The 72,089-nt window shown below is 43.4% G+C and overlaps 1 protein-coding gene across 5 annotated transcripts; it reads right to left on the reverse strand.

The window, feature by feature from the left end:
* Positions 1 to 12,317: 12,317 nt before the first annotated feature.
* On the reverse strand, positions 12,318 to 48,060 carry KANSL3 (KAT8 regulatory NSL complex subunit 3). Of its 5 annotated transcripts, XM_072148935.1 has the most exons (23): positions 47,912 to 48,060; positions 39,894 to 40,141; positions 37,740 to 37,910; positions 36,326 to 36,416; positions 36,058 to 36,243; positions 35,817 to 35,948; positions 35,593 to 35,709; positions 34,661 to 34,762; positions 34,450 to 34,521; positions 33,313 to 33,387; positions 32,050 to 32,207; positions 31,853 to 31,916; positions 30,602 to 30,802; positions 29,679 to 29,829; positions 29,363 to 29,440; positions 25,312 to 25,485; positions 24,053 to 24,134; positions 23,569 to 23,711; positions 21,301 to 21,422; positions 16,796 to 17,018; positions 16,595 to 16,716; positions 14,889 to 15,033; positions 12,318 to 14,149 (listed from the first exon to the last, which is right to left on the reverse strand). In XM_072148935.1, the coding sequence occupies exons 2-23, from the start codon at positions 40,106 to 40,108 to the stop codon at positions 13,692 to 13,694; spliced, it is 3,282 nt and encodes a 1,093-aa protein (XP_072005036.1). In that variant the 5' UTR covers positions 40,109 to 40,141; positions 47,912 to 48,060; the 3' UTR covers positions 12,318 to 13,691. The 5 variants fall into 5 exon arrangements, with proteins under 5 accessions (XP_072005036.1, XP_072005040.1, XP_072005037.1 ...); XM_072148939.1 differs by lacking the exon at positions 14,889 to 15,033 and having other exon boundaries at positions 14,011 to 14,149; XM_072148936.1 differs by lacking the exon at positions 12,318 to 14,149 and having other exon boundaries at positions 14,889 to 14,972.
* Positions 48,061 to 72,089: the final 24,029 nt, after the last annotated feature.

Genomic DNA, 72,089 nt, shown 5'->3' on the forward strand with positions numbered 1-72,089 from the left:
GGACAAAAAAGAAGAAGCACATTTTGTTAAATATCGTAACATGGCACTCTGCTTTGTCTCTTTTTATCCTCCCTTCTTCCTAATATTCCAGATATGAGCTCACTGAGGGGTCAGATTACATAGAAGTCTATGAAGAGGGGAGGGGGAGGAATGAGTCAAAGCAGCTGGGTCTCCACCAAGAAGCACAGAGGGGGCTACACACTACAAATACAGACTGTAATGACGTATAATAATGTAATGTAACTGCATCGCTGATTTCTGTAAAGTGTATTAAAAAGGTGAGGTGCTCTATAACCTCTCTCTGATAATTATTCATCTGATACCTTCATATTATCTACAATCCTGAGCGTAAAAGCAGGTGAAGGGTCTCTATTCCTGGCTAAAAGCCAATGCACCTGGATCGTCTACAAAGCACGGCCCCAGGTGCCGCAAGAGTCGTAAAGATTCATTACAGTACATTTAACTATTCCGTGATTTTTTTTTCTTATTTGAGACACTCTCAGCCACTCGCTTTGGATTTGTATCTACCTGTGGCTGGGCCATAGTTAATCAGCAAACAAATGGTTAAATGAAATATATTAATGACCTTTCCACACGGTCGGTTAGCAATGGCAGATCGTTTTGGGTCCAACATATGGGGGAGATTTATCATCCAGGTAAAACTGGTCTAGTTGCCCATGGGAACCAATCCGAGCTCAGCTTTCATTTTATAGGCAGCTGTGGGAAAATGAAAGCTGAGCTCTGATTGGATGCCATGAGCAACAAGAACAAGTCTGCTCTAAAAGATTTATGATAAATCTCCCCCATTGAATCCCACTGATTAGCTAACACCAGTACCAATTTCTCCAGGATCAACATACAGAGCTGGAGAAACAGCTCCATTCTTTGTTTAGAGGCCAAGTAGTGTCAGTGCACCTCATTCTCAATCCTTTGAGCTCGGCCATTACACAGTGAATAGAGCCATTATTCCGGTCTCTTGGTCTGTGTTAATTTTAGAGCCAGTGAATACCAGAATCAGCAGATCAGTGGAGGTCTCAAGTATTGAACCCCTCCTCCTATGGCAGAATCATCAAAATTAGTTTTCAGTTGGAAAATCCCTTTAACAAACTATAAACTATGTCATCTCATCCCACAATAGAATATTGAATTCTGTCATGTCTGGACAAGTAGCCCTGACTACATAAAAGTATATTGATCAGCTGTCTCCTGTTATACACGTACACACGCACCAGCGGAAGCGTGTGGTGCCCTGATGTCTTATTAATGCAGTTACATATGGTAATTCCTACTAGAAGGGATGTTACTAACATATAACTCATGATAAAACTCTCCACAGGAAAGTAGGGACTCCTTGCATCATACATCACTATGATGCTCATAATACCATGGCTGCTTTTATACAAACACAGCTCCACACCTGACCATAGGTAGTGCACGGTATTGCAACAAAGCTCCATTCACTTCTATATCGGCACAAACCATAGTCAGGTGGGGCGCTGTTTTTGTAAGGAAGAAGCCAAGGACAACAACTTTAACTTTTTCCTTTTCTCTTTCAGATGAATAGCCCTTTAACCCCCTCAACCTATCCTGGACCCGCCAGACCAAATATGTGTCAACTGCAATTCTCCTCAGGGTGCAATGTTACTTCAACATGTGATTAAGGCCGCGGTCACACGTACCTCTCGGCGTCCTTTCATAACGCGACGCTAGCGCACAGGGGGAGGTCCTCGGCCCGAACGCACATGCGTTTCCAGGGAAACGCATGCGATTGATAAGCCTATCGCATGCGTTTCTCTGGAAACGCATGTGCGTTTGAGCCGAGGACCTCCCCTGTGCGCTAGCGTCACGTTATGAACGGACGCCTAGCGGTACGTGTGACCGCGGCCTAAGGCTGAAGCCTTTTGAATGCGTCAAAAACGCATCAAAAAATGCCACGCAACGCATTGCATAAAAGCGCCCTCAGGCTGTGTTCACACACAGTGTTTGGGTGAAGACACACATGGCGTTTTTGGGCCGTTTTTGGGCCGTTTTTACTAAGTGCGTTTTCAGATCGTTAAAAACGCATGCGTTCAAAAACGCATCCGTTTTTAAAAAACGGATGCGTTTTTTAACGCATGCGTTTTTAACGATCTGAAAACGCACTTAGTAAAAACGGCCCAAAAACGGCCCAAAAACGCCATGTGTGTCTTCACCCTTTGTGTTTTGAGATAAGCTGTTGGGAGAGGATCACAGAAACGTTTGCACTGAAACGCTTGTGATCGGGAACAAGCATGTGTTTTGCATAAGGACAATGCAAAACACATTGGGGGTCATTTATCAAACTCTTTTAGTTTTTTTTTTTTCTCTTATCTACGACTTTTTACTGTAATTGCTGCATATTGCATATGAGACTTTTAAACTTGTCCCACAAAGTTCGCAGCTACAGAGTTGCCCAGTTGTGCTAAGAAGTAAACTCCTGTCCAGAGAAGGCGTAGGCAATAGTTTAGAAGGGGTTGCATGAACCCCCAACTTTTCAGACAAAAGTCTCACAAAATCTAAAGACTCACATGCCTCAGACATCAACCACTAACATAGTGATATCAACAAGTCCAAAACCTTAAGGCCCGTTCCACACTTGCGAGTGTGATGCTTTGAACTCGCATCACACTCACAATGCATGCTGCCGGGAACGCATGGCCCGAACGCTGCACACCGGGAGTGAACTGACATGCTGAGTTCACTCCCGGTGTGAAGCATTCGGGCCGTGCAATCCCGGGAGCTTGTGTTGCGAGTGTGATGTGAGTTCATCGCATCAAACTCGCAAGTGTGGAACGGGCCTTACAGTCACACATTTCCAGGCTTAAAGGGGTTTTACCACAAGTTGGGGCCTCAGTGATGGGACATCCACAGCTCACTAGAACAAGGGGTCCGATGGACCTCGCCCCTCCCCGTTCTCGTGATCTGTGGGGGTCTCATCACTGAAACCCCAAGATCAGCAAGTTAGGCCCTATCCTGAGTTGTTTTGTGGGAAAACAGCTTTAAGACTTGTCCCTTAGGTACTCATTCTCCATTGCATGTGTTTATCTAGAAATGCAGTTTGGGGTCCTTCCCCCTCAACCTTTGCATTGCATTTTAAAATGCAACTCAAATGCTGTGTGTGAATGCAGCCTTACAAAGAACAATCTTGGCTTGATGTAATCTAATTTAAGGACACTTTCAAACTTCAGAAAGTTCCCTTTAACCCCATATGCAATCCAAACACAGGAGCCACAGCTTATCTCCCACTTCCTCTAAAGAATTTCCCAAATAGCCACATGTAAATACTTCAGATTGTGAAGAGGTTGTGAAGACAAATATGTTTTCAAAGAAGAAATATCTGGTTTTATCTGATGCATTGTACAAGCAGTTGATTTGCACAGAGATTAAAGGGTTTTTCCATTCTCGGAACGAAGATTAGAAAAAAATTAATCTCTACCACTGTAAGATGGTCAGGGCCGTGGAAACAATGCAACATGGTTGTTCAGTACGGTTTCCTTAGAATCCTTAATTTGAAAGACTAATAATCATAGCAAAGAGGGGTCATGACATAGTGATGTCACAGTACGGGGATAATACACACAGTAATGTCACAGTACAGGGATAATACACACAGTGATGTCACAGTACAGAGATAATACACACAGTGATGTCACAGTACAGAGATAATACACACAGTGATGTCACAGTACAGGGAGAATACACACAGTGATGTCACAGTACAGGGATAATACACATAGTGATGTCACAGTACGGGGATAATACACACAGTAATGTCACAGTACAGGGATAATACACACAGTGATGTCACAGTACAAAGATAATACACACAGTAATGTCACAGTACATGGATAATACACACAGTGATGTCACAGTACAGGGATAATACACACAGTGATGTCATAGTACAGGGATACCGAACACAGTGATGTCACAGTACAGGGATAACACACACATTGATGTCACAGTAAAGGGATAATTCACACAGTAATGTAACAGTACAGGGATAATACTTACACACAGTGATGTCACAGTACAGGCATAATACACACAGTGATGTCACAGTGCAGGGATAATACACACAGTGATGTCACAGTACAGGGATAATACACACAGTGATGTCACAGTACAGGATAATACACACAGTAATGTCACAGTACAGGGATAATGCACACAGTGATGTCACAGTACAGGGATAATGCACACAGTGATGTCACAGTGCAGGGATAATACACACAGTGATGTCACAGTACAGGGATAATACACACAGTGATGTTACAGTACAGGGATACCGAACACAGTGATGTCACAGTACAGAGATAATACACACAGTGATGTCACAGTGCAGGAATATACACACAGTGATGTCACAGTACAGGGATAATACACACAGTGATGTCATAGTACAGGGATACCGAACACAGTGATGTCACAGTGCAGGAATATACACACATTGATGTAACAGTACAGAAATAATATACCCAGTAATATCAAAGTAGAGAGATAATACACGCAGTGAAGTTACAGTACAGTGATAATAAACAGTGATGTGATGTCACAGTGCAGGGATAATACACATAGTAATTTCACATTACAGGGATAATATACCCAGTGATATCCCAGTACAGGGATAATACACACAGTAATGTCACAATGCAGAGATAATACCTACAATGATGTCACAGTACAGGGATAATACACACAGTGATGTCACAGTACAGGGATAATACACACAGTGATGTCACAGTACAGGGATAATACACACAGTGATGTCACATTACAGGGATAATACACACAGTGATGTCACAGTACAGGGATGATACACATAGTAAAGTCACAGTATAAGGCATGAACACACAGTGATGTCACAGTACAGGAATATACACATATTAATGTCACAGTACAGAGATAATACACACAGTAATTTCACTGCACAGTACATAGTGATATCACAATACAAGGATCATGCATACAGTGATGTGACAATGCAGGGATAATACACACAGTGATGTCACAGTACAGGGATAATAGACACAGGGATGTCACAGTACAGGGATAATACACACAGTGATGTCACAGCATAGGGATAATAACACAGTGATGTCACAGTACAGATGACATCATAGAGCAGGAATACTGCAGAGGTTGATGCCACAGTACTTTCTGCCATTGTGTTATGTTGCTGTTATTGTCATAACCTAAGGCCTCCTATCTCTGAGCTGAATTGGGCCCCATAAGCAGTGGCTATACCTGCTACTCTGATCCATGCCAATAGAGGTAACAGAATCGTTAAAGAAACTGAATTGCCCTCAAGTTACAAAAACAATATAGTTTGCACAATTTGTCTTTGCAGCAGACAAGTCTTTCCTCCCGGGAACCCAAATAAATAGAAAACCAGATATTACACTGAAAAGAGTCTTCTCCCGCGTCTCTACACTCTGCGGGGCTTCTGCTGCATCTGTTGCTGAATTTGGCTTAACCAACTTTTAGATGAAATCTCAGCAGGCGCAACAAGGGAACAGATAATGAATACTATTAAAGACTCAGACACCGTGTGTTTTGTTTTGTTTTTATTTTACTTCTCTTAGGACCCGGGAAGGATTCCAGGCAAGATCAAGAACACTGTTAACCTCATAGGGTCACATGTCCCAAACTCCTGATGTTTTTTCCTGAAAAGTTTCTAAAACATCTGCTGAAAGATAAAAGAAAGAACAAGTCCATAAACAGATTCAGATCTTTCTAAACTAGTGATGAGCAGACCTATTAACATTTTATAATCCTGTCCAGGTTCGGTACCCGGACCCCACTAGTAACACTCATGATTGCTGTCGACACTGATCCCAGATGTGCCACTGCCAGTGGGAGTTAAACTACTGTGGGTGGGTGCACCCTAGCGTCGCTGTGCTACGCCATATTGGAGAGGGTGATCGCTCTCAACATTGTCATCAGGGGCTTAATGATCCTCCCCAAAATGGTGGCGCCCATTGCCACTGGCAGATTAGTGCTAGTGAGGCCATTTGGATTTTGCTGGCAAGTTTGCCAGTAGTATTTACAGAGTTAACGCCCATGATCGATACCAGTACCGATCACTGTATTAACTGCTGGGGGAAGTCGAGACAAACCCTGCCAAAGTTTATATATACGTGGGAAAAAGGTGTATGGAGAGGGCTCAAGGACTTTGGCATAAGTGGTGGCGTCAGCTGTACTACACAGCTACCAGAGTTTTTCAGGCTTTAGCTAGTAATGAACAAGTATTTCAGAGCAATGCTGTAAAGTTGGCTGCATTGCTTCAATCCACAGAGATTTTGAAGTGTAGGCCAGGGAAGGCGATTGCCTAGGGCGCCACCGTTGCCTGCCACACTGGGGCATCATCCCGACTATCTATAGCAATCAGTGCTGTATGCGTCTTTAAGACGCTGACAATGCTCATCACTGGACACAGGCAGCAATGTTACCAATGCTTGCACCCTTTGTGTAATCCAGGTTCTGCTGCCGCCACTGTCATTGCTTGGGTGACAGCACCACTTGGGTCAAGAGAGAGGATGCTCCACTGGGTAGAATTAACACCAAAAAGTTTAATCTTCGTCTCATCAGACAGAGAATCTTATTTCTCATAGTCTGGGAGTCCTTCTCGTGTTTTGCACACTGTATGTGGCTTTTATATGTCTTGCACTGAGGAGAGGCTTCTGTCGGCACACTCCATAAAGCCCTGACTGGTGGAGGCTGTAGTGATAGGTGACTTAGTCTAACTTTCTCCCATCTCCCTGTATCTCTGGAGCTCAGACACAGTGGGGCAGATTTATCAAGTGTCTGATAGTCAGAATATTTCCAGTTGCCCATGGCAACCAATCACAGCTCCCCTTTAAAATATTCATGAGCACTGGTAAAATGAAAGCTGAGCTGTGACTGGTTGCCATGGGCAACTGGAAATATTCTGACTTTCAGAAAGCTTGATAAATCTGCCCCAGTGATCTTGGGGTTTTTCATTACCGCTCTCACCAAGGCTCTTCTCCCACAATTGCTTAATTTGGCTGGACAGGCAATGCGCCCTTCGCTGTAATTGATGGTGCTGCACCCAGAGACATCACTAATCAGATCTCCTGAAGTCTGGGGCACGATGTAAGTCACGGAAGGAGGTGTTCAGGGGCAGGGAGAGCCTGACTTCACTGTTAAACTGTCCACCTTCTTGACTTTATACAACCAAATTACATTTCACTTCAAAGTTGATTTTCTGGTTGATGGAACCATGAAAAAACATGATCTGCAAGGTGTAAAGCTGCTAGACAACATATTGGTATCAGTTTATTAGGCCAGTTTCTGATGACAGGTTCCCTGTAAGGATAGTGGAAGTCATTGTGCTCTTAAGAATCTTGAGTGCCGCAGAATTTCTTTTGTAATCTTGGCCAGATCTGTGCTTTTCCACAATTTTGTCTCTGAGCTCCTTGGGTAGTGCCTTAGACCTCATGATTCTCATGTGCACTAAGATGCACTGAGCTGTGAGGTCTTGTATAAACAGGTGTGTTCCTTTCCTTAACACACATGGAAGGTGTGAAAGCATCTCAAGCAGGATAAGAAGGAAATGGACATGATGTGAGTTATATATGGGGTGTTACAATACAGGGTCTGAAAACTTATGAGCATGTTATATTTCAGTTTTTCTTGTTCAATAAATTAACAAAAATATCTACATTTCTGTTTTTTTCCTGTTAAGATGTGGTGCATAGTGTACATTTTTTTAATCTTACCAATTGGCTGCAATGAAACAAATAGTGAAAAATGTAAAGGGGTCTGAATATTTTCTGTAACCACTGTACATGCAGAGACATGTTTAGTGACCAATCCCTTTAATCTTTAATCAGAATTGATTGGGCCGCGAAATCTGCTTACCACACGACCTGGGCATAATCGACCGATAACTTTTGTGTGTTTTAGGTTAGAGAATTTTAACCAAGTCGGTCAGACTAGACAATATGGCACTAAATTAATTATACAAATTTATAAGCAAAATATGACTTGGTGCAGTTCTAGAATGGTCTGCTCAATGTTTATCCAAAAGATTGTTTAATCGGGCCAAGTGTGTAGGAACAGTGAACTGTACTACAGCTCAGTCCGATTCACTTGAATGGGACTGAGCTATGGGCACAATCATTACACAATGTATGGAACCGTGCCAGCTTTCTGGAGCAATGGAGCCTCCTCAATTTGTTGACTAAGTGTTCAAGGATTTGGAAAACCCCTTTAAAAACATCCAACTAGGAGCATATCAATATTAACAAGTTTCTATGTTTGCTAAAGCTAATTAAGTTACACCCATTCAAATCGAAACTAAATCTTATTGCCAAAAAATGTGAAGATAGAGGCCAAGGAGATACGATGCACAGGAATGAACATTGCATGATTTAATACTAACAAACAACATCGGAGTAACACCACACGCTCAAAAAATAACATCAATCATTTTTCAGCACAAACAAAATGGGGTTAAATGAGGCTGGGATGTAATACCTGACACAGTACTCCCACATAGGAGCGAGGCCTTGAATGAAGCCTTCCCCTGAAATGAAAGTGGAATATGGAAATTTGCCAAAAAAGCTATAAACCAAGTTGACCAAATATTTACCCAGGTCATAAAAGTTTGTTTCAATTTAAGGGGGGGATTTCCATGAAGGACCTTTAGGATATGTGGAAAGGGTCAGCCAGGCTTATTTTTTGGGAAAAAAAGGAAGATGATATTAGAAGAGCTATGATGTCTACAGCAATCATCATGGGTTGGAAGCTCAGGTAAGTTTGTGGCTCAGATCACATTTGAAGGTGTGTTACTTCTGGCAGATTTGATAGAAGTTCTCCATCTTGAGAAATCACTTTCCCAGCTTTAAGGTCCTGATTGAGAAAGTCTATTAATCAGTTGCCATGTCTGGAAACTGGTCTGTTGAAGGTGCCAAGATGTATTGAAAAAGATTTTATGTACAGGTCTTCAAAGGAAACCTACCACTTTAAAATTGTACTTATAGGCATCAAATACCGTGCACCAGCTCAGGGTGAGCTGGTGCCGGAGCATATCTTCATTATTTCCATAAAGCGCTGTAATGCGTATTAAAGAGGACCTTTCACCACCCCAGACTTCCCAAACTGAACATACCATAAAGCAGGCTCTAGCATCCTGATTCTGGGGCACTTGGAATTTTCCTTCTAGCGCCCTCCGTTCCAGAGATATGACCCCCGGGATCTGACGATTCCGAGGTCTGTATGGTCAGAAAGGAGGAGCTGCAGCACGGGTGGAGGGGGTGTGAGTATGCCAAAATCTTCTGACACCATCCAATCAGCGCCGGATGGTGTCAGATAAGAGACTGCTTTGTATTGGGGTGAGCGTGCGCCGAGCAGCGGCTGCGCACTCCCGGCATCATGTGTCTGCAGTGCCGAGTGCGCGCAGCTGCTTGTCCCTGGCAGCACACGGGAGATCACGCTGTGTTCCAATCTAAAGCGCACCCGGCACTGCAGACACATGATGCCGGGAGCGCGCAGCCACTGCTCGGCGCACGCTCACCCCAATACAAAGGAGTCTCTTACCTGACACCATCCAACGCTGATTGGATGGTGTCAGAAGATTTTAGCATACTCACACCCCCCCACCCGTGCTGCAGCTCCTCCTTTCTGACCATACAGACCTCGGAATCGTCAGATCCCGGGGGTCATATCTCTGGAACGGAGGGGGCTAGAAGGAAAATTCCAAGTGCCCCAGAATCAGGATGCTAGAGCCTGCTTTATGGTATGTTCAGTTTGGGAAGTCTGGGGTGGTGAAAGGTCCTCTTTAACACTTTTTTAATCTTTATATTCTAAGCAGCTTTGCCGCAGGGTGATACGCGTTCGGCGCATCATGCACGTGTGTGACGTCACTAGCTCTCTGGCACTTCCTATTTAGGCGCACGCACGGTCGTGCACAAGCGTGTATCACCATGCGGCAAAGCTGCTTAGAATATAAAGATTCAAAAAGTGTTAATAAGCATTACAGCACCTTATGGAAATAATGAAGATATGCTCCGGCACCAGCTCATCCTGACCTGGTGCACTGTACAGGCAGTCCCCGGGTTACATACAAGATAGGGTCTGTATGTTTGTTCTTAAGTTGAGTTTGCATGTAAGTCGGAACTGTATATTTTATTATTGTAATCCAAGCCAGAAATTTTTTGGTCTCTGTGACAATTGGATTTTAAAAGTGTTGGTTGTCATAAGAATCAGTATTAGCACTAAAGCTTCATTACAGACACATTTGATACCTGTTACAGCTGTGTATTGTAGCCTAGGACTAAAGTACAATAAATTACCAATATCCAGAGGTCCGTTTGTAACTAGGGGTCGTATGTAAGTCGAGTGTCCTTAAGTAGGGGACTGCATGTATTTGATGCTTATAAGTACAATTGTGGTATGTTTCCTTTAAAGCCGCGGTGCATGTATAAAGGGCTCATAGAGTCAATTGAGGACCATTTATTAGTCCTATTGGTGACCCATATAACAACTGTTACTATGTCAGCGGTGCAGTTCGGCCCAGCAGACAGTGAGTACGTGCATCAAATTTGTGTATGATGCAAGGACTACCATCCTGTGCAATGTGTTCACTCCATGGGATCAATCCAACATTTGGGTCAGTTTCATAAAGGCTGAAAACTTTCTCCTTATCATTTATTGCTTACTTCCACTGAGAAGGCTGTTACATGGCGCTGCCCCTTCCAATAGAGATGTGGTATATTATTTGGTCTTGGACTGTTCTCATCTGGCATATAGATACATTACTTCAACTGGATGTTATTTATTTATTTTTTTAAAACATTACCTGTATGGATATAATTGTCCAAAAATGTAGTCATGTTGTCCCTTAGAAACAAGATTGTTGTCCTTAGATACAACCACCACTGCTGGAGTGATTGCATAAAGTAACATTGCCACGAGGAGAGAAACACGGCACTCACCGGTATGTGCAACGTTGAAATCTTTATTCGGACGGACACAGGACAGGAGTGATGCACGCCATGACTAGGCGACGGGCGTTTTGCGCACAAAGCGCTTCCTCAAGGCTTCCTCCTCCTGTCCTGTGTCCGTCCGAATAAAGATTTAAACGTTGCACATACCGGTGAGTGCCGTGTTTCTCTCCTCATGGGATTGTTTGACCTACTCTGCATTCACACATGCACCTCCGGGGAGCAGCGACCTGATGCCAGTTCACACTCTGGGGCGCCACTGAGTTCGGGTTGTGTGGAGAGGGTGGTGCCGGTCCCACTATCCTTCTTGCTTATGGTATAAAGTAACATTGTTCTTGCATACAAAATGTCCCATGGTAATGAAAGCTGAATCCAGGTAGTCAGGACACCACAATAGCGCTACCAATTAAAGCCATCTTGTTTCTTAGCGACAACCTGGCTAAATTTATAGGAAATTATCTTCACACAGGTAAATTATTTTTAATGAGATCCAATTAAAGAAATGTATGTAAAATGGCAGATAAATTAAATAGCAATGCCCAGCAGCCCTTTAAGTCCTCTATTTGCATGACCAATAAAGAAAACTAGACCCCTTTTACTTGCAGCCAAAATCCTGGTTGCCAAACAGTAGATATGGACAGCACCCCCCTTAGGCTGGACCTTCTGACCTGTTCACTCTCTGGAACACTTCACTGCCTCCTTGTGGCGGATAGGTTACCCCAAACTTTCACGGCTGTGAATTTTGTCTTTTCTAAGCTAATCGACGTGTCCACACTCGGTTCTGTTCTGCTTTGCGAGTAATGCGGGGGCTTGGCTCCCATCGATTTGGATAGTTTTAAAAATATAGTGAAAACCCGGATGAGGGACTACAACTTAGATATCATTTACTTATTTGCAGTTGTATCTGGCCCAAAACTTACACAACGAAAACCGGATTCAGTCAAACTAAAATGAAGATGCATCCACCCCGACTGCTTATCCCATCCATTTCTGGCCACCTTGTTTGGTTAGGCTGCATTGACACGTCTGCAAAAGACGGCAGTGAGCTTGTCGCAAAATCGGCAGCTAGTTGACGGCCGCCATAGACTTGCATTGTGTATGTCTGAACTAGGCGGCTGCACCACAAAAGATAAGGGCGCAGGTCCTATTCCTGCTCAGTGCTCACCCCTCCCCTAGGGCACCTGTCTGCTCACATGGTCGGGCTGAATGGTGCCTGCCCACTGCCTGGAATAACCTATCGCCATACAAAGATCAGCAATTTTGAGGATAATTTTAGATGTGAGTGGAGATATACAATAAAAACTCTAAAATCAGCAGAAAATCAATACGTCAAGTCATATAGATTGAGATTCATTGTTAAAAGTGGACACTATAAATTACAAGCAATGTACAGCAAGATGAATAATCTTACAAGTAATACAGATCTAAAAAAAAAATCCATATTCTAAACATATTTTACAAACATATACAATTGATACATCTTGGCTATCTATACAGTCAGCCTTCTATCCATTAGTCATGCTACTGGTTTCCAGTAAGTTACACACAGACATGTCCACTTTGATAAATACAAGCTACGTAACCCAAATGGCAGATGCGTCTCCCCTGCTACATGCAAGTGAAAGATTCACACTCAACTTATCCACATGAGAGGTGATTTGGTATCTGACTGCTGGGACCACAAGGGTCATGACAACCCACCTGCCCACTCTAAAGGTCCCAGTACCCAGAACAACTGATCAATGTGAGGTCCAGGTATCAGAACCCTGTGCCTGGGGGAACCACACAACCGCTTTAAATTATATTGGGTCAAACCTGTTAACAGAGGAGAAAATAAAATAGATGGACTGTGATAAGTTGCTTGAAGCTACACCTCCACTTTCCTCTGCAGATTATAAGACCCACTTTACTGGATATCCACAAGGAGAGCAGTGCTGCGAGTCTCTTCAGTCTAAACTTCAAGGAAATTACACTGACGGTAAAGTCCGAGCCGCTTAACCTGTTATGTGACATGCTCTTTCCTGAGCAGAACCTGCAAACATCACATAGACTTGTTATGCAGGTGAAAACTTTGTATTGTTAAAGGGAATCAGTAAGGATGAACTGGAAGACCAAACCACCTACAGGTTGTTGTGTATGGGTGGTATATAGTGTCCCAAATACCCCATATCTTACCACTGCCTGGAGCCGCCTCTTGGTTGCACAAATGAGGCAGGCGGAGGACACCATTGCTTCAGTGCAAAGTCCAGGTGTAGTGCGCAAGTTTCACAGACTTGCAGGTTCAGGCAAGTATAATTGTTTCTTGCAGCCCTGGACAGCAGTGACAGAGGGTGATTATGGGACACTAAACCACAGAATCCGTAAAAACCTGTGGGGGGGTGGGGGGGGTTTAGTGACCCATATCCCCCTCACAGGTTCCCCTTTTAACGTATGCTTCAAATTTTACATCTGACACACAGAAAAACAAAACAAACAAACACAAGTAAAAAAAAAACAAACAAAATTGTCTTTGGATTTCAGAACAGCAGGAATGGAATTGTCCATTGTTTACAACAAATATGTAAACTTTATTTTCTCGACTTCCACATCATGGGTCGGGCAGGGTAATATTTATTCAATATTTCCTGTGTCTGCGGTGTGGACGTGACCGTAAAAGCTTCTGCTTTTATGTGCTTGTCTCGCTTTGTCTATAACAACAGGTAGTCACAGTGATTTCTGATTGGCTGATGCCCCAGGATTTTGACCCATATTGCTGGAGCCAGACAAGGCTATTAGAGCAGGCTGCAGGAGCTGCCTGTTGACCAGTGATTCTCGGCTGTGTATGATGGTGCTGCCCTCATCGACGACAGATGGTACCCTGCCCAGGCTCTCCACAGCACTTAGGTGGTTTCCTGTCTTCTCGCTTGCTTCAGTCTTAGCCAAGATAACAGTTTTAGGAGAAGCCTGTAACACTGGGCCAATCTTGGACAGCACCACTGTGCAGGCTGGATTTGATGTGCTGCCAAGAGACGGGGTTGTAAAAGTCACGGCACCAGCTGAAGAACTTTGGAGAGTCAGAGGTTTGAGGGGCAGAGAAGTCAAGTCGCTGCCCACAGATTTAGTAAGTGCAGAAAGTTTGGCATCTGACATGACGTACAGGGTCTTGGGTGGACTTGTAGTTACTACAGAAAACAAAGGGAAAAAAATTAATACAAAAAAAATATGACCAAGTATAATCCAGATTATTTGTACAACTAATATATTTTGCTTACACGTGACTCTTTGCCACATGGAAGTGAAACTGTATCAGTGCTTGTCCTAATCTACGTTATATAGGGTCCAGCTATGCATAAGTTGTCCATCCTTGATTAGGTGTGAAAGGGGTCGTTTTTCAGGGTTCGTTCACATGTGCCATTTGCATTGCGTTTACCAATGCAATGCAAACACCACGTGTGAACGCACCATCAGGGGTCTTACAAAGTTTCCAAGTAATCCATTATTCACAGAACAAGCTAAATAGTGGGCTTCCAATTGCTATTAATGATATGGAGAACAGGGTGTGTGAGAGTTTCAGAAAGTGCAGAACACGGTGCTCATCTGTATCCCTCCTGCTGCTCCACCTATTGGTAAGAACAGGACCCCCCCCCCCCATTCTCCAGATCACGGAGATCACAGTTGTACCCTCGCCGATAAGCTTGGATAGGAGACAACTTGCAAACTTGGCACAACCCCTTTAAGGCAAACTTATCATCTGTCCACAATATTCATAATGGGGGATTTATCAGAAGTGTTCTGGATGCCCATGGAAACCAATCAGAGCTCAGCTTTCATTTTCCCACAGCTGGTAATATTAATAAGGTGTGGCCCGGCAATTAAACGTTTCTACTGAATAGCCGCAGGTTGAATAACTCTTCACCTCACCTGCTGGAGGAGTCACAGCGCGCACTATTGACAATGTTTTTTCCCCAGGAGTCCTGTCAGCGGAGGTTGATACCTTGCACTGCTCTGTCACAAGAGGGGGGAGAAGTTTACTAGCAGAAACCGTGGTGGAGGTAGCCTCTATTCCCTGGAGATCACAGCAGAGACAAGGTTTCAGAGGCCGGTTCATGCAAAATATGGTTCTTCCTAACAACACAGGAGTCAAAACTAAGGCTGAAAGAAGGCAGAGTTACTGGTCTAAATACTATGGCAATTATAGATCACTATAGAATTTATATATTGGGTCAATCAGATGTTCTGCATTTCATATATACTAAGAAACCTGTAAAGAACACTTCAGTAAGGATTACAGATTGTCCCACTAAATGTAAAGGTGTTGCAAACTTTAGATGGTTTCATGTAAGCCTATAATTGTCCAGGTTTATCAACGCGCCATGATTAAAGGGGACTCCATGTTACCATCCCCCGTACACATAGAAGAAAAGCCTGCAGGACAGACAGCTATTGGGGGTATATGGCAAGCCATTGTAATCAGTGTTTCCATTACAAGTACGATAATCCTCCCAAAATCAGGGAGCAATCTCTAGAAGGTTGACCAGCGCAGACCTGGCGGAGATTTCAGCGAAAACCCGGGTGGAAGTATCACAAAACCATTGGAAACGGTGCTTTAATATGCCTTGCCTACTAAAAAATGTAAAAGCCTTTATTGTGTTTTAGCACAAAAAGTCCCTACAGTCCCATATTTAGATCTATAAAGTAGTTTATCTACATTCCACAATGTATGTGTTACATTTTCTTCTTTGCGCAAATTTACTGTACATATTGTTCAATGCTCATTAACCCCTTAGTGATTTCGGACAAACAGGGAAACTAGCAATGTTTTTTTTGTAGTGTAGCAAGGTTTTTTTTTTTTTTTTAATTATATGGGGAAATGCGAATGTATTTTTATGAATATTAATTAATATTTTTTGTGTATGTGTGTTTTTACTTTATATGTCCCCCACAGTTTTTTTTTCTTTTTCAAGTTTTCCCCTGTAACTGAGGCATCTATAAGAGCCCCAGTTACAGGGGCAAACGACCCCCAGTGACTGCTAACGCTGGTCAGAGCTGTACTGGCTCAGATCAGACCCAACATATCCGATTGACCCCTTTAGAGTCTATAGAGCTGATGGCAGTACCAGCGCTGCTCCTCTATGCATCGGGATACTACAGCATGATGCAGTGAGGAGTGGAGAAGTGAGAAACAGTAATATACCGCTTCTCCCTTCTCCTTAGGGTCTTCAGGGTTTTTCTGACACCCTGAATCTGCTGGCTTCTAATGTCAGCGGGCGGTCTGAGACGGTTTAAATACCAAAGTAAATATGTAACAAAGAAAACATCCCTTATATACAAATATATTCACGTTTTGTGGACTCTGTGGTTTACTTTATTTCTATAAGAGGTGTAGCCTCTGAAACTAAATGGCAAAGGTTGGGTGCCTAGACACAGATGAAAGCAAAAATAAATCTTAATTAAAGCTAAAAAAATTTAAAATAATAAATATTATATATACATAGTTTCCCCTTTGTCAGGTAAAAAAATAGGGCATGACCGTAGAACTGTAGAGGATTCTATGACAATGCCAGCGCCATGAAAGGCATGGGAATATTTCCATATTAAACATCCTAGCATGCACTAAGGGTTCTCACCTGCTGGGGCACATCGTCTTGTTTGGCTTGGGACCCTGCTCCCATATTGGCCTGGCTGAGGGTGCTGATACGGCTCGGTTGACCTCGTAGAGTGACTGTGATAGTGGTTGGTGCTTTTAAACCTGGATCAGAATGAGACAACGATGTTTCTTTGTCTTTGGGAATGTGAATTATTATAGACACACCTGTCTGAATGGTTACCTGTAGAAGGGCTGGATAACTGTGCCAGGCCGGGGATACTACTAGCCAGTTTGGCCAGGCCACCATTTGTAAGTAACTGATGGATTGCAGTTGGTTTGCCACCAGCAGATGCCACAAGGGAGGAGGAAGCGGTGACGACGGGTATAGTGCGCAGGATTGTGCCAGTTCCTGTCGTGATTGTGGCCAATCCTTGGAGCGGGGCCGGAGCTTTAACAGTCATTGCCTGTCACAAAGAAAGTCTTATTACTTTCGTATTACAAAAAGTTAATGGAAAAAAAAGAAAAAAAAGATTAAAAAAGTGGTATACATCCCATTGACTGCATTTACCTGCTGCAACTTAATGTTGCATAAAATATCCTCCAATCTCCTGGTCCAATAAGATGAACATGGATGTAGGATTAACACAAATAAAATGTCTAGAATTTAATTCATGCATTTATGGAATAATGGAGAACTTACATGGGTCGATTTTTCCTTCTTAATCGAATCTCTGCTTTTATGATCAGTGGGTTTCATCTAAAATTTTCAGCTTATCTCTTCACACATCCTTATAAAGCTCTAAGCTTTGCTTTTACAATGTGGAGATCAACTCAAACTCCCATATATCAACACAAATGTTTTATTTTGTTTTATTACCCATCTTTCAAATGCCCCCTTTTTTTAATATTTTGCCTACAGAACAATATCTTATTTTCTGTTGAACAAATTGTAATTTCTATCAAGAAACTAAAGAACAAAGGGATGCAGTAGTGACCCAAATTAACAACAAAAAGAATCTTTATTATATCAAAACAACATACAAGAGATAAAAGCATCTAAAAAATGCAACCCAATGTGTTGCATTACACACTGTGCTCCTGGGAGTACAAAGCAGGGCTACAGTGGCATTCCCCACTGGGGTGGTCTACCCCTGAGGAAGTCACATTGGTGACGAAACACGTGGGGTCTCGCCTCCCCCCCAACCTGCCTTCTACTTATCGTGAGACTCTGCCACTCTTTATTTTTTCATACATTACAATCCATTCCAAAGCATGTGGAAAGCGCTTTCCTCTTTGCTGCTATACTTATGCACTTTACATTTTTTTCTACTATTTTGTATTGGTCATTGATGTTATTTGTATATTTATGCATTGGGTCTAGATTACTATAGGAGTTACCTTGGATTTGCATAGACTGCCTTATTGCTTTGAGTTGGCTTGTTCTCTTTGTACTTTAGCATTTCTAGGCGGTGTTGAAGGGGAATGCCACTGTAGCCCTGCTTTGTACTCCCAGGAGCACAGTGTGTAATGCAACACATTGGGTTGCATTTTTTAGATGCTTTTATCTCTTGTATGTTGTTTTCATATAATAAAGATTCTTTTTGTTGTTAATTTGGGTCACTACTGCATCCCTTTGTTCTTTAATTTCTTGAGATGTATTTTTGATGCATGACCAATTTCATACGATTGATTGTGATTATCAGTGCCTGCCTCTTTGTTGATTAGAATATAATAAATTGTAATTCCTAGTAGCACCAAACAAAATCCCTGGGACTTTAAACAATTGCAACTCTTACTACGGCGTTGAGTGTGCAGCCCAATGACACATCTCCATTACTCTCTGGGTGAGATACCAAATGTATAAAAACTTTATGATTTTTTTTTTTTTTAATTAACTCCTTGCAACTAACCTTTTTTAAAAAACGTATTTAACAGAGCAGTGTAAGGTGTCATTTTTTGCACGCTGACTTTTTAAATTAATACCATGTTGGGTACTTTATATGATTTTCTGTATTTTCATGACTATAAAAATTGTAGATTCACAACGAAGGCATCAAAACTATGAATCAACACATGTGTAATTATATACTTAAAGAGAACCCGTCATGCAAAATAACCCCCCTAAACTAAATATATTTTCATAAACTGCCATTAGAGAGCATTGCCTCTATCCCTTCATTGTCCCTCTACATGCCTGTAAACCTAAGCAATGAGGTCCTAAAGCTGTATGCAAATGACCTGTGAAATGTCCAATGAAGCATTAGCATATTCAAGCTGTCCACTCTATTCATGAGTGGGAGGCACAGCCACACCCCCAGTGCATGACTGACAGCCTGTATAATGATGAGAGGCTGTATAATGATGTGCTTCCTGGTGCTGGTGGCCACGCCCCCTGCAGCCTGTGTGTGTATGTGTGTGTGTATATAGGAGAGATACAGCAGCTCCAGGATGCAGCCATGTTACAGCAGAACATGTCAGATTCATGTGTAGCTGATGTCTGTGTCTCTCACCTGTATATTAGGAGGATGCAGCATGTCAGCAGGTACAGCACACACACTAGCCATGCTTTACTATACATTACACACAGACATGAGCAGGGGGAGGAGAGGGGAGGGGTAACAGGGGTGACATCACTGTCTCTGACCATGTGACCAGCCTCATTTACATGATAAAAAATAGATGATTTTACAATAATTAATGTATGAAATAACTAGATAAAGGCTGGGATGGGATCCTTGTGAGCTGCTCCAACAGGTAGTAGTGACAGGACTAGTGGCAGAGACCTGATGACAGGTGTCCTTTAACAAAAAAGTGTGAAACATCTGAAATCATGCTGGTGACACTGTTGGGGATTATACAGAACCAGCATGGTTACCACAGCATCTTGCAGCAGCTGCTATTCCATCTGGTTTGCGTTTAGTTGGACCATCATTTATTTTTCAACAGGACAATGACCCCAAACACACCTCCGGGCTGTGTAAGGATTATTTGACCAAGAAGAAGAGTGAGGGGTGCTACGCCAGATGCCCTTGCCTCCAGTCACCAGACCTGAGCCCAATCGAGATGGTTTGGGGTGAGCTGGATCGCAGAGGGAAGGCCAAAGGGCCAACAAATGTTAAGCATTTCTGGGAACTCCTTCAAGACTGTTGGAAGACCATTTCAGGTAACTACCTCATGAAAATGCCAAGAATGTGCAAAGCAGTAATCAAAGCAATAGGTGGCTACTCTTAAGAACCTAGAAAATTAGACATATCTTCAGATGTTTCACAGTTTTTTTTAAGTACAGGCAGTCTCCGGGTTACGTACAAGATAGGGTCCAGAGGTTTGTTCTTAAGTTGAATTTGTATGTAAGTCAAAACTGTATATTTTATAATTGTAGATCTAGACAAAAAAAAAATGGCCCCAGTGACAATTGGAGTTTAAACAATTTTTGCTGTAATGGGACCAAGGATTATCAATAAAGCTTCATTACAGACACCTTACAGCTGATCACTGCAGTCTGAGACTATAGTAACATCCAGAGAGCTTCACCAGAGGTCTGAGGGGTCTGTCTGTAACTATGGGTTGTCTCTAAGTCGGGTGTCCTTAAGTAGGGGACCGCCTGTATATAACTCCACATGTGTTAATTCACAGTTTTGATGCCTTCAGTGTGAATCTACAAAAGTCATGAAAATACTTAAAAGTCTTTGAATGAGAAGGTGCGTACAAACTCTTGGTCTGTATTGTATATATAAAAGAATTCAGCAGCACTCGCTATACATTCATACATACACACACATTAATCGATAAATATCCCAATATAATAAGTAGCATAAACATAACATTAGAACTTCTCTTTAATACACTGCATGCAGCTACCACCAGAGGGATGAAGGCACTTACTATTTACAGCCTCATCAGAGACTGATCTAAACAGATTTTCCATAAGCACCATCCTCCCTCTAGTGGGGACTGTAAGCAGACGGCATAACAACTCTAAAATTTAAGCCTATGTTAGGAACGCAGTTAACTCTATAATTTATGCATATTTCAGGATTTTTGAGGACACTACTTTAAAGATGAATTAAGATATTAATTAGCTCCGATTTTTTTTGACCTATTCAATTTTTTTGGAAACACTTTAAAAGACAAGCAGATCCAGCAGCTAATATTCCTAATGATGGAAGCAGCAGAAGATATATGCTGCTACAAGGTGTCTGTTCAGATGAGTGGAAGAAGGGTACCTGCACATGCCACGTATGATGTGAGGATTTGCTGTGGAGCAGATTCCCATTATAATACAGTAACATTGTAGTGTGTATAGTATAGCAGCATCGTAGTGATGTATGACAATCCCATAGACACATTTTGGGGAAAAAATGTCTGCTCATCTGCAGCAAATGAGCGACATATCACTTATTTTTGTGGATCATGATGCGGGAATCAACCTTTATAATGTAAATAAAGTTAGAGCTCTCTCCTCCAGGAAGAGAGAAAAAATAATCACAGAATAAAGTACATCAAAAATTTGCCGACTGCAGCTGGTTTCTGATTCTTGTGAAATGGCTGTGGGATTACTGCTGGGGTAAATCCTGCAGAAATTCTGCAATGTATGCAGTTATCCTAAATTACACAAGATATAAATAAATACTCAAAATGTAAAGAAACTCAAACTAATGTATTTCACAAAGAACCACAAATAATTGTATCCAATTGTGCAACCAATGAATGTAACAACTTTGCTCTACACGTTGAGGTATAAATTACCTGCGAGGTGGATCCGGTGTTTGCTGTAGTACTAGGGAGCGCGGCGGTTTTGCCTCCTATATCTTGAAGGCTAAAACTTAATCCTTGCAGGAGGCTGCTAGCAGAGGCTCCGGCACTTGTGCCTAAAATGTACAGAATGTTTTTCAGTATGAAGTCTAGTTACACAGAACTGAGTGGTTAAAATCCACTGCTGAGAACTGCTGCTGCAGGAAATCTTATCACAACATGTTAGGACAGATCTACTTATCTTGGCCTAATGTACAGACACTGGGGCAGATTTACTTACCTGGTCCATTCGCGATCTAGGGGCGCGTTCTCTGCGCTGGATTCGGGTCCGGCCGGGATTTAATAAGGTCCACCAGGTGGCGCTGCGGCGCTGAAAAGCATCTGAACGCGCCGGAATTCACCGAGGCCGGCTGAGTGCAGGTAAGTGCGTCCCAAGCGACACATTTTCCGTTTTTAAATGCGGCGGTTTTTCCGAATCCGTCGGGTTTTCGTTCAGCCACGCCCCCCGATTTTCGCCGGCGCCGATGCGCCACAATACGATCGCGTGCGCCAAAATCCCGGGGCAATACAGGGAAAATCGGCGCAAATCAGAAATATTCGGGTAACACGTTGGGAAATGGCGAATCGGGCCCTTAGTAAATGACCCCAAATGTGATTGCATATGAAACTAACAAAAGAAGCATTGTATCAATCAAAATTAACCCAATAAACCACTACCAGTATGTTGCCCAGCAACTAAACACCTTTCAGGTCATGTTTCTGATCAGCAAAGTAATATCAGCCAGAAAATCTACTGAGATGAAAATTTGTTGCATCAATTCACAGAGGTGGAGGGTGCGGTCACACGTTGCAGTTAAAACTGCATCACAATTAGTTTTGAGTTGTTTTTAGGTGGTACTACTTATTTTAACAAGTGAAAGACATCAAACCAACAGGTGAATGACATTTGTGGAACAGCTTTCTCCTTTTGGGTGCTGTCACACGTTGCGTTTACTGCATGCGTTTAAAAACGCATTGCTACAGCTGAAGGGAGATTTGCCTAATTAAACAGCTGTTAATGCATGCGTTAACATCGCGGTTAACGCATGCGGTTGTTAATGCATTGTTAACTACGATGTTAACACATGCGGTAACGCATGCATTTTGTAAACACAGGTGTTAACAGCTGTTTAATTAGGCAAATCTCCTTTCAGTTGTAGCAATGCGTTTTTAAACGCATGCAGTAAACGTGATGTGTGACAGCACCCTCAAGATCAAATTCACCCATTCAGTTCATGTCTTTCACCTGTGAAATTGACAAAACTTCACCTAAAACCACCTCAAAGCTGATTGTGATGCAGTTTAGCACTCAAGCTCTCCCAGTCTCATGCACGAGACATCAGGCGATCCTGCTTAGTGATGCCCCTGGAGACAGGACTATCAATTACCGTGGATGAGACATTCTTAGGTGGGGGGTACTGAACTATCCAAGGTGGTCAAACTGTTGTACTTTGCACTGTCTTTACATCGGTCCAGTTTACTGCACCAAATTCTGACACCGCCACCACTGATTGCGGGTGTTAGAGAACGGTGTCAGCTGTAATATTCAGCTGACACCCACTGCTTCTGGTACCGGCGCCAGTAGCTGGGCGTAATAGCACGCCCTGGTGAAGGAAGTATCTTCCCACCAGGGAGGGTCCCTTGTCTTTTTGGTGTAAATGAAGCCAGAATAAAGACATATGTCCTATGTTATGGGCAGCATGACTTAAAAGGACCATCACTACCAGCATGGAACCACTACCAACAGGAACCACTTTTCTTTAAGCTTCTTACGCCCTTGTTTATAAGAATAAAAGGCTTTAAAAATGATGCAAAATAAGTGTGAGTTGCCTAGGCTAATTTGCAGAATTTTAAAACTCTTTAAAAAAAAAAAAAAAACATGGGATAAAAAGCTAAAAGAGGTGCGGATCCTGCCAGAGGAAGCACAGAACAGTATGTAAGCGTAGTCGATTTACAATCATGATCCTGGTGGTAGATGTCCTTGATTCCTCACACCTACCCTCTTTACTTAATTTCCTTAAAATGAAGTTATACTGCTGTTTTATGGTTCCCATAGAAACACTCCTGAAAGGAGGGGCATGACTCCAGTTTATAGGAATACAATGAAAATGAGTCCTGGTCTTCCCTTCAGGCCCAGTAACATGCATTATGCAATGACTCAGCTTTGACTGGAGCGTTCCTTTAAGTGCCTTTCATGTGGATATAAGCAGCATGTGGCAGTACCTGTCAAGGCTCCTGACTGTGGGTGCTGCACACCAGGTGAAATACTGGAAGCAAGCCGACTCTGGATGGAGTGAAACGCACTAGGGGCCGATGTATTGGGAATCAGGGCTGAAGTGATGGCACTGGATGGGAGAGTTTCCAGTCTGTTAAAGAGAAAATATACATTACAGTAAGACAAGACACAAGATACTGCAGTTATACAGAAACAACTTAGGGTGGTGGCACACCTGCTGGCTGCGTTTGCAAATGCAAACCAACCAGGGCGGACTGCGGCCGAATCGCATCAGCGTTTCTATGGAAACGCCTGCGATCGGGAACGAGCCGACGGTGTTTTGCGTTAATTTAATGCCCCGGTGGGTGCGGCTTGGTCTGCGTTTGCAAATGCAGCCAAAACGGCACGTGTGCCACCACCCTAAACTGGAGATGTATACAAATCTCACAATACTAGATATAAAATATTATATTTTCAGCACGTAAAACTTACTTAGGCGATGTCAGAAGGCCGGTGATCTCTTTGGCACCCACTGCTGATTGGCCAATTATGGCTGCGGGTGAAGACCTTGAAGCTGCAAACAAGAATTAATAATCAGATATGTTCGATCATCATTCTAAGTTATGAAAAAACTTGTTTAGTCCATCATTTATGCGTAATTTCCCGCTTTTAACAGCAGAATCTTCACTGCTACCTGGACAACACGAGGCCCAAGTGTCCTACTGATTTGAATGCTCTTATGTGCCCCCATGAGCATCTTTGTGGTAATGCAGGCATCATTACATGGTTTTCATTGACATGGTTACACACATACACACACACATTCTCTTTTTATTCTCCAGAAAGGTGTGCTGGAAGATGAAAATCACAGCCAGCAGAACAGATTATTCCCTTACAAAGAACATGCTGACTTTCCCCATCGCAGATGACCCCAGGCAGTGCGGGTATAATCATTAAGGTTTTATTTTGCTGGACTCTACGGCTGTAAAAAATCGTCACATTCCTTCCAGAAATTGGACCACACCCGTTCAGCTACATCAAAATAAATGAATGTAGTGCAATATCAAACCCAACCTGTGAACAAGTGCTGAACTGTTTCTGGAAGAACAAAGTCTTGTTATTCTAAACCTGGGGAATGCATGGGTTTTGCACAAAACTATGCCAGCTAGCAGCTGGCATAATTTTGGCTGCCGAGTCAGCCACCCACCGAATACATCAGTAGGCCCCCGGGTGTTGGGGCTTCCATCAAACACTGGCACACAAGCGTTGGCATATGATTAATCTGCTCCACCATTGGAAGTGGAAGTCTTTATTTCACTTCATATGTAACCAGCCTTTTTCAAGTTGAGCTTATATGGGAAAGCCTATCTATCTGTTTTTTACAGCCATTTTTGTATTCACAGTCCTGTATGGAATGCTATCAGTCAATCCACCACTTAATTTTCTTGGTAAACAATTCTCTCCAATATAGCTGAACACGAGGTACCCCAGTTTAAAAGGAAACTAGTTACCGACATTGTCTGTGACTCAAGGGCAGGAACCCATTGACCACTAATAACCTATCCTATCCTGAAACAGCACTTGCTTTATACACGTAACCGATATTATGAATGGAATAGCATTTTAACAACTCTGATAAGAAAAGTCATTTCCTTGAAATCACTCTATTAGGAAGCAGGTGGCTGCAGCTAAACAAGGGTTATGCAAGCCAGACGCTCAAACTATGCATGGCTTTTATTAGAATTACAAACCTTCCTGTGAACTTGTGTTCGCTGCTCCAGACGTATCTCCATGGGAGACAATAGTCACTTTGATTTTGGCACGCTTGGAGGGCTTCACTCCACTGTTACTACCAGGGCTAGGAGGTCTCTTCAGCTGAGATCGAACGTCATCTTTCTCCTCTGCAGATTCAGAAGAAACCGGCACTGAACATGGGAAGAGAAGAACATAAAAGTTGAGGTGCAAACACAAAATGTAGGTTCTCCTTTTTGCATAGCACATTAATACAAAACATTGTTGAAGTCATATGTGCACAGTGGTACATATTGGTACATAATTTTGCCCGCAATGTTTAAAGGGGAACTGTGTGAATCTGTCAGGTCCAAAATGTCTCTCAATCAATAACGTGTGTGACCCCATATGCTGCATGTGCTGTATGATGTAGTGTGATCGCACGCCACTGGCTATGGAAATGGCTACAGTAGGATTGATGCTCTGTCTCCTAGTGCACAGAAAGTAGAAGCCTGTGACCTTTCAGATGCTAGATAAAACTATGTAGAAAATATCCTCACTTTGTGTATTACTGCACTAGAATACCAGTTCTATATAATAGGCAACAAGAAAAAATTGGTTGGCAAAAGTGAGTCAACGTGGAGTGCTAATAGTAGTATTTTGCCCAATATTTTGAAAATATACCAGTAAAAGATGCCAATTAATTAAATCAAATAGCTAATTTATTAGAACTTAAAAGATATATTAAAAATAGAATTTGTACCAGTTGAATGGTCCAAATAACGCGTTTCGGGTCGCAGACCCTTTATCAAATTCAGGACACAAATAAATAAATACATACAGAGAAATACAGAGGTATTTATAGTAAAGTGTAGAACATTTACTTACAATCAGAGGCTGTGGTGAAGTGAAGAAATGGCGCCAAAAAGGAAATTGGCGCGCCATCGGCAATTGGCGGGTAGCGCATGCGCAGTTCCGCAAATGATGCCGGAGATACTGGAAACGCAGGAAGTAACTTCCGGCGGAGAACGCGACTATCGGCCTTCATAGAAACGGCACATGCGCGTTAAGACTTACAGTTCCATAGTGACGGGAACGGAAACTAGAAGGAATCATGCAGTCCCGACTATGAGATTGATGGGCTGATACGTTGTAAATAGCGACATGAGAATAATGATAATATTAATAGGGAGTATTAATGGGAATATAAATATATAAATAAATAAATATCGGCATAAAAGTATAAGGATAGTGGGGGCATGATAGGTAAAAAATTAATTAAGAATACATAAATCGCTAATAAGATTAAATAAATAAATAGATAAGAAATGGGGATAAGGTACATAATGGATTATATCTAGAGATGAGCGAGTATACTCGTCCGAGCTTGATGCTCGTTCGAGTATTAAGGTACTCGAAACGGCTCGTTGCTCGGACAAGTATTTCCCCTGCTCGAGATCGAGCATTTAATTAAAAAAACACAGTGAAGAACAATGAAGAATAGAATAAAAACAGTGACCACAGGATCATTTAAGTGAAAAACACAGTGCAGAACACAGTGAAGAATAGATTACAGATGTTCGGCACATCTGCTTACTTGTCGGGAGATACGCGCGGAACGGTGCGAACAATATATATGTGTGAAGAACATGGTGAGCAGGACGGAGACATGGGGCAGCATGGAGACATGGGGCAGCACGGAGAGACTTCAGTGGAAGAAGAGCAGCGGATCCCGGGACAGCGTATCTCCCGACAAGTAAGAAGATGTGCCGAACATCTGTAATCTATTCTTCACTGTGTTCTTCACTGTGTTTTTCACTTAAATGATCCTGTGGTCACCGTGTTCACTGTTTTTATTCTATTCTTCACTGTTCTTCACATCTGCTAACTTGTCGGGAGATAATATACGCGCGGAACAGTGAAGAATAGATTGTAGATGTTTGCATAGATCTGCTAACTTATCTGAAGACATTCTTTTTCAATTAAATAAAACATTTTATTCCCGAACCATGGTCCCTTTGAAAAATGCTCGGGTCTCCCATTGACTTCAATGGGGCTCGTTATTCGAGACGAGCACTCGAGCATCAGGAAAAGTTTGTCTCGAATAACGAGCACTCGAGCATTTTAGTGCTCGCTCATCTCTAATTATATCATAAATTATATTGTAGCTTGCAGCCACTTTGTATTTAAATTATCTTATATTTTAGCTCAAGATAATATAAAGATGAAAATAAGGTATATAGGGGTAGAGTACCTGTAACAATACATAAATAAATAGCAAACTATAAAAAATATATATATATCTGTAGAGAATAACTTGGTAGGGACGTACATATGAGATAAATTAATATATTAATTATTACATATTAGTTGCTAAAATACAAGTGCACATAATTAAAAGAGGGGAGAGCAGGAAGGAACAGCAGAAAGAACTAAAGAGACACTCAAGGCTTGGAGTTTAATAGGGGTATATTAAGAGTCATACCTAAAAAACGTTTTCCAAGCTTTCATTGAGCCCAACGGGTGTCAAACATTGTAGTTTAAAAAGCTGAATCTCTGTGGTGTGTTAGGTTTAATGTGTTCAATAGGGGTTATCTTAAAGTCTTTCATATTGCAACTGTGATGGGTAGCCGCGTGTCGTGAGACACTAAGTCTTAACGCGCATGCGCCGTTTCTATGACGGACGATAGTCGCGTTCTCCGCCGGAAGTCACTTCCGGCGTTTCCGGTATCTCCGGCATCATTTGCGGGACTGCGCATGCGCTACCCGCCAATTGCCGATGGCGCGACAATTTCCTTTTTGGTGCCATTTCTTCACTTCACCACAGCCTCTGATTGTAAGTAAATGTTCTACACTTTACTATAACCGGCGCTTTTGAGCTGTGAGAGCTGCATATATAGTGTACTAGCCCTAGAATTATACCCTATTCCTGACTTCTGACGCAACCAAAGAATTGGATGTCCTAACTGCCAATACTACATCTTGTAACTTGGGATCTCAATAAAACTATATACGCTTATGAGTTAAGAATCCACCAGGTGAGCATCATATATTCTACACCTAAACATCACCCAATTCCAAACGTTATCACCCGAGGCGCCGCCCTTTGTGTTTTCCCGTTTTTTGTATCTTGGCCTGCAGTTCTATATAATGAGAGGGACCATTTAAAAGAAAATTTACCATCAAAATCAAGCATGGAAATACCAGGGACACTTACTTATAGATCTAGGCACAGCAACTGTGGTAATCTTCTTATATTTGTTAGCCATGGCCTCCTCCCTTCTTAAATCAACATTTAAAATTATGTCAGTAGCCTCAATTTAAAAGTTGATTTTAGAAGGAGGGGGGGCCATGGCTAACAAATATAAGAAAATTACCTGGCTTGTTTAAGCTTAATTTTGATGGTAGATTTCTTTTAACCCCTTAACGACCTGGCCCTTTTTAGTTTTTTCACTTCCATTTTTCACTCACCACCTTCAAAAATCTGTAACTTTTTTATTTTTCCACATAAAGAGCTGTGTGATGGCTTATTTTCTGCGTAACAAATTTCACTTCATAGTGCTGGTATTAAATATTCCATACCGTGGAATGGTGAAAAAACACATTTGCAACGTTTTCTTGTGGGCTTGGATTTTACAGATTTCACTCTGCGCCACAAATGACATGTCTACTTTATTCTTTGGGTCGGTACGATTACGGGGATACCAAATTTTTATATTGTTTTCATACATGTACAAAAATTAAAACCTCCTGTACAAAATTTTTTGGGGGGATTTTGTCATCTTCTGGCGCCAATAACTTTTTCATACTTTGGTGTACGGAGCTGTGGGTAGTGTAATTTTTTCCGACTTTAGATGGCGTTTTCATTGCTATAATTTTTAGGACTGTACGGCCTTTTGATCACTTTTTGAAGTTGCTGGCGGCGATCGACGTGACCGGCCATGGAGAGGGCTCGTTTCGTGAGCCCTCTCCATGCACTGGGACCCGTCGGGAAGGGGTTAACCTGAAAAGGGATTCTTAAGCAGAATGTAAAAAAAAAAAAACATTCAAAGTATAGTCCGACCCACTCACCAAACACACAGGAGGGGGAGCCTGTCGGCAGAGACTTTCTCACCAGCATATTCTGTTTCAGGAAAGCAGCAAACTGAGCTAAAATACAACAACAATTAGGCAACAGTTAAAGTAAAGCACTATGCACTGTATCTGGATAATGTGCTTATAGTCACGTTGAAGCCCATTGTTAGAGAAAATAAAACTAGAAAAAAAATAATGTTGTACAGGAACATAAGTAACCTTAACACAGCAAAGATAACACCAGAGGGAATCTAGAGTAAATACATCTAAACAATATTATTCTGTTGTCTATGGCACACAGGTAAGCACTCACCTTGAGCCTGTTTAGGATTTACAGTGGTGCCAGGTCTTTGTATTTGTGTCTTTAAAGGCACAGTAGTCTGCCCTGGTTTATGAGAGGTGGGGATTGCAGTTAACTTTGTTTTAGGGCTGGAGGCTGGACTGCTAGACATGCTGGACAGATCCTTAAAGAAAAGAGAAAACGTTTTTGTGAATATGAAACTTAATTAGTTTAATCACTTACACATTAAAGAGCTACATTCTCAAAACATTTTAGCTCTCAGTTGTAAGGATAAGTCCGGTGGATTCCCAACATATCTTAACAATGGATGGATAGGACATCAATGGTTGACTGCCGTACACCTTGAGGGTGTCTCCCCAGTGATGTAACTGACTATATATGGACAACGTAAGCTCACTGGAGGCCAGGGGATGGATGCATTACTTTGCATCTGCCCCCCGGAAGGCTATCATGACCTCTGCTAAGCGTTTACATAGTAGCTTGTTGTGTTTTCCACCCGGTGTACATATACTGTGTATATGGAGGCAAACAGCATGCTTCTAGCTACCATTATTAGGCTGCATTCACACGAAAGTATTCCCACTCGGCGCACTGGAAAGGAGGCGAGGTGAGTGCTGAAAATAATGCTGCATGACTGTTCTTGCAGCCAAAGATAGAGCATGCTCTATCTTTTTTGTGGACACAGCACGGCGAGCACTCGTTGGACTGTAGCCCACAAACATTCTTTACAATATGCACCAATGGCAAAACACATGCTTTTAATATGAAACAACAAGTAAAGGTGCAACCCAAAATAGCGCATGCCACATGTAGCCAGAGTGCACCTTGGACCTAAAAACTACCAAAGGCCAATCATATTAAGGATACTGGACATTTTACACTGTCTCCATACGGAAGCATTTAAAGCTCTGCCTCAGCATTTCCACAATTCTCACCTCAGATCCAGAAGGGGAAGCAGGGAAACGTGTAGCAGGGGAGGCCGGCCTGCTATTCCTTTCTGACAAATCAAGTGATAAATCTCTCCTCAGGAACTCCCTCGGCTTTTTTTTCTTCTCAGCATCAAGATCACGTGGATCAGAACCAGAATGGCCATCAGCTCGTGTTAAAACCCCCGTAAGAAAGTCAGCTATCTCATCCTTAGAAGAAAACATTAAAAAAGTAAAAAGTTGTGATTTGCTTTACAAAAGAAAATAAACTAAATGAACATCAATCAGTCATTTGAGGAGAGAAGGGTAATAGCGTTACCTACCATGAGTATAATATCATAAAACCCTCTAAAAACATTGTATAAATAAGAATAATAAAAAGTGAATATCCCCTGTGAGAAGTTACAAGGGGCCATTATTGATGGCAGATATGTGTCACCGAGGTGCCTGGCCTCAGTGAAGTGAGCCGGTTAATGTTTAGTCAGGAACCTTTAGGTTTCTGACAATTGTTAATGTAGTAAAGCTGCTTAATGCAGTTGATCCGGGCTGGCTTTCATTGGAGTAGTCAAGAGCAGGGTGGGTGACTACTCCCACATATCCAGGCCAGGCTTTGGCTGAGAGATAAAGCCAGGAAGCTCAGGTGAGCTGGGGGATGTGTTTGCAGTCTGGAAGTCTCTGCTATACTGCATGCAGAGCTGGAGGTGTTACACAGCCAAAGATCAGCAATAGTGACATTGTTTGGTTATGCTGCGGGATGGAGACACAACCTACAAAGGACTGTGAGTCCGGCCTGTTTATATGGACTGTATTTTCTGTTATATGCTGAAGCAAGCGATTCTGTTTCGTTACACTGTTTTTGGAAAGAAATAAAACAGCTACCTGGACTGTTACTGAAGTTGCCATTTGAGTTGATCCCCTACACCCCAAAATACCACTTTTTGTGTCTTGGGATAATGATCACTGATGTATCATATGAGAAATATACCTGGCTCTAAACAACTTTCTTCAAGTATTTTAGGGTGGCCAAAAATATTAGATAGACCAAAGAGAGTGGTCCAGTTCATACCACAAAAAACAGTGCCTGTATATAACGGAGGCCTTATGAAAGGGAACCTTTACCACATTTAAGAAAATGGGAACTGATGATAAACAGAAGGGCTTCCGTTTACCTTCACTATTAGGGGTTTGTTATTCCATAATGGAAAAAGTAGAAACCTAGATATTATAGCTGTGTGACAACATATATGCTTTGAGATTTACCTGAATGCATCGGTCCACCATACTTTGTGTCAGACTTTCAGTTTTCTTCTTAATTTTGCTTATCCTGAGAGCAAATTACACAGACATGTTGTCAGCTGTACATAAATATTAGTGTTGGTTACATTACAACAACTTTTACAGTCAAACTTTTAATTGCTTTGCAACTTTCTTTTCCCTTATATCCCATTAACTCTTACCGGAGATTATCATCAGCCCCTCCAACAATGACCAAGCTGTTGTCTGCTCTGAGCTTTTCTCGAAAATCCTCCATTGCTTCTGGGTGACACTGAAGGGCATTCTGGCCAATGACAAACAGTACAGGTGTCTTCATGTCAAGCAGAGGGTCATCAACATCCTACAAAGGCAAGGACACAATTATTCATATTAAACAGGGACAGGCATGTTTTGTCAATCAATCTTTTCCCCCTAAAAGATAGCTTTTTGATGTTCGGTGTAGGAAACATAACATAAGCCTAAGCACGTAAGCCTGAGTGCCTCCGGCTCATTTATATAATTTTTTATAAGTTATTTTCTCTGTGTGTGCCCTTCCTGTATGCACTAAAAATAGTTCCACTTAGTGTATAAAGATACGGCCATGGAATGCAGGACATCTACCATCAGTCAGAACTGATGGTAGATGTCCTTTAGGTTTGTTAAACATTTTGGGATGGGAAAACTAGAGGAGTTATCATACTAAAGTATAATTTTATACGGACGCTTTCTATTTCATTAGGGTTATTCAAGTAGGGTAGTATCTAGTTACTGTTCTCAACCACAAAAGGTTTCCACAAAAGTCATCATCACAGAGGATAGGAAGAAAACTTATTCCAAATGTATACAAAATGTTATTTTTTTATAACTCTCCCACATACCGTATTTTCCGGACTATAAGGCGCACTTAAAAGCCTTGGATTTCCGTGGAAATCCAAAGTGCGCCTTATAGTCCGGTGCGCCCTATGTATGGCGCTTGGCAGCGGACCATACTTACATAGGTCCCCGCTACCAGAGACAGCAGATCTCCAGCGGGAACAGCAGACCATGCGGCACGAACAACTTCTGCCGCGTGGTCTGCAGTTCCCGCTGGAGATCTGCTGTCTCCGGTAGCAGGGACCTATGTAAGTATGGTCCGCTGCCCTCCTCCACCTCCCCCTCACCTTCCCCGCGTTCCCCGTCGCGTCTCGGCATCGCGTCCCGTCGTGTCCCCGCTCCGCCCCCGGACCTCCGCCACGCCCCCGGACCCCGCGCCTTATAGTCCGATGCGCCTTATATATGGAATTATTACATATATAAGGCGCATCGGACTAGAGCGCCTTATAGTCCGGTGCGCCGTATAGGGCGAAAAATACGGTACTGTAGTCTTGTGTGTGACAATTCACCAGGTTAGGTAAAGCAGGGAGAACAGGACTCTAATTTTCCATAGCCTGTATTTGTTATACAATACAACATTAATCAGCACTTACTCCTCTGGGTCCATCAATAGTGAGCAGAGGGAATCCCAAACATACCACGGCGGTCACATATTCCATGAGAGAAACCTGAAACAGTCAGAATGATAGGACATCTAAAGTTAAATTATGTGCATGGCTATAAACATACAAATAAGTATAATGCGTCTATTTAAAGGGAACCTGTCAGCAGGATCTCATATATCAGGTTTATGTCAGATGCTGCCGATCTCATTATACACAACGCAAACATGTTTATCAAACAAATTTATCCGCTGCTTGATTTTGGGGAAATCATATTTAGAAAAAGGTACCCCATTCTATTCAACTTCTGTTGTCTGAGTCATGTGGGAGTGTTTTCAACAGTGACTTCATGAATCAGGATCCAGAAGTTGAACAGAGATGGGTAACTTGTCCAAAGGCTAAAAACAAACCAGCAGATGTTTTCGTCAAATACATTTATTTCTATGTTTCATCCAGCAGAAGCGGTTAGATTCCCTTTATATACCAATTTATAGATGAAAACAAACTAGACACAGTTAATGGCTGTGGGCACCTCTGATGAAGTTGCGATTATGTTTATGCTTCAGTCTACAATATTTTTTTGTTCATGCTCCAGTCTACAATACTTTTATGTTTAGATATTTCTTATATGGCTAGATACATGCTCCGAGTATCCAGGGTCCTATGGTCTTTCCTAGCTCCCGTGTACTCACATTGCTGCTGACAGACATGGATAAGGAGTGAGATATTCTGCTCTCTAAGATTTCTCTTCCCTCTCTACACAGCCTGGGTGATCTTTCTCTCTCTCTCTCTCCTCCAGACAGCAGTGGGTACTCTTCTCCGTATCTACACTTGAATACTATACAGCCTATATTATCTGAAGACTTCTTCATCTCTGGCACTGAGAGACAAGGAGAGAAAGCAAAGAGCCCAAATATTGCCAGAGGCAGTGCTATTTTGGGACTATGCTGAACATACATCCAACTATATAAAGAAAATTCTACATCAGAAAATGGTGGGAAACCCTTAATAAAAGGTAATGTATAAATTGGTTTATTTTTGCATTTAGGAAGTAGATAAGCTAAAAACTGCTGTGTAAAGGCAAATGAAGTCTTTAAATTGTATAAATTAACCAGGATCACTACTTACATGACAAGCAACCAAGGCTCCAGTATTCCAACCAATTAGAATTACTGGTTTGTGTGGATGATGATTGTGGACCTGTATGGAAATCAGAAATATGATAAAGATGCCGTAACAGCGCTGAAAAACATTAAATTGCTTTACATTATAGTGACATAAAGCCCTTTAGTATCCTTCTTCCAAAACGGAACTAGTCATATAATAGGATATGACGAACCTCAACAACTTTTCCCCGCAGTCCAGCAATCATGTTTTCTAGGCACTGTAGTGAGGTTAACCCGCTACCACTGTTTAACAACTGGGAACCAACAGGTATGACCTAAAATAAAAATTAAAAAAATGAATTCCTGATTTATTTTTGCAGAAAGTAGATTATTCTTACAAAAACATATAATTATCTAAAGCGCTTTCAATGTAAGCTTATAGGTGATTGCATCAGCAATGCACTTTCATCTCTGAAGCCAAATACAAACCTAATTTGACAATGTGAGAGACAGACAGAAGATGACCTTTGACCAGTGCTAGGGAACGAACTCACAGAGAAAACTCTGAATGTAGAATAGTCAGCATTTGGATGTTGAAATAAACAAGTGTGGTGATGCTCAACAACCTAATACGAGGAGATCAATCAGATGTGCTCTGTGTCCCACTATGAACTTGCCCAAAGGGTTTTACAGTGAAATATCTAATTTTCCTGTTTGTATTCATAGCAATACATTAAACATATATGTAGCACAAACAGATTCTGCTGTATTTTAGGAAATCAGAGCTTGTGTACAAACACATTGGACATTACCTAGCAAAAAATCAGTCAGTCAATCTAAATAATAGGAGCAGAGGCCCAGCCAAAGGAGCCTACAGCCTATCAGGAAATTGGATTAACATGAGATAAAAGTGCTTGTCTGAAGTGCTCATCCATCTTTCATTGGATAAGGCAGTACACATACAATGTCATGAGCTGTCACCAGCCAGTAGCTGTGTATGAAGACAGTCAGAAAATGGCATGTAGGAGTTTGTGTTGGATAAATACATGAGGTTTTTGATCAATAATACGAAATGGACGAGGAAAAAGGAGAGTTTCCTTAGGGAGAGTAAATGTTCTTGTACATATCTTTAGGGAACACAAGACTAAATCATAACCCAACTAACCTTGGCCAAGCAAGAGAGCTGGGATTGCCAGAATCGGTGTCGCCGTGAGGTGGGGAATATAGAGTTTGTGGGTCCTGATGGAGCAATGAGAATGAGAGGCGAGCCTGGAAGCTTGCTCTATGCACAAATGAGTGAAAAAAAAAAAGAATGTAAAAGAATATAAGATTTATGGCATAACATTTTAGACAGTAGCAAAGAAGCACCTACACAGCAAATTCACTTACCGGTTTATTATGAGACAAAACTCCAACTGCTGGGTCCCATGGTCTCTTCAATAGCAAAGATAATGCTTCCGCACTAGCGCCTCCAGCCCTGACAGTGGAGGCGAGTAGCATGCGGTCAATAAGAGCCGGGATCTGTGGGGGACATAGTCGATGTGTAAAATGAAAAAAAATTCAAGTCAGCATATTTCCTTATATAAAAAGGGTAATTTCTAAAATTCTATACAACCAACAAACCAATTACCTTTCCTTTCAGCGTCTGCAATGCATCCAGATAAGCAGCCAGCAAGGGCAAGCTGAGAGTTTCCACCAGGGTAGTATGCAGCCACTGAACCAACTTGGTATCCCAACTTACAGAAGCCAATGCTTGTCGTACACGCCGAGCACACTTGTCCACAGAAATCCTTCTCAGTACTGGCTCATTGACAGCCTGTGATGGATTAAATATATGATGATGAGTCTCTCAATGTGCTATCTGAGAACATGACAAGAAAATGTAAAATGACACTTACACCATCATTAGCAAGCCTGGCAAGGCGATCAGACTGCAGAGCTTTCAAAATCTTGTTGAACAACTTGTTCTGTGATGTAGTCCAGCCAGTTCTAAATTAAATGGCAAGAGAGGAAATGCATAGAAAACACATTATTCTATACACTTTTGAGTATTTACAATGAACTGATCATAACCCAATAGTTTAACCCCTTATCACTGACACTAGTTTTCAGCTTAATGACCAGACTCGATTTTTTTTACATGTCTCACGATAATTGGTTGTCACAGAGAGGGCGCCGCCACCTCGTCATGTGACTTGGGGTGCAACTATACGGGTTAATTTAGCCTACTCAAACTTGCGCTCAATTTTGCAAAAGTTCGTAAAAATTCTTCATTTTCAAAGTTTGAAATGTTCTGCTTTCCAGACAGGAGTAAAACTACCCAAAAAGCTAGATAATTAATATTTACAGAATGTCTGCTTTATGTTCGGATGATATTTTATGCGTCCTCTCATTTTTCTAGGATGTTATGAGGCGCAGAACTTTAGGTGCAATTTTTCTCATTTTCATGAAAATCGCCAAAACTCACATTTTGAGGGACAACTCAGCCTGCAAGTGCCTTAGAAAGGCCTAAATAATAGTAAAACCACATAAATGACACCACTATATTTTTTCCGATCCCGAGTGTTAGTGCCGGTTCTGGGCTGTGACATCACAGCGAGACCCGGTGTCCCCAAAACTTCTTCTGACGTGCTGCCGTAGAAAGGAGTTACTTCAGAAGAAGTACCCTTAATGACCGCCGTAAAAGGCGATAGGGCGGTCATTAAGGGGTTAAATGGAACAGCAGTCACTAAGGTATGCTGCCAGACCCAGATAAAATGATGCTAAAACTCCTCCACGCTTCACAGCAGGAGGTTAGTGGCCATTGGGGTCCCAGCAGTGTGATAATTACCTGCAGTAAATATATAATAGTGGCTTAATATCACTAGCAAAATGTAATCGTGTGCAAAAATAATTCTACAATCTACCATCAAATTCCATCACGATAGACCAGGAACACTTACTCATAGATCCAGGCACAGTGACTGTGGTAATTGACTAATATGTGTTATCCATGGTCTTCTTCCTTGTAGCATCAGTAACAATAAAATAATGAGCCTAAAGTTCTCCTAGGGGTGTTACCAGAGCCCCTCTATGCTCTGTACTTACACTCTCTTATTCCCCTCCCTCATTCTTTCAAAGCACTTCTCCTCTCCCATGGCCTACTCTAATCTCACACACTGAAAGAGGGAAGTACAGTGTAACAGCCTGTGAAGCTACAGCACATTACCACAGTCACAGTGCCTATGAGTGAGTGCCCCTGGTTTATAATGTTTATTAATGTTTAATAATGTTGGATTTCCCTTTAATGAAGAAATGTTATAAACCTCTCACCTATTGACATGATCTTCCCAGTCATCAGGCGGTGGTGGTGCCTCGGTGTCTGTACGTACAAAAATCACATGACGTTCACACTCATTCATTACACTTCTGGCCTTCTGGTTATCATACAATGGCATTGGTGTTGGAGGGACAGATTCCACATCGATGGGGACATCTGCTTCACTGGGAAAAAGAAAAAAAAAAAAAATCTAAGTTATTCCAAACACGGATTCTGGACTACAGCAGCTTCATTGAAGTGACGCTTAGGTGCCTAGAGCTCCAGAATGAGTTAAGTACATTGGTTTTGATTTTACATATTGGAAAAATATTACACTGCGCAATTTCCAGATTGATATTCTGCAAATCCCCATGAAAATCTACAAGTGCTTTTTTAATAAGGATTTGTGATATGTGTTGCGTGTTTTTACCACTTTTTCTAACCTAATCTGAGGTCATCAGGATCCAGATTACACACAGATTATTTTTCTCAAATTTCACTCTCGCATAGAGAAAAAAAAAATAAACCCCACAAAGGAAAATGACAAAATCATTAATTTACTGCGCATGAAAGAATGCATTGTCTATTTTACTTTTTCCAAATCACATTCACTTAAAGGGATATTCCCATCTGGGCATTCCCATTTAATTTAATTCATTGCCATATGTAAACATTTCTTCAATTGGATGTTATTCAAAAATATGTTCCTGTGTCAAGATAATTTCTCATAAATGTAGCCATGTTGTCCCTTAGAAAACAGATAGCTTCCTCGGATATGACCATCTCACACTCTAGCAGTGGTGACCAGACATGCGCTACTAAGCCCTGTCTGACCTCCTGGCTTCAGCAATCATTACCACAGGACGGCTGTGCGACATGTAGTAACTCCCGGACATTTCATATACAAAAAACCTTTTGTTTCTTTATGCAATCCCAGAGACGCAGTCTTGTTTCTAAGGGACCATATGACTACATTTATGAGAAATTATCTTCACACAGGTACCGTATTTTCTGGACTATAAGACGCACTTTTTAGCAAGAAAAAATCTTGCTAAAAAGTCTCTGCGTCTTATAGTCCGGGGATCAGCGCTGCCAGACCCTCCTGACCCCTGTAAGGCAGATCGGGTGATGCTCTGATATACAGCTGCACCCGATCTGCCAGAGAGGAGAGGCTCCGTACTACTCTTACCTCTCCCCGATGTCCTACTGGTACAGGACCTGTGGTGATGTCAGAATCATATGACTGATCACATGATTCTTACATCACCGCAGGTCTCATACTGTCATGCTGCACTGGGACAGGGTAAGAAGAAGGGGAATGGGGGAAGTGTGTGTGTATGTATATGTGTGTATAGGTGAGCTGTGTGTGTGTGTGTGTGTGTGTGTAGGTGAGCTGTGTGTGTAGAGGTGAGTTGTGTGTGTATGTGGATGGATGATGCAGTGCTGAGTGTGTAAATATATGTCTTTGTGTGCTGTGCTTTAGTGTGACCAACAGGGATATTTTAATTGGTATAAAATGTATTTATCCTTTTTTGGAATCCTAAATCTGGGGTGCGTCCTATAGTAAGAAGCGTCTTATAGTCCGAAAAATATGGTACATATTTTTTAATAACATCTAATTGAAGAAATATATATATATGGCAGATTAATGAAACTAAATGTGAATGCCCAGACGAGAATACCACTTTTAAATTCTACTGTTAAGCGACAGACTTTCTGCAACAAAATCCACACGTAATCTACGGATACCCTTGCAGAGCAATTTGGGACGCTAAACCATCATAATGTCCATAATGGGAGCTGAACATCGAATATGTTCATCTGGGCCTTCAGAAATCATGCAGTTATAGTTCTACCTTCTTTAACCTGATTTGTAAAACACCTGCTTAACACAGGCTTTTCTGCAGCCAACACTAACAGCTCCAATCATCAATAATCACTGCTATTCTCTCTTTTACTGGAGACAGAAGGGAGATAAAAGCACTAATAGCATGTGTAAAGTATCCGAACTACATATAACTTACATATATTCTATACAAAGAAGTTAAACTTAGGAGTGTGACAGCATGAGTTGTGCAGCGCAGGCTGTGAGCAGATACAGGTTACTGAGCCTGTGTATGAACGTAGTATGGAAGAAATAATACATTACGACATTGGTTAAAACTTACACTACACTTTCTTGTTGTCTTCGTGGAGTAATGAAAAGAGTTCGGGTGGGACGGGCATTACTGGCATCTGGGTGGGCACTCCAAGGCTTTGCATAGCTATGGTCTAAGAATACCAAGTCCAACTCTCTCTCATGTACGGACAACTGGAAGAGGAGGGAGGTGCCCATTCTCCTCGCAGAGGATTGTAAGTCTCGTTCGCTTGTCCTATGGGTCATCTTTATTGATGAAGGCACAATACTACAAGATACCTTGAAAATAAAAAAAAAAAGAAACACATAAGAGTTAGCAATACAGTTTCCAATATTCTTGAGTCTTTTTTGTGTGCCAAGCAGTATAAAGGTGCCTACAATAGATCTACCAACTAAATCCCACAATGAATAGATATGAATATCAACTCGGTTTACATCACGTTACTTGCCATACGTTGTAAGGACACGTCAGGGGGATTCCGACCTGTCCTTACAATATTTGGCACATACGTATCACACTGTATGCTTATTTAGTGGGATATGTCATCCAGGGTCCCCCCTTATTCCACTTGAACGCGGAGGGGAGAGGATTGGCTGCTACTGATGTACAGTGTGTTTCCCCAGTGATGTTACTTTCCTAATATGGACAGTGACTTCATCGGGTTCACCCTCCTGCTAGGTGACGTATGCGCTCAGCACGCCTGGAGGAGGGATGCAAGACGCTGCATCCACTCCCCATAGGCTTTTATGGTCTCCGCTGAGCGCATATATCGCTCAGCGGGAGGGAAAAACGTAGGGTATATATAAAACGTGATGTGTTCCCAGCCTTACACAAGCCCACACAATATGTATGATGTTATTTCTTACCACATCAATTCAGCTTGGGTTTTAATTTTTTAAGGACACGGCCCAGTGTCACTATAAGTGGTTATAGCTTTGGAACGCTATGAGATATCCGGGGGATTTTGAGATTGTTTTCTCGTGACACATTGTACTTCAAATTAGTTTAAAAATTTGGATGATATCTTTTGTGTTTAGTTATGAAAAAAACCTAAATTTGGCAAAAATTTTGAAAAACTCTTTATTTTCAAAGTTCTAAATTCTGTACTTTTGATGCAGATAGTCACAGCACCCAAATAAATTCATAACTTACATTTCCCAAATGTCTGCTTTATGTTGGCATGGTTTTTTAAGATTTCACATATTTTACTAGAATGTTATGAAGCTCAGAATTTGGGGGCCATTTTTCAAATTTTTGGGAAAATCACCAAAACTAATATTTAGATGGACCTGCTCAACTTATAATTGACTGTGAGCTAGACTTGTGAATGACCCCATTATGGAAACTACACCCCTCAACGTATGAAAAAGCACTTTTAAGAAGTTTGTTAACCCTTTAGGTGTTTTATAGGGGTTAAAACAAAATGTATGTGCAGTCTACAAATTGTAATTTTTTTTGACAATACAATCATTTTGGTGGAAAATCAAACATTTGTAATGGATTAAATGAAAAAAGGCTCCACAAAGTTTGATACCTAATTTCTCCTGAGTACACTGATACCCCATATGTGGTGGTAACCTGCTGTATGGGTGCACAGCCGGGCATAGAAGGGAAGGAGGCGCCATCCAGATCAGATTTGCTATGTCACATTGTACAGGCTATAATTTTTTTTGTTTTTTATTGTGGACCTATAGGAGCTTATTTTTTTTTGCCACATGAGATGCACTTTTATGGTACATAATTTTGGGGCATCTATAGCTAATTAGTGAGATTTTATTAACTCTTTGTTGGTGGAGGAAATGAAAATCATCAATTTTTAGGAACATTTTTTTGTGGGTTTTTTTTTTGTGGCCGTTTTGCGAGAAGGATTGTTCTTTTTAGTGGTCTTATTTTAAACTGCGTAACTTTTAAAAAACACTTTTTAGAGCATCTTTTAAAGGGTATAAATTAAAAATCATCTTTTTTCAGAGCATTTTTTGAGGTTGTTTTTAACAAGGTTCACTTTGCGGGTCCAATAACGATTCTGTTTTATTATGCAGATTGTCACGGATGTGGCGATACCAAATATGTGGGGGTTTCGTGTATTTTATTCAATTTTACTGAATAAAAACTAAATTTAGAGAAAATCCTGTTCATTTTAGCATCACCATCTTTTCATATGCAGAACTTTTTTTATTTTTCGGCTGACAAATCTGGTTAGGGGCTTATTTTTTGCGAGAAGAGTTGTTCTTTTTAGTGGTCTCATAGAGTGCGTAACTTTTTTAAATCACTTTTTAGAGCATTTTTTAAGTTATTACCGTATATACTCGAGTATAAGCCGAGACCACTAATTTTATCACCAAAAACTGGGAAAACCTATTGACTCGAGTATAAGCCGAGGGTGGGAAATGCATTGGTCACAGACCCCCCAGTATACAGCCAACCAGCCCCCTGTAGTATACGGCCAGCCCAGCCTGCCCCCAGCAGTATACGGCCAGCCCAGCCTGCCCCCAGCAGTATACGGCCAGCCCAGCCTGCCCCCAGCAGTATACGGCCAGCCCAGCCTGCCCCCAGCAGTATACGGCCAGCCCAGCCTGCCCCCAGCAGTATACGGCCAGCCCAGCCTGCCCCCAGCAGTATACGGCCAGCCCAGCTTGCCCCTAGTATACCGCCTGCCCACAGTAGTATACCGCCTGCCCACAGTAGTATACCGCCTGCCCCACAGTAGTATACCGCCTGCCCCACAGTAGTATACCGCCTGCCCCACAGTAGTATACCGCCTGCCCCACAGTAGTATACCGCCTGCCCCACAGTAGTATACCGCCTGCCCCACAGTAGTATACCGCCTGCCCCACAGTAGTATACCGCCTGCCCCACAGTAGTATACCGCCTGCCCACAGTAGTATACCGCCTGCCCACAGTAGTATACCGCCTGCCCACAGTAGTATACCGCCTGCCCACAGTAGTATACAGCCTGCCCACAGTAGTATACAGCCTGCCCACAGTAGTATACAGCCTGCCCACAGTAGTATACAGCCTGCCCACAGTAGTATACAGCCTGCCCACAGTAGTATACAGCCTGCCCACAGTAGTATACAGCCTGCCCACAGTAGTATACAGCCTGCCCACAGTAGTATACAGCCTGCCCACAGTAGTATACAGCCTGCCCACAGTAGTATACAGCCTGCCCACAGTAGTATACAGCCTGCCCACAGTAGTATACAGCCTGCCCACAGTAGTATACAGCCTGCCCACAGTAGTATACAGCCTGCCCACAGTAGTATACAGCCTGCCCACAGTAGTATACAGCCTGCCCACAGTAGTATACAGCCTGCCCACAGTAGTATACAGCCTGCCCACAGTAGTATACAGCCTGCCCACAGTAGTATACAGCCTGCCCACAGTAGTATACAGCCTGCCCACAGTAGTATACAGCCTGCCCACAGTAGTATACAGCCTGCCCACAGTAGTATACAGCCACCAGCCCTCAGTAGAATACAGCCTGCCCCATGTAATATACAGCCTGCCCCGTGTAGTATACAGCCACCAGCCCCCAGTAGTATACAGCCACCAGTAGTATACAGCCACCAGCCCCCAGTAGTATACAGCTTGCCCCATGTAGTATACAGCCAAACCCAGCATTAAAAAAAAAAAAACTTATATACTCACCCTCCGGTGGCCCGGATGTGCAGCGCAAGAAGAGGAGCCGCGCGGACATCGGGGGAGCAGCGCTGCACATCGGGGCCACCGGAGGGTGAGTATATAAGTTTATTATTTTTAAAGTATTTTTTACTTATTTATTTGACTCGTGTATAATCAGAGGGGACGTTTTTCAGCACATTTTTTGTGCTGAAAAACTCGGCTTATACACGAGTATATAATTAAAAATGATCTTTTTTCGGAAGGTTTTTTGCATTTACCGTGCAGGTCCAGTAACGATTCCGTTTTATTATATGGATTGTTACGGGCGTGGCAATACCAAATATGTGGCGGTATTTTGTGTGTTTGTGGTTTTTATAGTTTATTAAGTGTTTTTATGGGAAAGTGACATTTTAGGGGCTTATATTTTAATGTATTTATTTTTTATTTATTCTAATGTGTTAACTTTTGTGTTTTTCACTTTTTTTTTTTTTTTACTTATACATAGTTGATGCTCTGATCGCTGGTTCAAGTCCAATGCACTGGTCTACAATACTTCTTCATTGTAGAGCAGTGTAAACGCATGCTCAGACAGTTTACAGTCAGACCCGGAAGGGGTCTGACTGCCAGGGACATCGGGCAGCCCGGAAGCACTAGGCAGTCTTCGGAGCTGCCCAGAAGAGGATCGGATCCCCCGGTAAGCGGCACAGGGGACCTGATCCATTGCAGAAACACCCTTACGCGCCGCAGTCATGCATGACTGCGGCGTAAGGGGTTAACAACTGCGATCGGAGTCGGCTCCATTTGCGGCTCCATTTGCGGGTGTTACAGCGTGGTGTCAGCTGTGATTGACAGCTGACAGCCGCTGCTTCTGCTACCGGATCTGTTCGTGAGCTGGTGCCAGAAGCAGGACGTTATAGTGCGTCCTGGTGCGCTAAGCATCTAGCCACCAGGACGTACTATAACGTCCAGGTGCGCCTAGGGGTTAAGGATCATAACTTTTTATTTCATGGTCTGTCAAAATAGTCATGTAGGGGCACATATTTTGTGAGACCATTTAAACTGCACTGGGGTGTTTTCCAGGCTAAAAATATGCATGAACTACCCTAAGCACGGGTTCTCAATATCAGATTGGTAGAGGTTTAATCCCAGCACCCCTACTTTATATGTTGTTGTGCAGTTAAGGATGAATGGAGAGAGGTCACATCCAATGGAGAACATGGTTGGGCTTATGTGGATGTGTTTTCTGCATAACAAACTGTACTTCCAATTTAATATTAGTATTTATATTTAGTACTTAAAGGGGTATTCCTACGAAGACAAGTTTCTTAAATATACTCAGGATAACAAAATAACACATTCTCTAATTCACTGTTATTAACAAAAATACAACATTTCACAGATATAATTCCAACTGTCTCTATCAGTCCACGTGTACACAATTTCAGTTACCCCTAGACACGACCCTGTAACTTCTGACTTTAGGGTGGGCAGCCATCTTGCCTGAGGCTTCACAGAGCTTGTCGCTCTCTCTCTGCACATTAGCCCCGCCCCCCTGCAGTCCAGGACATAGCTCACTTGCTGATACACACTGAAACTCCTGCCGGCAGCAGTATGAGAAGTACTACAGATAAGTTATTTATGGGGGTAGGAAGGCACAGGAGATCTAGTGTGTTGTGGAATAGCAGAAATGTAGCAGAGCTGACAGTCTGTAATAGGCATCTCATCATCGCTGATCTGTCTCTCATCTCTCTTTTTATGTGTCAGATACTAGTGCAATGCTCAGAAGGTATATGAAAGTGTATATAAACTTGTACCCTGATAATCTAACCACATTTTCAGGTCACAGAACTAGATGGATCATAAAGTGTCTGCTTAGAGAGTCCATGCACACACTCTGGGATTTTACACTGACCATCACTGAGTGATAAGAGCTAAAACAGCAATAAAACGGAGTAAAAACGTGAAGTAAAGGGTTAAAAATGATCTTTATTGTGTAAACATCACTAGGGGATTGCGATTTTAGAATTTTCCTTCATGGGAAAAACCCTTTAATATTCTATGCCATGTACTGGGATGCCGGAAAAAAATTACTAATGCAAGAGGCTGCATTAACGCCTGTACAAGCTTCGTGGACACTTGTAAAGGCAGTTTAACTCCTACAAAAACAGTGTCATGCATATAAATCAGCATGACACTTATTTCTACCTCTGTCTGGGCCGTGAGCAGCAGCCACGTCTAGCTCCTTCAGTGCTGGAGATCCTGACCTGGATAGAAGGTCACGGAATTGGAGCAGTTACGCAGAGCTGTAGCAGTGAGGAGCTCTGCCGATTTATATGGCACCATGCACTCAAAGCCATCGTCAGGATACTGTGCTATGAAACAGGGACTTATACAATCAGTCCTCTGTCACACATTGTATATAGCAGTACAGTGCAATGTCCCTTCAGGTGAATCCCAAGATGACACCACAAGGATTCCCTTAGAAGAGAGTGCCAACAGGCATGTAGAGAAGATGCTATATAGGTTTTATTGTGTTTCAATAAATTAAAAATAATAAAAAAAAATATTACACACACACTATATATGTCTGTGTAAATATATAAATGTGCACAAAAAATAGCATTTTCATACTGTGGAGCTGACATTTCCATTGCTACAGTTATGGGGAGAGTATGACCTTTTAATCCCGTTTTATTCAACTTTTCATTTGTGGTACCATGCAAAAAGGTGGCAATTCAGACTTTTTGCACTGGTGTGAAAAATAGTTTTTATGTTTTGATACATTGGGCATTTGGGATGCAAGGATTGTCAACATGGTAATGGTGCTTGTCAATATGGTGACGCAAATGCAGTACTGGGGCAGCTTTTCCTGTGGTACGTAAATAATCAACAGGGGGGCTGTGGAGTTAGACTTGTGATAATAAATGAGGAAAATGTACAAATTTCCGTTGAAGGAAATCTACCATCAGGATCATGGATTATAGACCAAATATATTTACATGCTGGTGTGTGCCCCTTTATCAGGATCTGCTCTGGTTTTAATTACTTATGCCCGCAATTTTTAAGAAAATATGCTTTAAAAACTATGCAAACGAGCCTGAGGGGCTCCAGGCTCCATTAACTTCTATGGAATGTGGAGCCCCTCAGGCTCATTTTGAAGCCTTTTTTTCATAAAAACAAAGGCATAAAAAGCGTAAAGAAGAGCGGATCCTGACAGCAGCCTAGATTCATCAACCACAGTCCAGAGTACAGTACCGGAGAAATGATTAACACCACCCCTGAACCCAAATACTGCATTCAGTGCAGACAATAATAGTGCAGACCAAGAGAGCAGATTATAATAGTACTAGGGCCACACTCAAGGCTTGACAGGCTGCATGTGTCCTGTCGGTGCGGTTTGTGCACTCTTGATCTCCCTTTTAGTTTGTGCTGCACTTTATGTACAGTCTGAATCAGTGATTATTTTGGTGGAACTGAAGTGGAGGTTTGGAAACTTGAGGAGTCAGTGGTTTAGTGGCTCCACAGGCCTGGTGAATATCCACAATTGGCCCTTGCATAATGCAAACAACAACCTGCAATGTATGAAAAGGCTCAGCGCTCCTGTCCATTTTTAGGCAACCCATGGAAACCGACCTGTATGTTGGTCTGATCCCACAGACATTGCACAAGACAGGGGTCCTTACATACAAAAATACAGCAGCACCAGCGTTTGATGAAGTCCCTACCCCACTAGATGCTCCGGCCTCCTGATGTTTCCCTCAACCAGCTGCCCTAGCCGCATAAAAATTTTTTGCATATACATGCAATAAAGTTTTCTAAAAGACACCCGGGACGTGAGGATTAGCCCAAAAAAGGGGTATCCTCACGTCCCATACATCCACCTACCACCCCTTCTACCTTTATAGGTAGAATCGGGGTGGTAGGTGCCATTTAAAGGGTTAAACTACTTTCAGGTTCCACTACTGATTACTGTAAAATCCAGGCACAAATGTGAAAATCTTGACCGCACTCCTGAAGATGCGAATGTGAACAGCGCTTTATAGCAGGGGTAGTGATAAGTATGTCTCACTATAGTGTCATGGTGAGGAATCATTGTACACAGTATGGATAATCACCTAGTAGCCTGTATACACCCAACACTAAAACATTACAAGCAGGATGAGCGCTGCTGCATCGGCCGATCCCTCGTAGTACAATCGCATTGTCTCCATGTTATTCACCAAGTGATACAATGCGCACTGCTGCGTCACCAGACAAAAAACAACCACATAATAACAGCACAGCGATCACACTACGCGTACAGCTCATCACTAGCGGCGATGCTCCACACCCTCGTAACACCGCACACAAAACGCAGACAGACGAGCTTTGTCGCCGAACACACAACCGCAAAACTAACGCCCCCATGTGTATCACTACGCGCTCACCTTTCCGGTTTATTTATTTCTCCACCTCATGTTCCCTCTCGGTAGCCCCACCTACTCCTCTCGGTCTCCCGGTAGTTCGGGCCCGTTGCGTCGTCGGAACGTAGCGACGTCCAGTCGTCTGACGTCAGCGAGGGGAGGCGGAGAAAAGGCGGGAAATGTGAGGGGAGGAGCGATGCCACCACACGTAGGAGAGTGTAGTCAGTAAGCAGAAGAGTATTATCATACTGTACGTGGTAGTCTCTGACTAAAGATTTTTTTTGGGAATAATCTCATATGTGACGGTAAATGATAGGTAAACAAGTTCTTGCTCTTTCATTGGTAGGGAAGACCAGGTAAAGGCAATCACAGTGACTGAGGTAATCTTATTTACAGTTGTTATCCTTCTAAACAGGGGTGTAACTAGGAGAGCTTGGGCCCCATAGCAGATTTCTGCATGGGGCCCCCCTTCCCCTTTAAAAAAAAAATAAAATATATATATATATATATATATATATATATACACATATATTGGTACAGACATGTTTATACAATTGAACACATTTACGCACTCATGTACACACATTTATATTATATACACACAGGTAAAGTTCTAAAATCATTCACTCACTTTTATATACATGTATACTCTTATACGCACACATTTATGCACTTACATGTACATTTATACACTAATACATACAGGTTATACAAACGCATACAGTATACACACATGCAATTTGCATATATACTGTATAGTGCATACACGTTATTTATCTTATGCCGGCCGCTGCTCCGGCGCAGCCGCATGCACCAAAAGCCTTTGGCCTCTTGATATATCTGGCAGGATGCTGGGAAGTGTCTCTCTACACCAGGCACGACCTGGCATAGAAGTAAACGCAGCCAGCAATTTTTCACACAGTACAGTTTGCCAGCAGCAGAAAGTGCACGGGCGTGGGGACAGGAGTACCCCATGCCGGCCCACTCCCTGCCGCACCCCTCCACTCCCCACTAGCGTGAAGGTGGCGGATTGGCGCATTGGGGTGCAAAAGTCCTGATAAATACCCCCCATACTGTGTATACATACAGCATATATATACATACAGTATATACAGCATCTACATACAGCATATATACACATACAGTATATACAGCATCTATGCATATACATACAGTATATGCAGCATCTACGCATATAAACACATACAGTATATACAGCATCTACGCATATACTGCGTATACATACAACAAATATAAACATATATACATACACACCATATATACTCATACAGAATATACATAAATACTCATACAGCAGACACACATACAGCATATGCATATATATATATATATATATATATACACACACACATATACATACACATATATACACACATACGTACATACATATACATGCTCAGATAAAATTACTAACTTATTTTATGGTCGTGGCGGGCGATGGTTTCAGGAGGGGTGGAACGTCTCACCTCCCGTTGGGGCAGTAGTGATGTCCTGCCAGGGGTAAGGGGGGGGCACATTGCTGTAGATTGGGCAGCGGGTGGCTGACTGAGTCATGGAGGCGGGCTTGAGGTCGTGCCGGTAAGCACGTAGGGGACGTGTCGGTGCTTGGGAGGACATGCCTGAGGGCGGGCAAGGGGAGGGAGCGGGGCCGCGGAGGTTAGACATGCCGGTGGGCGGGCAGGGGATCGTGGAGGCAGGCAAGGGCGGGGCTGCGGGGGGCAGACCTGCCGGTGGGCGGGCAGGGGATCGTGGAGGCGGGCGGGCGGTAGGGTAGGAGAACATGGAGGCGGGCAGGAGATTGTGGAGGCGGGTGGTTTGATAGGAGGACGTGGAGGCTGGGGGCCCGGAGAATATGCTGGCAGGGGCACGTGCTGGCTATCATATGTTGCCGACTGTCAGGGGGTGCGGGAGAGTGGGCAGCCGACACAGGTGGGTGGCTCTGTGTTCGGCACAGCAGGTATTACTGCTATACTGTTCACAGGCGGGGGAGGGGCTAGAGAGAACCGCACTAGTACATTTTGGTTTCACATCCATCCCGGGCCCCCCGCTACGGCTGTTGTTACGCCACTGCTTTGAAAAATCAACTTTTAGACATGGCCCTTTTTTGTTTTTTTATTTCCATTTTTAACTCCCCACCTTCAAAATTTTTATACATATAGAGTGCTGTGATGGCTTGTTTTCTGTGTAACAAATTGCACTTTATAATCATGGTATTTAATATTCCATGCTGTGTACTGGGAAGCGGGAACAAAATTCCAAATGCAGTGAAATTGGTGGAAAAACGTATTCGCGCTGTGTTCGTGTGGGGTTGGATTTTATGGATTTCACTATGCGCCCCAAATTACATGTCACTTTATTCTTTGTATAGGTTTTAAAATGTTTTCATACGTTTACAAGAATTAAAACCTCCTGTACAAATATTTTTTTTTTAATTTTGCCATCTTGTGGCGCTAATAACTTTTTCATACTTCGGTGTATGGAGCTGTGAGTAGTGTAATTTTTTTTCGATTTTTGATGACTTTTTCATTGCTACCATTTTAGGACTATGACCTTTATCACTTTTTATTGAATTTTTTTATATTTTTCAAAATGGCAAAGTGCCATTTTCAACTTTGGGCGCTATTTTCCATTTTGCGGTTAAACGCAGTAAAAAAAAGTTATTATATTTTTATATCAGTTCTAGGGAATTATTTGAATTTTTATTATCCCTTTTATATAAATTTTTTTTTTTTTTTTTTTTTGTTTTAATATTTTTCAGCCCCCCTAGGGTACTTTAACCCTAGGTTGTCTGATAGATCCTACTATATATTGCCATACTACAGTATGGCAGTATATGGGGATTTTCCGCCTCATTCAATACAATGTGCTAATCGCACATTGTAATCAATGGGTTAAAGCGAGACAGCTGTCATGGCGACCGATCGCCGCTCCCCGATGACATCACAGGGCTTTTTAAGCCGACAGCAAAGCTTAACACCCGCAATCGGTTACTGTAAGTGTTTGCTGCAATATGCAGCAAAGTCCTACCGGCTATGGAGAGGGCTTAGCCTGTGAACCCTCTCCATGCACCCTGACCCGGCGTGTGATGTACTATTACGTCACATGTCAGGAATGGGGTTAAAGGGTTTCTTTTTTTGAGTGCTTCTCAATAAATTAGAATATCAGCAAAAAGGTTTTTTTTTTTCAGGAATGCAATTCAAAACTTGAAATTCATATATTATATATATATTATATATACAAACATAATGAACTTTTTCATGTGATTATTTTTGTTAATGTTCAGGGGACACAGGAAGAGGCCGGCAATTTATCAGGGCACAATAGCCCTTTAAACCTTATAGAGCCAGGAGGAGCTATTTCTGTAATGGTGATATAATAATATGAACCTTCACATAGTGAAATGATATTGTTTCAGCTATAAGTGTCTTGTATCAACAAAAGAGCCACCCAGATTTACCTTGTTAAAAGAAATGAATCGTGTGTGGTATAAAGGATTAAAGGATATGTTAAAAAGGCAATCTATGAGGATAGGGCAACTTTGCCCACTTCCCAGATGGCCACTGTCATTTTTGGGGTGCACATGACAAAAAGTTGATCCCTACCTCACTTCCGAGGGGTGTGCTTAAGCGGCTCCTGCATCGTTTGGAAGGCGGTGCTGGAACTGTGACGCTGGCGGCCGGATTCTGAGGTGTTGTGGACGCTTCCTGACATGCGTTGCAACAATACACGGCCTTTCTGGTAAATTATCTCCACCTGTATATGGTCTTTAAATGGTTCTGTGGCACATTGTTCCGGCACCCCCTGACGAAGCAGGGTGCAAATCATACGTCGGGGGGTTTGGACAGTGTGGTACTGGACTCTGGTTGGTATTATGGTTGTGTCATAGCTGGCTTAAAATAATTTGGGGTGATTTAGAGTATTAGACGGGACTTTGTGTATTTAACCTTCTGTGTTCCCCTAAAATGTGTAATTGCTGCTGTGATATTTATGTGTTATCAGGACCTTGTTACAGATTTGGTATATGATAACTCCCAGTCCAGATATTATCAAACTGTCTGTTGTTTTTTTTATGTGTATCTATTTTAATGGGGTGTTTTTAAATACTTTTTTCTGGTCATTTTATATAACTGATGTGATTAATAAAGATTTATTATGTGTACCATATGAAGTATTGGTTAATTTACTTATTCAGAGCTATTGAGGTTTTTTTTTAAAGTAAGGCACCAAGCGTCTGCAACGCAGTGACACTTGAAATAGTTCACAGAAAAAGCTTGTAATTGGACCAACAGGGTTAATCGCTTATCTCTGAAAACACTAAAATGCGGTATGTCAAGTTTAACCCTGTGCCACTAAAATATAATTTTTATTTACATAACTTAAAACATGCTTGATATCCAATTGTGGGTTAAAAATATCAGCTGGGGATAGATCACATGTGATATTCAGAACTAATAGGATATATTAGAGATGATTCTCACTCTTTGTTGACAGACACAGAGGGTGGTAGCCTTATGTTATAATTCACATTGTTTTATGTCTTTTTTTATATCACGGAAGTACTATAAGTACTATCCTGTCTCCCTTATTTATGTTCAGCCAAGTGTAATCACTAAATATAATTATACTGATTCCTTCTGAGCTCTGCTTATTGCATAGCCATCTGACTAACTAGTCTGTATCGATCATACACAATGGGGGACATTTACATAAAGTGTTGGTGTCTGCCCTGGCTGAGTTACCAACTTGCTGTCAGAATTTAATATTGTGCTGCTGTGCAGATATATTTCTGGCGCTGAGAACATTTTCTGTCCCTGGGACCAAAATTTGTCCTGAGCTCCAGAAAAGTGTCTAGCAGTCGCAGAACAAGCTGAGCACTGCCTTGGAGTGGAGCAATGGCCGTTGCGACGATGCATCAGTGGCTGACCTCGTCCCACAGCTCGCTCAGTCTGAATTGGAGGCCAGAAGGACAGGCTGCAGACATCCCAATATGATGAGTGTTTTCCGGGTATGCTAGTGTAAGTGGAGTGCAGTAGCGGAGTTTTGTGTAAACAATTTCTTTTGGTCTACTTTCCGCCCGTTTAAGCACCCAAAAATGGCTATGACACATACAATGGCTATAATATCTGCCGAACTCCTGCCTTTTATAACCTTGCCTAATGATGTTTGTCATGAACCCCCACCCTGAAGTCTAAGCATCTACACTAGGGAAACAAATTAGTCCTTAAGACCTGCCCACTTACACAAAATGCCATCCTTACGCTAATTTTTATTACGCTAAGCACACCCCTTATGTTCAGCAATTTTCTGTGCAAGACAGTGAATTTTAACACCAGCAACATGCAACCGTGATCAGTACTGCCATGCATCTTTCATATTCTAGAACTCTCTATCAAACTGTATAAGACTGTCCCCAACCTTCCAAATCTTCAAACGTAACCTGAAAGCCCATATGTTAATAGTAACAGATCCTAAGGATGTTCCTAAGGAAAAGACTAAGTCCAAAAGATGTTATATATTTAACTCCAAACTTCATATAAAAAGTCATCCTGCAAAGAATGCTCCTCTCTTTTAGAGGATCTCCCGGCTCTAGTGAGGCAAGAAGTGCAAGCCTTTTCAGGAACGCCTGCGCAGCAGAAAGCAAGAACAGTAACTATCAGATTCGGAGGCGGATTCTGACGTCTCAAACTCCAGATCTTTCTGTGGAAGGTGAGCCTGGGGTCCATATATCCGGATGTCAAGTCAAAAAATCTGCTCCCCTCATTCCTTGTTTTTCCACCTCCTTTTTTCTTGTAGATATCATTACCTCGATTTCCTCCCATAAATCCAACACCAAATACTCCTCTTCAGCGTAATTAGATCCTCTTCTGAAAGCTGTGAGGGCCACACGTAATAAAGAGAACATAAAACAAGACAAATAGGGCAGGACGGTGTCTTAGTCGTTAGCATTACAGCCTTGCAGGGCTGGGGACTTGAGTTCAAGTCCCAGGGTCAACATCTGCAAAGAGTTTGTATATTCACTCCGTGTTTGTGTGGGTTTCCTCCGGGTCCTCCGCCTTCCCCTCACATTACAAAACCTACATATAGGTTAATTAGATTGTGAGCCCCATTGGGAACAGGGACCAATTTGGCAAGCTATATGCAGCGATGTGTGCGCTATATAAAGAATTATTATTAAAAAATGATTCCACAGGAATTGTTTGGAGGCTTAAGGTCAAAGTAGAAGTGAGTCTTACCAATAAATAATAACCTTAACCTCTTGGGGCTCAGCGTCCGATATATTTTGGACGCTGAGCACAGTGACTTATCGCTCAGCGTCCGATATATCGGAAGCAGAGCTGATGCTGGTTCAGCTCAACATTTGAGTGGAATCGGGATTCAAGCGGTGCCGGCTGTAACTAATAGCCGACCGTGGCACCCTGCGCCGTCTTCCGGGGCGCCGATCGTTGCTATTACAGCCCTGGGGTCCAATCAGGACCCCAGAGCTTCTTGCTGGCAGTGCCTGAAAGATGACGTCTCTTAAAGGCACAGTTTCAGCCTATACATGTGCATAGGCTGACACTGCTAATACCCTGAAATACATCAGTATTACAGGATATTATCATGAACAAGCAATCAGATGATTGCTTGTTCATGTCCCAAGGTGGAAATAGTAAAAAAAAAGTTTTTCAATAAAAATGCCCATAAGCCCCAAAACATATAAAGAGACATATAACTCTAAAAACATAGTAGTATCACCACATGCGTAACAACCCGTAGAATAAAAGTAAATAATTATTGAACCAGCATGATGAACGCTGTTAAAAAAAACGTCAAAAACCCTCCCAAAATTATTTTTACCTATTGAATTTCAAGGTAAAACGTAAGAAAAAATATTAAAGTATGGTATCCCCGTAATCGTACTGACTAGAGATGAGCGAACATACTCGTCCGAGCTTGATGCTCGATCGAGCATTAGCGTACTCGTAACTGCTCGTTGCTCGGACGAGTATTTCGCCCGCTCGAGAAAATGGCAGCTCCCGCCGTTTTGCTTTTTGGCGGCCAGAAACAGAGCCAATCACAAGCCAGGAGACTTTGCATTCCACCCAGCATGACGTGGTATCCTTACACGTCGATAGCAGTGGTTGGCTGGCCAGATCAGGTGACCCTGGGATAGACTAGCCGCTGCTCGGATCATTCTCTGTCTGGATGCCGCTAGGGAGAGAGCTGCTGCTGGTCAGGGAAAGCGTTAGGGTGTTCTATTAGCTTACTGTTAGGCAGGAGTGATTCTACAACAACCCAACAGCCCTTCTTAGGGCTACAATAACTTTATACTTTTTTTTTTTATTTGCTTGTGGCTGGGCTTGCTGGCACTAGTAGTGCAGCTAGTACCATATTGTGAGGAATTAGCAGGGGGACTTGCTACCGTTGTGTTTAGCTCTTAGTGACACACATATCCACCTCAAACACCAAAGTGGGAAAATTTATTAGGGGTTTGATTTCAATTAGGCACAGTCTGCCAGTTTCTTTTTATTTTACGTTTATTTTTTTCATAACTCAGCGTCATCTCATCTGGCATAGTAGTGTGCTTTAATACTTGGCTAGAAAATAGCCATAGGAGAATCCAAACGGCTTACTTACGCCTACAGTAGCGTTATATATATTTGATTTCTGGTTGATCTGCTGGTGGCTGTAGTTGCTGCAGTGCATCTACTAGCAAATTGTGAGCAATTTGGAGTGAGACTTGCGACCACTGTGTTTTGCGCTTAGTGACGCACATATCCATCGCAAAGACCGAAGTGGGAAAATTTATTAGGGCCCGGGGTTGGATTTCAATTAGGCACAGTCTGCCATTTCCTTTTTTATTTTACGTTTATTTTTTTCATAACTCAGCGTCATCTCATCTGGCATAGTAGTGTGCTTTAATACTTGGCTAGAAAATAGCCATAGGAGAATCCAAACGGCTTACTTACGCCTACAGTAGCGTTATATATATTTGATTTCTGGTTGATCTGCTGGTGGCTGTAGTTGCTGCAGTGCATCTACTAGCAAATTGTGAGCAATTTGGAGTGAGACTTGCGACCACTGTGTTTTGGGCTTAGTGACGCACATATCCATCGCAAAGACCGAAGTGGGAAAATTTATTAGGGCCCGGGGTTGGATTTCAATTAGGCACAGTCTGCCATTTCCTTTTTTATTTTACGTTTATTTTTTTCATAACTCAGCGTCATCTCATCTGGCATAGTAGTGTGCTTTAATACTTGGCTAGAAAATAGCCATAGGAGAATCCAAACGGCTTACTTACGCCTACAGTAGCGTTATATATATTTGATTTCTGGTTGATCTGCTGGTGGCTGTAGTTGCTGCAGTGCATCTACTAGCAAATTGTGAGCAATTTGGAGTGTGACTTGCGACCACTGTGTTTTGCGCTTAGTGACGCACATATCCATCGCAAAGACCGAAGTGGGAAAATTTATTAGGGCCCGGGGTTGGATTTCAATTAGGCACAGTCTGCCATTTCCTTTTTTATTTTACGTTTATTTTTTTCATAACTCAGCGTCATCTCATCTGCCATAGTAGTGTGCTTTAATACTTGGCTAGAAAATAGCCATAGGAGAATCCAAACGGCTTACTTACGCCTACAGTAGCGTTATATATATTTGATTTCTGGTTGATCTGCTGGTGGCTGTAGTTGCTGCAGTGCATCTACTAGCAAATTGTGAGCAATTTGGAGTGAGACTTGCGACCACTGTGTTTTGCGCTTAGTGACGCACATATCCATCGCAAAGACCGAAGTGGGAAAATTTATTAGGGCCCGGGGTTGGATTTCAATTAGGCACAGTCTGCCATTTCCTTTTTTATTTTACGTTTATTTTTTTTTATAACTCAGCGTCATCTCATCTGGCATAGTAGTGTGCTTTAATACTTGGCTAGAAAATAGCCATAGGAGAATCCAAACGGCTTACTTACGGCTTCAGTAGCGTTATATATATTTGATTTCTGGTTGATCTGCTGGTGGCTGTAGTTGCTGCAGTGCATCTACTAGCAAATTGTGAGCAATTTGGAGTGAGACTTGCGACCACTGTGTTTTGCGCTTAGTGACGCACATATCCATCGCAAAGACCGAAGTGGGAAAATTTATTAGGGCCCGGGGTTGGATTTCAATTAGGCACAGTCTGCCATTTCCTTTTTTATTTTACGTTTATTTTTTTCATAACTCAGCGTCATCTCATCTGGCATAGTAGTGTGCTTTAATACTTGGCTAGAAAATAGCCATAGGAGAATCCAAACGGCTTACTTACGCCTACAGTAGCGTTATATATATTTGATTTCTGGTTGATCTGCTGGTGGCTGTAGTTGCTGCAGTGCATCTACTAGCAAATTGTGAGCAATTTGGAGTGAGACTTGCGACCACTGTGTTTTGCGCTTAGTGACGCACATATCCATCGCAAAGACCGAAGTGGGAAAATTTATTAGTGCCCGGGGTTGGATTTCAATTAGGCACAGTCTGCCATTTCCTTTTTTATTTTACGTTTATTTTTTTCATAACTCAGTGTCATCTCATCTGGCATAGCAGTGTGCTTTCATACTTGGCTAGAAAATAGCCATAGGAGAATCCAAACGGCTTACTTACGGCTTCAGTAGCGTTATATATATTTGATTTCTGGTTGATCTGCTGGTGGCTGTAGTTGCTGCAGTGCATCTACTAGCAAATTGTGAGCAATTTGGAGTGAGACTTGCGACCACTGTGTTTTGCGCTTAGTGGCGCACATATCCATCGCAAAGACCGAAGTGGGAAAATTTATTAGGGCCCGGGGTTGGATTTCAATTAGGCACAGTCTGCCATTTCCTTTTTTATTTTACGTTTATTTTTTTCATAACTCAGCGTCATCTCATCTGGCATAGTAGTGTGCTTTAATACTTGGCTAGAAAATAGCCATAGGAGAATCCAAACGGCTTACTTACGCCTACAGTAGCGTTATATATATTTGATTTCTGGTTGATCTGCTGGTGGCTGTAGTTGCTGCAGTGCATCTACTAGCAAATTGTGAGCAATTTGGAGTGAGACTTGCGACCACTGTGTTTTGCGCTTAGTGACGCACATATCCATCGCAAAGACCGAAGTGGGAAAATTTATTAGTGCCCGGGGTTGGATTTCAATTAGGCACAGTCTGCCATTTCCTTTTTTATTTTACGTTTATTTTTTTAATAACTCAGTGTCATCTCATCTGGCATAGCAGTGTGCTTTCATACTTGGCTAGAAAATAGCCATAGCAATAGGATAGCATCGTTTGGTTTTAAAAACTAAAAAACACACACAAAAAAAAAAAACAAAAAAAGTAAAAAGAAAAATACAAGTTATAACTCTCATTTTCAATATGTTTAACCCGAGGGCTAGGGGTAGAGGACGAGGGCGGGGACGTGGGCGTCCAACTACTGCAGGGGTCAGAGGCCGTGGTCCTGGGCGGGGTGAGACACCACCTGCTTATGAGGGAGCAGGGGAACGCCGCAGAGCTACACTCCCTAGGTTCATGTCTGAAGTTACTGGGACTCGTGGTAGAGCACTGTTGAGGCCAGAACAGTGCGAACAGGTGATGTCGTGGATTGCCGACAATGCTTCGAGCAATTTGTCCACCAGTCAGTCTTCCACGCAGTCCACCCATGTCACCGAAATCGGCACTCCTCCAGCTCCTGCACCTCAGCCTCCTCCCCCCCAGTCTGCCCCCTCCCAGCAAAATTTGCCATTTGAACCGGCATACTCTGAGGAACTGTTTTCTGGACCCTTCCCACAGTCACAAACCACTTGTCCGGTTGCTGATGAGCAATTTTCCGATGCCCAGGTTTTCCACCAGTTGCAGTCTGTGGGTGATGATGACCTTGTTGACGTACTGGAAGAAGTGTGTAAAGAGGTGTCCGACGATGAGGAGACACGGTTGTCAGACAGTGGGGAAGTTGTTGTCAGGGCAGGAAGTCCGAGGGGGGAGCAGACTGAGGGATCGGAGGATGATGAAGTGACAGACCCAAGCTGGGTTGAGAGGCCGGGTGAACACAGTGCTTCTGAGACGAAGGAGAGTCCTCGACCAGAACAGGTTGGAAGAGGCAGTGGTGGGGCCAGACGGAGAGGCAGGGCCAGAGCTGGTGCATCAGCGCCAAATGTGTCAACTAGTGAAGCTCCCGTGGCGAGGGCTCCTGCGGCGAGGGCTAGATTTTCAGAAGTCTGGAGGTTCTTTAAGGAAACACCGGATGACCGACGGACTGTGGTGTGCCACATTTGCCAAACCAGGATCAGCAGGGGTTCCACCACTAATAGCTTAACTACCACCAGTATGCGCAGGCATATGAATGCTAAACACCCCACTCAGTGGCAACAAGCGCGTTCACCTCTGGCCGTGCACACCACTGCTCCTTCCCCTGTGTCAGCTGATAGTCAGCCCCCTGCCCAGGACCCTGCCACAAAAACCCCATCGTCGCCTCCACGATCCTCCACAGCATCCACTAGCGTTCAGCTCTCCATACCCCAGACGCTGGAGCGGAAACGCAAATATAGTGCAACCCACCCGCACGCCCAAGCCCTTAATGTGCACATCTCCAGATTGCTAAGCCTGGAGATGCTGCCCTATGGGCTAGTAGAGACCGAGGCCTTTCGCAGCCTCATGGCGGCGGCCGCCCCTCGGTATTCGGTCCCCAGCCGCCACTACTTTTCCCGATGTGCCGTCCCAGCCCTGCACCAGCACGTGTCAGACAACATAATCCGTGCCCTGACCAACGCCGTTTCTGACAAGGTCCACCTGACCACGGACGCGTGGACGAGTGCTGCCGGGCAGGGCCACTATATATCGCTGACGGCACATTGGGTTAACTTGGTGGAGGCTGGGACCGAGTCTGACCCTGCGGCTGGTCATATACTGCCGACGCCGAGGATTGCGGGGCCTACCTCGGTCCAGGTGTTTCAGGCCTACTATGCCTCCTCCTCCTCCCACCCCTCCTCCACCTCCTCCTCCGAACGACCATCCGTGGGCATGGCGCCATCAGTCGGTAGCTCTAGGCACAGCAGCAGTGCCGTCGCTAAGCGACAGCAGGCGGTGCTCAAACTGCTGAGCCTAGGCGATAAAAGGCACACCGCCCAAGAACTATTACAGGGCATCACGGCGCAGACTGATCTGTGGCTGGCACCGCTGAAACTGAAGCCAGGCATGGTTGTGTGTGACAACGGCCGTAACCTGGTGGCGGCTCTGCAACTCGGCAGACTGACACATGTGCCATGCCTGGCCCATGTGTTAAATCTGATAGTTCAGCGTTTCCTCAAGACTGTCCTCAATCTGTCTGATTTGCTCACGAAGGTGCGCCGCATCTGTGCGCATTTCAGGAAGTCCAGCACAGATGCTGCCACTCTCAGGGCAGTGCAGCGCCGCCTCCAACTGCCCGCTCACCGACTGTTGTGCGACGTGCCCACGAGGTGGAATTCAACACTGACCATGTTATCCAGCGTTTACCAGCAGCGCCGAGCGATTGTAGACTGCCAGATGTCAACTTCCACCAGAACTGGTAGTCAGGTCAGTCAGCTTCCTCAAGTCTACAATGAGGAGTGGACGTGGATGTCTGATATCTGTCAGGTGCTGAGTAACTTTGAGGAGTCAACACAGATGGTCAGTGGCGATGCCGCCATCATCAGCCTCACCATCCCGCTGCTTGGCCTGTTGAAAAACTCTCTGGTCAGCATGAAGTCGGAAGCTTTGCGCTCCTCACAAGAGACGGGGGAAGAAGATTCCCTTGTTGATAGCCAAAGCACCCTTAGGTCTGTTTCTCAGCGCATATCGGAGGAGGTGGAGGAGGATGAGGAGGAAGAGGAGGAGAATGTTGGCGAGACACAAGAGGGGACCATTGTTGAGTCCTTCACTGTTGAGCGTGTATGGGCAGAAGAAGAGGAGTTGGAGGAGGAGGAAATGGACAGTCAGGCCAGTGAGGGGAGTGAATTCTTACGCGTTGGTACTCTGGCGCACATGGCAGATTTCATGCTAGGCTGCCTATCCCGTGACCCTCGCGTTCAAAGAATTTATTCCAGCACCGATTACTGGGTGTTCACTCTCCTGGACCCACGGTACAAGCAAAATCTTTCCACTCTCATCCCTGGAGAGGAAAGGAGTGTGAGAATGCATGAATACCAGCAGGCCCTGGTGCACAAGCTGAAACAGTATTTCCCTTCTGACAGCGCTAGCGGCAGAGTGCATAGTTCTGCGGGACAAGTAGCGAGGGAGAGTAGGCGAGCAGGCAGCTTGTCCAGCACTGGCAAGGGTACGCTTTACAAGGCTTTTGCCAGCTTTATGTCACCCCAGCAAGACACTGTCACCTGTCCCCAGTCTCAGCAGAGTAGGGCTGATCTTTACAGAAAGATGGTGAGGGAGTACGTAGCTGACCATACCATCGTCCTAAATGATCACACAGCTCCCTACAACTACTGGGTTTCAAAGCTGGACATGTGGCACGAACTGGCACTGTACGCCTTGGAGGTTCTTGCCTGCCCTGCCGCTAGCGTCTTGTCCGAGCGGGTTTTCAGTGCAGCTGGTGGCATCATCACCGATAAGCGTACACGCCTGTCGACTGACAGCGCTGACAGGCTGACGCTTATCAAGATGAATAAAGCCTGGATTTCTCCTAATTTCCAATCTCCACCAGGTGAAGGAAGCTCAACCTGAATAATTTATCCACTCCTCCTCCTCCTCATTTTCCTCCTTCTCCTCCTCTTTGTACAGTAAAGCAGAGGAAACTGGCTATTTTTTGACAGGGCCCACTGGCTCTAGCTATAGTACTTTATGCATTTAATTTTTATGGAGGGCCACCGACCCGGTCCTTTGTTTTAAACAATTTTTGGGAGTGCCACATACAGGCACTCAATCTATTCAATTTTTCTGGAGGGCCACCTACCTGCTCCTCTGGTTTGAAAACTTTTTTGGACTGCCACATACAGGCACTCAATCTATTCAATTTTTCTGGAGGGCCACCTACCTGCTCCTCTGGTTTGAAAACTTTTTTGGACTGCCACATACAGGCACTCAATCTATTCAATTTTTCTGGAGGGCCACCTACCTGCTCCTCTGGTTTGAAAACTTTTTTGGACTGCCACATACAGGCACTCAATCTATTCCATTTTTCTGGAGGGCCACCTACCTGCTCCTCTGGTTTGAAAACTTTTTTGGACTGCCACATACAGGCACTCAATCTATTAAATTTTTCTGGAGGGCCACCTACCTGCTCCTCTGGTTTGAAAACTGTTTTGGACTGCCACATACAGGCACTCAATCTATTCAATTTTTCTGGAGGGCCACCTACCTGCTCCTCTGGTTTGAAAACTTTTTTGGACTGCCACATACAGGCACTCAATCTATTCCATTTTTCTGGAGGGCCACCTACCTGCTCCTCTGGTTTGAAAACTTTTTTGGACTGCCACATACAGGCACTATCCAAATTGAATTGTCTCCATAGCAGCCTCCACACGTTGTCTCCATTGCTACCTCCAAAAGTCGTCCATATAGCTGCCTCCATACATCGTCCCTTTATCAAACGAGGTGTGTCAGGCCGAAATTTGGGTTGTTTTCATGGATTCCACATCAAAGTTGTTAACTTTGTCGCCACCCTGCTGTGTTATCCACAAAATACACTGGCAAACTTTTACCATTTACGGATATTATTTCAGCGCTTCTTGCGCATCTGTTTACATTCCCCTCACCCGCCATATCCTAAACTTATAAGAACGCTACTACACTTGATCTTATACAAAAGGTTCTTAGAAGTGCTGTTTGGGGAGTAGCCTAGAGACAGGGGCTTGGATTGGCGAAAGCTCGCCTGGCAGCGGAGCGCCAGCTCCATGCCAAGAACCAACTAACATAGTTTTAACTGCAGCACCTTTAATCTACTACTAGTTCACTGCCTCCATACATGGCCGCCATATCAAACGTGCTGTGTCAGGCAGAATTTTGGGTTGTTTTCATGGCTTCCACAACAAACTTGTTAACTTTGTCGCCACCCTGCTGTGTAATCCTCAAAATATACTGGCAAACTTTTACCATTTACGGATATTATTTCAGCGCTTCTTGCGCATCTGTTTACATTCCCCTCACCCGCCATATTCCAAACTTATAAGAACGCTACTACACTTAACTTGGTGCAGGCTGGGACCGAGTCTGACCCTGGGGCTGGTCATATACTGCCGACGCAGAGGATTGCGGGGCCTACCTCGGTCCAGGTGTTTCAGGCCTACTATGCCTCCTCCTCCTCCCACCCCTCCTCCACCTCCTCCTCCTCCGAATTACCATCCGTGGGCATGGCGCCATCAGTCGGTAGCTCTAGGCACAGCAGCAGTGCCGTCGCTAAGCGACAGCAGGCGGTGCTCAAACTGCTGAGCCTAGGTGATAAAAGGCACACCGCCCAAGAGCTATTACAGGGCATTCCACATCAAACTTGTTAACTTTGTCGCCACCGTGCTGTGTAAGCCACAAAATATACTGGCAATTTTTTTTCATTTACGGATATTATTTCAGCGCTTCTTGCGCATCTGTTTACATTCCCCTCAACCGCCATATCCCAAACTTATAAGAACGCTACTACACTTGATCTTATACAAAAGGTTCTTAGAAGTGCTGTTTGGGGAGTAGCCTAGAGACAGGGGCTTGGATTGGCGAAAGCTCGCCTGGCAGCGGAGCGCCAGCTCCATGCCAAGATCCAACTAACATAGTTTTAACTGCAGCACCTTTAATCTACTACTAGTTCACTGCCTCCATACATGGTCCCCTTATCAAACGAGCTGTGTCAGGCAGAATTTTGGATTGTTTTCATGGCTTCCATGTTAACTTTGTCGCCACCCTGCTGTGTAATCCACAAAATATACTGGCAAACTTTTATCATGTACCGATATTATTTGAGCGCTTCTTGCTCACCTCCTTTGGTTCCTCTCTGCCACCCATTGGTTTGAAGCCTGAGTCCATTTAGGGTATGTTGCCATGACACTCTCTAGCCTGCCGCTGCTGCCGCTGCCGCTGCCTCTGCATGCCGTCCCCTATAGTGTCAGGGTCAATTATTGGATGTTTTAGATGCTATCTAGCCTCATTCGGTCACTCTGTCATGGCCATGCTGTTGCCCATAATTTTGGCATAATGGTGCGATTAAGCAGCCTCAGAGGCATCCATGCATGCTGCCCCTGCTGTTTCCTGTCCATTTCCGTGGTGTTTCCATCCTTTTCTGAGGTTCCCAGGTGTTTGGCCAAGCTTCCCTGTGCAGAGCCTTGGTCCCCTTGAAAAATGCTCGAGTCTCCCATTGACTTCAATGGGGCTCGTTACTCGAAACGAGCACTCGAGCATCGGGAAAAGTTCGTCTCGATTAACGAGTACCCGAGCATTTTAGTGCTCGCTAATCTCTAGTACTGACCCATAAAATAAAGATAACAAGATTATTAGGCTATTCTGTGAACAATAGGGGATACCAACCCCTATTTCGAAAAAGCGAAAATTTTATAGCCTACTAAAGGGGCCAATGAGGAAACTAAAATCCTGGCAGCTGCAGGGCCCACCTTCCCTTCTGCGCCTCGCTGTGCGCCCATAAAACAAGTAACGGCCACATGTGGGGGGGTCTCTGTACTCGGAAGAAATTGCTTAACAAATTGTAAGATGGGTTCTCTCTTTTTTATCTTTTGGAAATGTGTTAATTTTAGGGCTAAATGAATGTATAACCGACACAATTTGACCATTCTAAATTTCACCTCCATTTTGATGTAATTGCTATGAAGATCTCATGGGGTTAATAATCTTCCTAAAAGCTGTTTCTGATACTTTTAGGGTAGCAGATGTGAAAATGGGTTGATTATATAGGGGTTTTTTGATGTTAAATATGTAAAATTTCATTCAAAACAGTATTTGTCCCCAAAATAGTCAATTCCGAAGATACGATATTATGAAATTATAAAAATGTAAAGTATGGGGAAATGTTATTTAGCAACTTATTTAGGTGGTAAATCTATCTGCCTGAAAACGAATGATTTTGAGTTTCGAAAATGGCAAATTTTTTTGTAAATAAACGCAAAACTTTTCAGCTAACATTTACCACTAAAATTAAGTACAACATGTGAGAAAAAAGCTATCTCAGAATCGCTTTGATAAGTAACAGTGTTCAAAAGTTATAACCATATAAATCGACACATGTCAGAATCCAAAAAATGTGGCTGAGCCTTAAGCTATAAACTGGCTGCGCCCTTAAGGAGTTAAAGGGGTATTCTCGTCTGGGCACTCACATTCAGTTTCATTAATCTGCCATATGTAAACATTTCTTCAATTGTATGTTATTAAAAAAAATGTTCCTGTGTGAAGATAATTTCTCATAAATGTTGCCATCTTGTCCCTTAGAAATGAGATAGCTTCCACGGATACGGCCACCTCTGCTGGAGTGAGTGCACAAAGAAACAAAAGGTTTTTGTATATAAAATGTTCGGGAGTTACTACATGTCGCACAGCCGTCCTGTGGTGATGATTGCTGAATCCTGGTGGTCCGGCAGGACTCTATAGCGCAAGTCTGGCCATCGCTGCCAGAGTGTGATGTAGTCGTATCCGAGGAAGCTATCTGGTTTCTATGGGACAACATGACTATATTTATGAGAAATTATCTTCACACAGGAACATATTTTTATTGACATCCAATTGAAGAAATGTTTACATAAGGCAAATGAATTTAATTAAATGTAATTGCCCAGATGGGAATACCCCTTTAAGGAACTAGTTGCGGAGGAATGGAAAAATCCTGAATATTGTCTAGTTACCCAAAGAGTTTAAAAATAGACTCATTTTTGATAGTGAGGAAACTAAAATTTGGGACAATACACCTAAAATGAACATTCCTATAGCCAAGGTGGTTAAAAAAATCAACCTACCATTTGAGAATTTAGTGCAAGTAAAAGATCCCATGGACAGAAAATGGGACTGTTTATTAAAGAAGGCATGGGAATCTTCCATGTATAATTTAAAAATGAATATTACATCTACCTCAGTTGCCATAGCAATGTTTTATTGGCTGGGGGAGCTGTAAAACCATCTTATATAGAAGACCCCTAGAAAAACCATCCTTGAATCCATTTTTTTTTAAGGTCCATAATGGGTCTTCTGCCAGATTCGCCTGCTGAAAACCTCAGGATGTCAGCAAAAAAGGGCCATGTGGCTCAAGAAATGAGGGGAGGCTGACACCAGGTCAAAGACTAAGCTCTGTAATATCCCCTTCTCGGTGCAGTTTGTGTTCGGGAAGGAACTGGACGGGATATGAGAAAGGACAGCAGATTAAAAAAGGGGTTCTCAGTTACTTGGTCCAATCCCAAGAAGCATTTTTTAAGGTTCCCCGGAAGGATTCCTATCAGGGGAAAGGCAATCAAGGCAGGTGGAGTTACCCAAGGGAGGTAAAGGTAAAACCTTTTCAGCACCATCAACCGCTTAAATACAGATAAAAAACAATAACGATAGGGTGGCGGGAAGATTATTAACCCCTTAAGGACGCAGGGTTTTTCGGCTCATTTCTCGCTCTCCAACTTCAAAAATCCATAACTTTTTCATTTTTCCGTGTACAGACCTGTGTGAGGGCTTATTTTGTGCGTAACAAATTTTACTTTCCCTTAATGTTATTTATTTTAACATGCCGTGTACCGCGAAGCTGAAAAAAAATTCCAAATGTGGAAAAATTGAAAAAAAAACGCACGTGCGTCACGTTCTTGTGGGCTCAGTTTTTACGACTTTCACTCTTCGCTCCAAATAACACGCCTAATTTATTCTTTGGTTCGGTGCGATCGCGGTGATACCAAATTTATATAGGTTTTATTGTGTTTTAATACTTTTTCAAAAATTAATCGAATGTGTACAAAAAAGAAAAAAAATTTTTTGCCATCTTCTGACGCTAATAACTTTTTCATACTTTGGCGCACGGAGATGTGTGAGGGGTAATTTTTTGCGAAATGAGCCGACGTTTTCATTGCTACCATTTTGAGGTCTGTGCGACATTTTGATCACTTTTTATTTCATTTTTTATGTTATGTAAAAAGGTGTAAAAGTCGCATTTCGGACGTTTGGGCGCCATTTCCCGTCTCGGAGGTCACTGCCGCCCGTAACCGTTTTTATATTTTGATAGATCGGGCATTTTGGGACGCGGCGATACCTAATATGTTTGTGATTTTTACTGTTTATTATGTTTTATATCCGTTCTAGGGAAAGGGGGGTGATTTGAACTTTTAATATTTTATTAATTTTTTTTCTTTTTTAAACTTTTTTTTTTCTTTTTTTTTTCACTATCTTTTAGACCAGGGGTCAGGAACCTTTTTGGCTGAGAGAGCCATGAACACCACATATTTAAAAATGTAATTCTGTGGGGAGCCATACAATATGCACTTGCCCCCCAGTAGATAGGTAGCCACGGCACTTGTCCCCCAGAAGATAGGTAGCCACAGCACATGGCCCCCAGTAGATAGGTAGCCACAGCACTTGCCCCCCCGTAGATTGGTAGCCCCAGTACATGCCCCCCAGTACATATGTAGCCCCAGCACATCCACCCAAATAGACAGCTAGCCCCAGCATATGCCCCCAAGTAGATAGGTAGCCACAGCACATGCCTCCCAGTATATTGGTAATCACGGCACATGCCCCCCAGTAGATGGGTAGCACCATCACATGCCTGCTAGTAAATAGGTAGCCACAGCACATGCCCCCTCCAGCAGATAGGTAGCCACAGCGCATGCCCCCATTAGATAGGTAGTCATAGCACATTCCCCCAGTAGATAGTTAGCCCCAGCACATGCCCCCTGTAGAAAGGTAGCCCAAGCACATGCCCTCAGCACATAGGTAGCCATAACACATGACCCCCCAGAAGATAGTTAGTCACAGCACATGCTCCCCAATAGAAAGGTAGCCAAAGCACATGCCCCCAGTAGATAGGTAGTCATAGCACATGCCCCCAGTAGATAGGTAGCCACAGCAAATACCTCCCAGCAGGCAGGTAGCCCCATCACATGCCCCCAGGTCCCAGTAGACACAGCAAATGCCTCCCAGTAGGTAGGTAATGCCAGCACATATTTCCCCAGTAGATAGGTAGCCACAGCACATGTTCCCCAGTAGATAGGTAGTGCCAGCACATATTTCCCCAGTAGATAGGTAGCGCCAAAACATGCCCCAAGTAAATAGGTAGTGACGGCAAAAAAAAGCAACTTGTGTGTCTTAGATGTACACACTGACGGTTGCTATTAATCAATGATTTGTCTGAGAGCCAGATGCAGCCATCAAAAGAGCCACATATGGCTCCCGAGCCATAGGTTCCCTACCCCTGTTTTAGACCATCTAGGGTACATTAACCCTAGATAGTCAGATCGCTGCTACCATATACTGCAATACTTCTGTATTGCAATATATGGCATTTTTGCAGCACATTCATTACAATGAGCCACTGGCTCATTGTAACGAATCTGCAGCTGCCAGATAGCCTCGTGTCAAAAGAAGACACGAGGCTACCATGGCAACCGATCGCCGCCCCCCGATGACGTTCGGGGGCGTGGCGATCGAAAAAAAGATGGCGGCGCCCGCGCGCCGCCGTCTTTTAAATGCCGCCGGCGCCAACGGGGGGGTTAATAGCCGCGATCGGTGCTAGCACCGACCGCGGTTATTAGCGGTGGGGGTTTTATGCATTTTGCAAAAACCCCCACCTTTGTATGAAGAGGACTCAGCCCGTGAGCCCTCTTCATACATCCCTTATACCTCTGCGCCGTAGAGCTACGGCGCAGAGCGTTAAGGGGTTAAACTTCTCTCCATAATAGTCCAAAATAACAGACAACAAATGGATATCATCAGAAGCGGTTACCAAATAGACTCTCTAAGTTGTCCACCACAAAGATTTCTGGTCTTAATACAAACATCGGATACACTGAACAAATGGCTATGGGAAAATTTCCTTCCTCTGGTTTCAGCAGATGTAGTAGTCCCACGTACTCTCCACTGTTGCCAGAGAAGAAACCCAATGGGTCATTACAGTTAATATTAAAACCTGAAACAACTAAACAAATGGGTAAGATATTCCAGGTTCATAAAAACCATGACTCCTCTAATACAGAAAAAATGGGTAATGTACTCTCGACCTAAGAAATGCCTATTATTTTCCCAGGACTCTTGAAGGTTTCTTCAGTTTGGGGTAAAAGCTCCTGGAGGTGAAGAGGTTTATCTACAATTTAGATGTCTTCCTTTCGGGATCTCGTCAACACCCAGGATTCTCACAAAGATCATGCTGGAGGCAGTAAAAGTTCTAAGGAAGACGGGCATCCTTATATTCCCGTACCTAGATGACTTCCTGATTGTGGCAAATTTCGGTAAGCAAATTAAATTCTTACAAACAGCAGGTAATAGACCTCCTAAACAGTTTGAGATGGATAGTAAACTTCCAAAAGTCAGACCTGTCACCCAGCCATTCAAAAATATTTATAGGGGTATTATTAGCCTCGGTAACACAAACATCCTCTCTTGCACAGGAGAAGATATCAAAGTTGCAGGGGTCAATCAAGAAGTTCATGAAAAACGGGTGAAGAAGCCAGAAGACATGAAACCAAAAGAACTTGGCACATTTCCTGTCAGGGTCCGTGAGGTTGTGGATCCTCTGAACCACTGCGGACGATGGCACAAGCCACTACCTGGGACCGGAGTCTAAGTGGTACCCGGTTTTCACCAGAGCCCGCCGCAAAGCGGTTTAGACAAGCTGCGGCGTGGTACCACCAGGTCGTTCCACAGGCGTGACTTGTCCGCAGTGGCAGCCGAGGTTGAGGTACAGAAACGGCAGGCAATCTCGTAGTCGGGGACAGGCAGGAGGTCAAGACAGGCAGCACAGGTTCGGAGTCAGGGACGTAGCAACAGGTCAGGGCAGGCGGCAAAGGAGCGATGTCAGAAACGGAACCATGGTCACAACGGGAATTCACAAGAAGAGCACAAGGCATCAGAAAAGCTTTCTCTAGGGCGCTAGGCACGAAGATCCGGCAGGGGCTTGCAGGAAGAGGCAGGCTTAAATAGATTCTGCCAAAATGGCCAGCGCCAATTAATGGCGCACTGGCCCTTTAAATTTTGAGAAGTGACCGCGCGCGCGCCCTAGCATTCGGGGCCGCGCGCGCACGGTGGAAGGGAGCGAGCCGGGAGCCGGGGAAGGTAAGCAGCGCTGGCGGCGCGCTGGCGGGGGCAGGGAGGCACGCGATCACCCGTGACAGTACCCCCCCCCCTTCGGCCTCCCCCTCCTCCTGGGCTGGAGAAATCCTTGCAGGAGGTCACGGTCCAGTATATTGTCCTCTGGCTCCCAAGATCTCTCCTCAGGCCCAAACCCCTTCCAGTCAACCAAGAAGAACCGCTTCCCCCTTACCGTTTTCATGTCCAGGATCTCCTTTACCTCATAGGTGTCGGTGGAGTCAGTCACTGGAGTGGGGGGAGGAACTTGCCGGGAGAAGCGGTTCAGGACAACGGCTTGAGCAGAGAGACATGGAAGGAGTTCGGGATGCGCATGGTGGGAGGAAGGCGTAGCTTATAGGCCACGGGGTTAATGCGCTTCAGCACCTCAAATGGACCCAGATAGCGAGGACCAAGTTTGTAGCTGGGAATCTTCAAGCGAACATATTTTGAAGACAGCCACACTTTATCCCCTGGAGAGAAGATGGGAGGAGGCCTGCGTTTCTTATCAGCCTGAGCCTTGGTGCGGGCAGATGCCTGAAGCAGGGACGGATGAGTCTTTTCCCAAATAGTCTTAAGATCTGCTACCAACTCCTCCACAGCAGGAACATCAGCAGACACGGAGAGGGGTAGAGGTGGACGTGGATGTCTTCCGTACACAATAAAGAACGGTGAAGCACCGGCGGACTCCGAGTCCAGAGAGTTATATGAGAACTCTGCCCATGGTAGAAGAGCGGACCAATCGTCCTGACGGGCAGAGACAAAGTGACGCAGGTAACAGCCCAAAGTTTGGTTAACTCTCTCCACTAGTCCATTTGACTGCGGATGGTACGCAGAAGAGAAGTCCAGTTTCACTTGTAACTGATTGCATAGGGATCGCCAGAAGCGGGAGACAAATTGGACCCCACGGTCTGAGACAATGTGCAACGGAAGTCCATGCAAGCGGAAAATATGGGTGAAGAACTGGCTGGCAAGGTGTGGAGCAGACGGCAGGCCTGGCAGAGGGACAAAATGCGACATTTTAGAAAAACGGTCAGTTACCACCCAGATGACGGTGTTGCCTGATGAAGGCGGTAAGTCTGTGACAAAGTCCATCGCCACGTGAGTCCACGGGAAGCTGGGTATCGGCAACGGTAGAAGAAGACCAGCAGGCTTGAAACGTGATGGCTTATTCCGGGCACAGGAAGCACAGGAACCCACAAAGTCCCGAACATCCTTGGCCAGTTCTGGCCACCAGTAGAATTGGGAAATGAGGGAGAGAGAGCGCTGCACCCCAGGATGCCCAGCCACACGGGAGCAATGTCCCCAAGACAGAATCTTCCTCCGTAGAGCAGGTTTTACATATATCTTGCCAGGGGGAAGCTGACGAAGATCCACAGGTGCGACCAGTACCAGTCGATCAGGAGGAATGACATGCTGAGGAGCCGGTTCCTCCCCAATGACATCCGAGGCACGAGAGAGGGCGTCTGCCTTGATGTTCTTCTTGGCCGGGCGGAAATGAATAAGGAAGTCGAACCGGGCAAAGAAGAGTGACCAGCAAGCTTGACGAGGATTGAGTCGCTGAGCAGTCTGGAGATAGAGAAGGTTTTTATGGTCCGTATAGATGCTGACCGGAAACCGAGCTCCCTCCAAAAGATAGCGCCACTCTTCTAAGGCAAACTTAATCGCCAACAGTTCTCGGTCCCCTATAGAATAGTTCCTCTCAGCAGGGGAGAACGTCTTAGAAAAAAATCCACAAGTGACGGTTCGGCCCTTGGAACTTTTCTGTGTCGGCACTGCACCGGCCCCCACTGAGGAGGCATCTACTTCCAGATGGAAAGGCTTCTCAGTGTCGGGACGCACCAGGACTGGAGCAGAAGCAAACATAGACTTTAATTTTGTAAAGGCCTCTTCAGCAGACGAAGGCCAGAGACGGGGGTTGGCACCCTTCTTGGTGAGCGCCACAATAGGAGACACCAGCGAGGAGAAGTGTGGGATGAACTGCCAGTAGTAATTTGCAAATC

This window comes from Engystomops pustulosus, chromosome 4, assembly GCF_040894005.1.
Source record: "Engystomops pustulosus chromosome 4, aEngPut4.maternal, whole genome shotgun sequence".
In the NCBI taxonomy this organism is placed as follows: domain Eukaryota; kingdom Metazoa; phylum Chordata; class Amphibia; order Anura; family Leptodactylidae; genus Engystomops; species Engystomops pustulosus.

What these genes read in the sequence shown, in the direction of transcription:
- KANSL3 (XM_072148935.1), bottom strand. Translation starts at nt 40,108, where the DNA reads ATGACCCATAGGACAAGCGAACGAGACTTACAATCCTCTGCGAGGAGA. An exon ending in ACAGTCAGGAGCCTTGACAG is followed by an intron (nt 21,423 to 23,568) that starts GTACTGCCACAT and finishes TGTACATTTTAG; the next exon opens with GCACAAGTGCCGGAGCCTCT. An exon ending in CGCTGTGACTCCTCCAGCAG is followed by an intron (nt 14,150 to 14,888) that starts GTGAGGTGAAGA and finishes TGTTTTCTGTAG; the next exon opens with TAACTACAAGTCCACCCAAG.